Here is a 59,635-nt window from a genome sequence, read left to right on the forward strand (position 1 = left end):
ATCTTCACAGCCCTGACGTGTTCTCTGAAGCGGTCTCCGAGTCTCCTTCCTGTTTCTCCAATGTAGATGGCTGGGCATTTACTGCAAGAGATACAGTAAATAAGGTTGCTGGAGGTACAAGATGCTGTCTGGGTGATCCGGAATCGTCCTGAGGGGCCTTGAATGAGTGTGAACACTCTGTTTATCCAGACACCCACCAATTACCCCACGGTCTGAGGTGACGCATTAGATTGTGTTAAGATCCTGAACAGGCTGAACAAGACCTGGAACAGTGGAATAGAGAGGAAAGACAAAGGACAAAGGAAGGAGGAACAATGCACCCCACCTGTCTACTGTTCTGTAGTTCTGGTCAGGAAGAGGATGTACAGTATACAGTAACTCTTGTTATTTGGAAGTCACAGGCTCAGGTTCTCTTTTCCTCCCTTACACTGTATTTGCTGCAGACAACAGGAAGGGGATAAATAGTGGAGACACAAAATATAAAGGAAAGGGGTGCACTGAGACACCTGGTCATTTGCACCATCAGTCCCTCAGATAACCTCTTGTTATATCTGCCTACAATCCCAACCCCCAAAATGATCAGCGAGAATTTCACATCCTTCATTCATGTCCCTGCTGGTCACAAGGAGCTGTAACAGTGCTTGTGTGGTGTCACCGACCTTTAAGCTAACTCTCCTGATAAGGAGAAAGAATGTCGGTGTGGAATCACTCAGATGGATCTTAGGCAAAGTTCTGTGATGAACGCTGGGCAGTCACGTCCTTTGTAGGGCTCTTAATTGGTAGCTCGGGTGTTGTCGAAGATGGAGAGCCCTATATTCTCACACGGCTCAATTTGAGAAAAGTTCAGAGGGCCTTTTCATTGACTTCCAGGGCCCTCTAGTGGTGACCAGTGGTAGCAAAGGGTATTTACTGTAAGCAGAGGCCTAAGAAGAGGTGGAGGCTGGGCACTGCCTCCTCCCCACCACCCTCTACTTGGTGAGGACAGTAGTGTTACGGGGAGTATAATGGAACACATTGATTGGGTCTGTCAGGACAGAAGAGGATGCTACAGGCAATTAAAAGAGTATGCAGAGTGTCAACTCTTTCTTCAGAGTGGAAGGGAGTGCACCACGATACCATGCACAGATGATTTGGAAGACTGGTGGTACTGGAGTTTTTGTGAGGTGACTTTTGTTTTGGTTCCTGCGGTCATTTGTGGATACTTTTGTGCAGTGTTTTTTTTTACCAGTGATATTTTAGTGAAATTCCTAGAACAATTAAAAATTGCAGTTATATTCATAGTATACGGGCCTTGTGCTAGTCTGTGTGCGTGCTGATGGTTCTAGGGGATTGAACTAGCATTTGCAGGGAGAAGAGTCCCTACAGGACTTGCATGTGGTACTCACTATTGTGATTTTAATTTTCATATACTGTGGGTATATTTCATTAGCTGAGATCCCCACAAGAAACAGTCTTTTATGTACAGCCCACTTTGTTTTGTCAACAGTAAATTAAACTAGACCTTAAGTCACTTTTTGTAGCCAACAAAAGAAGAGAGAAAAATCTATTCCTCTTTACTGGGAATCCTGTAAATTATCAGAAAATTGAAGGTTTCTGGAGAGCATTAGTCTTGATAAAAATTAATATGATGTAACCAAACTGCCTGATGTAGGTTTTATGTGCATTTTAATTAAAACTATGCACTGTAGAACTTACTGATGATATATACTGACTAAAGGAGTAATGTGTAAGACCTCTACTAATGTTACCATTTGTTTAACAGAACTGTAGATTAGGCTTTAAATGCCTGGGAAAGACAATTCCACCCAATCATACTGAGACTTGTATTTATATTTTATTCTATTTGCTCTGTGCTTTTAAGAACAATTTCTCATTACAATTCATTGCCTTTAAACTTTGAAGATTAAGATAAAATATTAAGTGCAAACCTTTTCACAGAATCCATACAAGAAGATGGAGTAGCAGCAGTATTGGTACTTTAGGAGATCAAAAGCTGAAGAACTCTGTCATTTCACAGTGATTGTAGGTTTTACTCAGTATAAACAATGACCACAGCACTTCATTTTGATGTGTGTATTTGCGAAACATTATTTTGGGTAATGAACCATTTTTCAAATGTCAAATTACAATTCTTGTTATACCTCTGTAAAAAACGTTGTGTAAAAATGTAATTGAATCACTGTAAAACTATCTTTTCAGAAGCTGACATTAGATACTGTATGTGTGAACAAGGCTGTTGCTGTAGGTTAGGTGCACTTATAAGTGAAAATAGACCAAAACGATAAATTTATCATCCCCTTCATGTAACAAACACTTCTTAAAGAAGAAAAATGAACAATTTACTTTTTGTCTACAGAGACTAAGAATATGTAGAAAACATTAAATGTTCAAAACAAATTATTTTGTATCACAACTGTATTACTATTATTATTGTTTTTATAAGCACTGTAGTATTAATGTTTGTCATGAAGTTCAGTTTAACCACCTAAAAAGGGTTGGAACCGACCAGTTAATTATAGTCTTGTTTCTTTTCAATGCTTTCATTCTTGGACAGATGAGAGTGGGAGGTGTGGAGAAGCAGGGATTCAGATTAGAGCCTGCAGTTCCTCGTCAGTGAGCTGGTTGGCATCCATGATCTTGTTAAGTTGCTCCATGTAGCGGGTCTGATCCTGCAGGAAGTGGGGAATCCGAACTTTGTCCATCGTGGCCAAATCCTTCAGACGGTCCACATCCTCATAAGAAACCTTTGAAAACACAAGGTCACATCGCTTTTATACAGCAACCACGCCACACTCTTACCCCAAGTTCCGAAATTGTAACTCGGAGATCCCTCTCTCGTTTACATGTCACTTTCTGACACAATGGAGCACCTTTTGCTGTCTCCTGCCCAAAGACACTGCAAAGCAGGGTGCATTAAGTGCATTTAAAACTGAAAACAGCAGGCACTTTGTCAGTGAAAGAGTTGTGAGGGTCTGGAACAAGCTGCCCAACCGTGTTGTTGACTGGCTCACCTGCTGAATGGCCTCCTCTCGTTTCACCTTTCTTATGCTCTTATGAGAAGTTTCATGAGACCAGGGAGTAGCAGACTCTTTTCTCTTAAAGACACTAAAGCCTGTGAATGCTGCAGAGGGGAGACGGAGCAGTCAATATAGAAGGCATGAAATGAAATTGCTCCAACAAGCAATAGCCTTAATTCACTGTGAAGCTGGGAGGGCTCCAACGCACAGAGGAACAGGTGCGCCATGATTCCATTTATACAGAAGGGTGATGGCCAAAGCTTAAGGTAAGAGGGCAGAGCTTGAGCACAGCAGAGGAGCCACTGAAGGGCAACATGTATCTGACAAGGAATCTGAAGCACTGGGAAAGAAGCTCTGAGGCTTGACTACCCACACAGCTGAAACAATCTGGGTGGAGGATATCAGGAGTTTGACACAAGAAAGAGTAACTGTGCGGCTGGCAGAGAGCAACAAGGCCTGGCATCATCAGGGAAGGCAGCTGGCAAGTTGGGCAATCAAGTTATTTTAAAGGCATAGGGAGGCTGGACTGGAGAGGCTTGGCTGGCAAAAGGTGCACCTGCAGAAAAGACATCAGAACTGAAGATGCACTTGGCTCCTATAAAAGTTATGAGAGGACTGATGCGGCTGTATAAGGAAAGACGGAGGTCAGCACAGCAACACCGGCCACCAGCACACTTGTGCAAAGTTTCTGTTTTATTTTCACTTTGGTTTTGCTTTCAAATCTGCCAGAGATTCATAGCTTACTGATTCAGTTACACTGAAGAAAAAGAGGAGCCACAGAATATGGAGGTACGGCCTGTCTCTGGGGAGTGCCAAATACAAAAACAAAATGCTCAAGCGAGTCAGCGAGAAGTGTAATATTTATTAACGGGTAGGTGGGAGCGGACAAGTTGAGGTCTCCTGAAATATTGTTTACAATGCCATTAGAAGAAAAAATATCATTTTGGGGGGTGTTTGTTCTTGCACAGACCTCCACTCACTACATTTAAAGCTTTGTCATTATAATGTTTTTTTTTTCTTTTTTTAAGTAATTGAGAAAATTATTCTTTCACAAAGTCCACACTTAAAATGTGACTCGGAAAAATACGATGTAATTCTTATAAATATCAAATTCCAAGACTTACTGTACACTGCTGCCAAATTGTCAGACTGCAGTTGCTTTAACTACCTGAAAATTTACAATTTTGCGCTGCTGCTCAAACAATCCTGGTCATAGTTACTGTAGATAGTGACCTTGGTCACATTTAAACCCCTAATGCCGTTACCGGTTACCTCAGCAGCCACATAATCAGTTTTCTTATATAGAAAGGTTATAAACCTAACGTTATAACCTAACGTTCTCTCATAGTTTAAATAATAATAATAATAATATTAAAAAAAATAATTGCTTACACTTATATAGAGCTTTTCTGGACACTCCACTCAAAGCGCTTTACAGGTAATGGGGACTCCCCTCCACCACCACCAATGTGCAGCATCCATCTGGATGATGCGACGGCAGCCATAGTACACCAGAACACACCACACATTAGCAGCTATCAGTGGGGAGGAGAACAGAGTGATGAAGCCAATTCACAGATGGGGATTATTAGGAGGCCATGATTGGTAAGGGCCAATGGGAAATTTGGCCAGGATGCCAGGGTTACACCCCTACTCTTTTCGAGAAACACCCTGGGATTTTTAATGACCACAGAGAGTCAGGACCTGGGTTTTATGTCTCATCCGAAGGACGGTACCAGTTCACAGTATAGTGTCCCCATCACTATACTGGGGCATTAGGACCCACATGGACCACAGGGTGAGCTGTTGGCCCCACTAACACCTCTTCCAGCAGCAACCTTAGTTTTTCCCAGGAGGTTTTCCATCCAGGTACTGACCAGGCTCACACCTGCTAAGCTTCAGTGGGCTGCCAGTTGTGAGTTGCAGGGTGATATGGCTGCTGGCTAAATGAACCGATAATAATGATGTTGATGCTTACCTTCCCTAGAGCTGTCAAGAGTGGAAAGTTGATTTTTTCTCTGTGCCTCAGGATTTTGAGGATACCATCCAAGTAAACCTGGTCCTTACTGAAACAACCTAACAGGACAAAAATGAAATAAAGTCAAATAGAAATAAAAAAAAACAAGGAAATGAATATTTTCTATTTGTAGAATTGTCTATAGCTGTTATCCGAAATTAACTGCAGATGTGTTACTAGGTATGCAATACTTTTTTGTTTCTAGTTTAATAAAAGAAAACGGGAGAAATAAAGAAATAATATCAAAATAAGACCAAATCCAGCATGGCAGTGCCCACCAGAAGTACAATTTGGGACCACATGATAATCCATCCATCCCTTTTTTGAACTGCTTCTTCAATTTCAGGGTTGCAGAGCCTATCCTGGCAAGCATCGGGCGCAAGGCAGGGTACACACCCTTGATGGGACGCCAGGCCATTGTGGGGCAGAATGTCACAAACACAAAAATGCACTGTGGTTGATTTTCCCAGGAGCCAGTTCAGCTACCGGTATGTCTTTGCTGTGTAAGAAGAAACCGGAGCGCACAGAGGAAACCCATGCAAACTTGGAGAGAACATGCAAACTCCACACAGATAGTACACTGAGACTTGAATCCAGGTCCCCTGCACTATGAGACTACAACACTAACCACTGCATCACTGCATAGGCAGAGCGGTGTCACTGTGGCTAAGGATCTGCGCCTGTGGCTGGAGGGTTGCTGGTTCAAATCCTGTGGCCGGTAGAGGAATCCTACTCTGTTGGGCCCCTGAGCAAGGCCCTTAACCCCAGCTGCTCCAGGGGCGCTGTGCAATGGCTGACCCTGCGCTCTGACCCCAAGCTTCTCTCCCTGTCTGTGTGTCTCATGGAGAGCAAGCTGGGGTATATGAAAAGATGAATTCCTAATGGAAGAAATTGTATATGGCCAATAAAGTGATCTTATCTTATCACAATGCCACCCACTCCAGTACAGTACAGTAAGAAGATATTTCAGTTGAATTCTGCCTGGGATTTCTTACCTGGAACAGCAGTGTCAGTCTGACCCCTCTTGGCCCGTACGCAATAGTCCCAGCGGGTATTGGGGTCCTTGACAAAGCGACCCACCGAGTGGAAGAGCTCAGTGAAGGACATGCAGCTGGCCTGGTATACGGTGTAGTAGAGCAGTGCGGCTCTCCACAGTGTGGGGTCCTTGCGGAAAAGCACGCTGTGGATGCTGGCCAGGCCCTCCTCTGTGGGGTTGATAGGCTTCAGGCTGTGCCTTTTCCGCCCGCTCCAGTTACACCAGGGCTGGAGGCTGTTATTAATGCCCCGGAAATAATGAGTGCCTAACAAGAGAGAGCAAATAAGCAAGTGCCATATACTGCATTTATACAGTATATACGGCCTCAAATGTGAGACTATTCAGACAAAGCAAGTGACACGTTTTATTGAAACAAAAACTGACCGTTTTACTTCAGTTGACACATTAGTGAGAAAGGAATCTAGGTTATTATGCTATACTAGAGGCAAAACAAAGCTCGCCTTAAATACTTGTTATTTGCATTTTATTTGCTGACTTCTCCTCTGCTTTCAACACAATACAACCACTGTTGCTTGCACAGGAACTCTCCAAGTACTTCAATCTGAATGGTAACTTGATGAGGTGGGTGCTAGACTTCCTAACTAACAGGTCTCAACAGGTCAAATTGGGGAAGTGCTTATCTGACATTCGCTACACATCAATTGGATCACCGCAGGGCTGTGTCTTGTCCCCTCTGCTGTACATTTTGTACACTAATGATTGCATAAGCAAACACACAGATATACATCTCATTAAGTTTGCTGATGACACAGCCAGTCAGTTTATTAAAGGACATAGAATACCATCATGGGCCCATTCTAAATACTTTTAGTGGTGCAATGCGTTCTCCCTAAAGTTAAATGTTTCAAAAAGAAAGGAACTGGTTATTGATTTAAGGAAAAATACCACACCCCCTCAACCCACTACAATTGATGGTCAGTCTGTTGAAATTGTAGATGACTGTAAGTACTTGGGACTGGTCATTGACAAAAACCTAAAATGGGACAAATGTTGTGACACTATCTATAAAAAAGGTCAACAGAGACGCTTCTTTCTTAGAAAACTCAGCTACTTTAAGGTAGATAAATCTATTCTTACACTTTTCTACAAATCTTTCATTGAAAGTGTCTTAACATCCTGCTTCACTTGTTGGTTTGGCAACATAAGTACCAGTAATTGTAACAGGCTGGGTAAATTAGTGAATATAAGTGGCAGAATAATCAGGAATAATCAAATCAGCATCCTTTACAAACAGAGGGTGACTAAGAAAACCAAAACCATCATGGAGTGTGTGTCTCATTCCACTCTTCCATTGTGAATTCACACTTCTCCCATCTGGGAGACACCTCTGTGCCCCCAGGTGTAAAACCATCAGAGTCAGGAAATCTTTCATCCCCACTGCAAGTACACTCTTAAACAATGCAAAGTAACTACAGTACCTTGTCTCTTGTTTCTTTTCTCCTGTAACACTACTGTATTATCTTCCCTTTTGATGATGTGTATTTGTCATTGTGTTGTGTTTGACTGTGTCGTAAAACAAATTTCCCCTAGGGGACAATAAAGCTTGAATTGAATTCTCACAGTGCCTTCTTTCTTACCAAAGACTCACACATTGAAATCTACCTCTACCTTACATGTCAAAAAGCTCACTCCCCATCATTTCTATCCTTTCATTCTGTTGATGCATGTTTTTGCACATCTGATGTTGTCTCTGCACATTACCTGTTACCTTTTTGTTGTTTTGCACATTGCCTGTTGTTTTTGCACACTGCCTGTTGTTGTTTTTGCACACTGCCTGTTGTCTCTTTCTTTTATTAGACAATTGTATTGTTGTTGTTGTTTTTTTGTACTACGTATCGTCTGAGAGCTAGCTAAACAGCATTTCATTATAGCATATACCTGTATATGAGTATAATGCCAATAAACTTGAACTTGATTTTTTATGCTATTCTGCTTTGAAATCAAATCGATAGTTCAGGTGGGTAGCTGCGTGAGCATGCGTAGGCTGCAAAGGAACAAGTAATAGGTTTATTCCATGCTGAAAAAAAGAAGAAAGAGAACACAACGTTTTGGCCGTGGAGCCTTCTTCCGGTGTGAGAGAGACAGGGCAGTAGGCAACCAACCTTTGTTCTCCCGCTACTTTACCGCTACTTTACCTTTGCCTACTGCCCTGTCTCTCTCACACCTGAAGAAGGCTCCACGGCCGAAACGTTGTGTTCTCTTTCTTCTTTTTTTTCAGCATGGAATAAACCTATTACTTGTTCCTCTTGTTCACGATGCTTGTTTTTATTCAGTCTTTAGTTAAACAACAAAACATAAACAAAGTAAAAGCCAAACGTGCAGCACAAGAGGACTTACAGACCTATTTCGTGCCTTAACATGCCTTCCAGCCAGTGTTCCCGAGCAGTGGAGATGTTGATGGTTAGAGTTGGACGGCCGTTGACTACTGTCATTGAGGCTCTGGAGAGAAGGTCATTTGTCAAGTGAACCACAATCTGCCAAAGAAAACAATTACATTCTGTATCTAATGATGCATACAAGAAGAACGATCTCAAAGGGTTAACGATGATGACAGCGGCCAAGACTTAAATAATTACATAATTCAGGTATCTACATGACAAACTAGCACACATATGAACAGCTCCAGAATACCCAGCATTGCTATAGCTACAACAAGCATTAAAAAATAAAGCATTCTCCATTTAACAGTTCTGCAGTACTGCAAGCAGTAAATTACAGTTTTAAAACCGTGCAAAGACTGTAACCTACTACAGATCCTTTGGGGAACCTCAGACATTAAAAATCTTTTATTGATTCTAAAATAGTACACATATACAGTAGGTATACAGATGCACTAAATGATCAGGCCAACATGCTCTTACACTGCAGGTAACTGCATGTGAGTATATTGAAAATTTAAAATAACATTTTAAATTATTTTTCTCACTGAGAGTGTCACAGCCCCACTGAAGTGTCTCTAGTGTTGCAGACTAGCATACCATACACAGGTACGGTGAAGACTGTTCCTTAAGACTGCAATAAATCTGGAGTGTGATTCAGTAAGCATTACTATGCAATTACTGTCTGATGAAAAACCCATCAGTGAAAATGATTTACTGCAAATATGCTGCAAGTGGGTGTAATGACAAAAACAGCGATCTAATCTAAACAAGAGATTTGATAAGTGATCCACATTTTCCCCTGAAACAAAAAGATGAGATCATTCAGATGTTCTTTAAATGAGTTCATTATTTTATACAGTACATATTATAAATTAAATATTAAGTATAGTATATATCTAAATGTTAGATAGTATTTGTTATTGTGAGACAAGATATGCCACAAAGATAATAAAAAGTTATGTTTTATGTCTGTACTTCATGACTGAGATTACCACAGTGCTGTAGCACAACTGTACCTCACCTCTCCCATACAACCTTCTTTCTCCATGTATTTTTTCACATGGTTCCATATCCGGCTCTTCGAAAGAAGGCTGCCACCAGTCACCTGCTCAAATGTTTCATAGTTTCCATACTTCTGCAGGGCCAGTTCCATGATCCTCACAGCCTACAAGATATGCAGTAGTACAACATGTCTCCTTAGACACTTAAGACAGCATCTACAGTATGAGTAAATCATAGCGGGATTCACCTAATAAAAAAATAAGTGCTTTCTTCTATGCATTCAGTTATGGCAGGGACATTTTATTATGTATTATAGTTGTTATTATTATTACTAGTACATTACATTGTTAATATTATGCCCTAGCACACTATATTATTATTATTATTAGTAGTATTATATAATTTCTTCTGTCTAATCTCTTTTTCTGACGATGTTTCTCCCACAGGATGGAAGGGGTTACAATTTGAAGAGACACCAATACAGTATTTCAGCGTTATGGATTTCTCTGGTTTTCACTTTTAGTTTGTGCTGCTCGTGTTCTTTCAGCAGACCCTGAAGCTGGAAGTTTTCAAGACTCTCTGGTCATCCAGTAAATGGCTTTCTTCTGTTCAGAAAAAGTGCACATTACCAAGGTAAAATGTTTCCTGGTAATGGAGAAAGTGGAAGTCAGCCAAGACTTTGAGAGAACCCTTTGTTCATAATCCAGTAGCGGTTTTTGCTGGCAGTAACTGTCAAATACCTTTGAGGAAATGTTTCTTCGTTTTGTTCCCAGTTTAGGAAAGATATTTCAATCGGTTCGATTCAACTTTAAATTTGGCATGTAATGATACTTTTCATGATTTAAGGTAACATTTCTCTGAAGTTGCATTGCTTAAGAATTTTCTAGAGTGCTCTAAATAATACTACATATATTAGAACACAATAAATGGGCAATATTAATTAAACAATCCAGATTTTATGTATTGCCTTCAAAAGAAAACTATGTTCATTTAGGAAAATATGAAACACTGTTGTATGTTTTTTTTTCATTTGTCTTATGGAAATTATGATTTATTAAAGCAATTTGCATTTTCCCACACACTATGGTTTTTATGGTATTAAACCAGCTGTGAGAAGGCTACATTATGTTGCTGTTTTAATAAAAGCAGTTTGACATGACACTCAATAGAGTTCACATTCTCATTTAGAGGGTTTGAGGAAGTGTTACTGTAAAGCGTAACCCCAAGAAATGTACTCTTTGTTAGCACCCTTACGGAACTTTGTATTACAAAGTTCGACACATTCAACATTAGTAAGGTCACATGACCTCTGGCATCTCACTGTGAGAGAGCTCATGGGAATCATCGAAGTTTGATGTCAAGCAGGGAATTTCTTCTATTCTCTCGGACTATTTGAACACCGCTGACAGGCCCTGTACCCTCCAGGTACTGTATATACTAAATGCTTTTTTGTGTTGGAAATTAAAAAAGCTATCCTTAAATTGCTTCACAACAACTTTACTAGCGCACAGGATAAGTTAACGATACTGCAATTACATGATTTATGATACATCTTTGTTGCTAAAGTGCTGTTAAACCAAATGTATTAATATGAATATGTATATTGATAGTATTTGAGAAAATTATGAATATCACAAATTATTTTACTCCTTTGTAAATGGAAATCTATAAATGATTCAACTTGAATTTCACTCAAATAAAACACATTACTTAAAGGAATTAATTTTTGTCTGAGTCAGTAAGTCAGAAATTAACTTTTCACATACCTATTTGATTTAAACATTTATAATAATAACAATAAACTTTATTTTATATAGCGCCTTTAAAGGTGGCTTCTCAAAGCGCTTTACAGGATGACAATTACAATAAATAAGAAGAATACAACAATAAATAAGAAGAATACACAAGATATATACAAGAATATTACAATTACAACAATACAACAATAACAATAGAGGAGACCGTGGAAGGTGGTACTAAGAAGAGCAGAGGGGTGAAGAATGGAACCAGTTAAGTAAAGGCTTTTCTGAAGAAGAAGGTTTTCAGTCTGGATTTGAAGGAGTTTAGAGAAGGTGACTCTCTGATATCCTTGGGCAAAGAGTTCCAGAGCTTGGGGGCATAACAGGAGAAGGCCCTGTCACCCATACAATGTAGACGGGCTTGGTCTTAGTTTTACTAAGTGTTTACTAGTGTTATTTCCATAATTGTTCAGCACACATGTTCTTGGTTAGGCACTGTTCTGTGTATAAAAAAACATACTGTATATCTACAAACCTTAAAACCTTTTTTAGCTTTCATTGGTTTTATATGAGCCTAGAAATAACCCTGGAAACTATCACTACTTCTGTATGTAGTGATATTACCACATATAGTAAGATAAGATCACTTTATTAACCCTATACAATTTCTCACAGTAGGAATGTCTTTTCACATACCCCAGCTTGCTCTCCAGGAGACACACAGACAAGGTGAGAGAAGCTTGGGGTCAGAGTGCAGGATCAGCCATTTATACAGCAACCCTAGAGCAGTTGAGGTTAAGGACCTTGTTCAGGGGCCCAACAGAGTAGGATTCCTCTCCCAGCTGTGGGATTTGAGCCAGCAACCTTCCAGCAGCAGGCACAGCTCCTTAGCCACAGAGCCACCACTCTGCCCATAAGATGCCTTATTGGGATTCAACCCAGTTTAGAATAAAACTTCAGGAAAATGTATTTATTAATACATTCTTAAACAAATTAAATGTATTAAAAAGGCAATGGCATATTGGTGGCTAAACAGCAAGACCCCTAAAACTTGCTACCCAAATCCAATTCTACAAATCTCTTCAAAAAGGGAGGATTAAAAGACAACTTTAATTAATGTAATAAAGAACAATGCAAAGACAAACATGCTTTTTTCATACTGTATATACCAGCTCCATTTAATTCGTGTCTAAGCATATTATTACTGTAATTCGTTTGCTAGAAAACATACAAAATACTTATTTATGACATCAATTACCATAACCCATGGGACAAATAAAAGCTCTGGGACCATTCCAACTGTGATATTTTAATTAGGTTCAACAGCTCAGGGTATGCTACACTTCAAACAGCATAAACTGCATTTCAAACTGCTTTCATCTTTTTCTACATTTAATTATCATTTGAGCAACAAATCACAGACCACCATTATGCACTGACACTAATCCTAGTAGATCCTGATGACATTATACTACAGACACTAGCTGTTTACCTACCTCTTCTTTGACTTCTTTCTAGATGTCAAAGCAAATTAACCTTTTACGAAGGCTACAGCCAGCATGGGATAAATAAGTGTCAGGTAGTCTCCCTGAAGTACTTTTTCTGATGAATGGTCCACAACAGTTTAGCTAAGCACAAGTGACTTTACTCATGCTGCCTCAGTAAAGTCTCCATGCAACAGGTTTTGATGCACACAGCACTAAGAAGGATCACTCCCTATACCCGTGGATGTGCCATTAACAATTAAATTGTGCTGACGGGAACTGATTCTGGCACAATTTAAATATGCAGTGAGTTCATTCCTGTCAAGGGCATCATGTTGATTTTTATCCAGACAGCAAGGGTGACACAAGTGCAACTTTGCAGGCAACTAAACAAAGCTATCGGTATTTTCAGCCAAGCCTTATAATTAATAATTGATTCAAATGTTCACAGAATAAATCAAAGAGATGTTTTACAGGACAGTGGCATAATTCCGTAAGGTGGCTAAAAGGTTAATGACTTTATTAGTCTTTAGTCAGAGAGTTGCATGTTAAACATGTGATCAGTGCCTCTGTATAAAAAAAGGACTGGAATTCGAAGGATCACATTTCTTCTTTTCGGAAGAAATTGTCAGCCGACTGTGAAATTCCTTTTCAAAGGAACCTATCCATCTTGGTCAGCATACAAATACATTTGTGGCCCAATACACAACATTGTGACAAAGGATATATAGCATAGCATTGCCTAAACCCCTTCCTTTTCTGGAATGCAAAGAAAAACTAAAATTAGTTCCCTTCATTGGGCCTTGCCTTACATGAATTGTATAGACTGACCAAAAAATAGATATCAGTATATATCGCATTATTTAACCTACAGCTGTTCTTTCTCATTTGCACTCCAAAATGTCTGTCAGGCGCTTTCAAACTAGTAATTTGCAATTCGCATGTTGAGCACTGATAAAAAAACTGATGACAACAGCTTGCATTTAAAATCAAGGTATTCAAACGATTTGTTTCAAACGACTTTCATCTTAATCAACAGGGATCCTGGGTCTTTAAGATTTATATTTATTGTGAATGTAATTAAATGATTATGCAGTCCAATACTCAGTGGCTTAAAAAGGATTGAGTATGTTTTCTATTCTGCAAACAAGCAAAAATGTGCAACACTGTAGTCTAAAAAATTGGTTTGCGTCAGACATTTTCCTCTTAGTTAGCTTCTAGAAAAAATGTACTGGTAACATAATGTACCAAAGCTCTTTACTGACAGACATGAAAATTAGTGAAGAAGATGATTCAAGCCAATGGCTTTTTAAAGAATAGGCAACTATATCTGGAAACATCACCCTAGACACACAAAGAAAGACGGCAGTATCTTGAAAGTAAGCCAGTAAGTTTAATATTAATAAGTACAGTATCTTTTTTTCAGCAGTCTCCAAGTCTCTATTTTAACAGGAATGTCTACACCAATAACAAATGTGTATTGGTCAGGAAAAAAAAAGCTTTTACTTTAAACACATGACTCTCTTAATGTAAGGGGGCAATAATTACTTAATATTTAATCAGCCCAGGTATTTTGTTCCACGTCCTTTAAGAAAGGTTTGGAGTGTGTCATCATGTAACTTTCCAGTGCCACTCAATCTGTCCTCTATTTTTACCCACCTGTTCAGAGAAACTAATTGTATTTTAAGGATAACAATGCTGATCTCTGATGCAGCAAGTATACCTTGTCCTCATCTTTGTACCTGACAGCTGTGACATAGGATTAGGGAACATGTGCTGTCTCATGTTCCACTTTTTTTCCTTTATATGATTCCTTACCTGCATTCCATTAATCATTTTTGTTCGTGCAATCTTTGGATTTTAGTATATAATAACAAAGTAATATTTAAGTAATAATAATAATAATAATAATAATAATAATAATAATAATAATAATAATAATAATAATAATAATAATAATCTATACTTTTCTCACTCCTTTAAAAATAAACCAACTTTACACTGAAAAATATTAAACACTCTAGTACATTTTCTTATTTGTCTCAGGGGAATTATGAAATCTTAAAACCATCTACATTTACTCGCATACAAAGATTTAATGGTATTAAATTGGCTGTGACAAAGCTACTGTACGTGATGAGCAGTTTGTCAGGACTCTCATTAGGGAGAGCTCATGTTCTCACTCAGAGTCTTTAAAGAAGAACTATACCCTGTAGTACATCCAATATAAAAGGTGCCCTTTTTAAGCACTGGCTCGATAGTTTGTATTACAAATTTGAAGGTCACACCTCTGTCACCTCGCTGTGAGGGAGCTCGAGGCAACCGTAGCGGTTTGAATTCAAACTTTAAATTTCTTCTGTTCTCTTGACAGACCTTAAGACTGCAGCCAGTCCCTGTGCTCTCCGGGTATGAATTAGGAATTAGGAGCCTTAAATCAGTTCCAAACAACTTCATAGTGTAGCTGACATGCTAGCGGCCACTACAATTGAATGATTTATAATAGATGGATTTTAATAAAACAGTTGAGGATAACAGAAGCAGGTGTTGGTAGTGAGGCATAACTGAACCTTTCACCTACTGGACTTTTACTGAGTGCTATTTATATATCTGTTTAGCACACTTGTGTTCCAGCTTAACCCCTTTTTCACAGTAATGAGTATAATCAAAAACATCCATATCTATTTAAACCTTCTTTAAGTTTTATTGGCTTTATATGAGCTTTGAAATCAGCTCTTGAAACTGAGGGTCCTCTTATTTTATAATCCATCTTGTATTGTGAGGTGATCCTACTCCATAAGCTACCCTTATTGAACCTAAACTCCATTCTACATAACCCACTCAGTGTGTTAAAGGGGCAGTTATCTTATAATAATAATAATAAACTTTATTTTATATAGCGCCTTTAAAGGTGGCTTCTCAAAGCGCTTTACAGGATGACAATAACAATAAATAAGAAGACTACAACAATAAATAAGAAAATTTCACAAGACAGGACACAATTATGATTACAACAATACAACAATAACAATAGAGGAGACCGTGGAAGATGGTATTAAGAAGAGCAGAGGGGTGAAGAATGGAACCAGTTAAGTAAAGGCTTTTCTGAAAAGGAGGGTTTTGAGTCTGGATTTGAAGGAGTTTAGAGAAGGTGACTCTCTAATATCCTTGGGCAAAGAGTTCCAGAGCTTGTTATGCCTAACAATCCTTGGTCGCTCAATACAAATTTGACTGACTGCAGCATATTGTGTTGGCACTATGGTCACAAAATGAGAGCAAAACAGACAGTGGTGAGGACATTTTTGCATCTAAGGGGGTGACATACTCAGGGAAGAAGAAAGGGTCAAACCATTTCACATGACTCCAAAAAGAAACACCACCACAAACCACACATCACATATTAGCTACAGTACAGCTACTGTATAACACTCCCACACAAAGGAAGCACCTACCTGTGTTAGAAATCTGTCAGATGCATTATTATGTTTTGCCAAGACAAGAGGGGGGACAGGACTGGTGTACTCAAACTGAGGGTTGTATGTGAAGTCTGAGTTGAAGAATTTCACCTTTTCCTTTTCCACATTCGAAGGTTTGATGGCAGTCAGGATACAGAGCTTCCTGAAAGTGTTCTCCCCATCTCTCATGGAGCCTTTAGGCAGGAGAGGGAGTTTTGTCTTCGGCAGACTGGAGAAACACATTCTCCTTGTCCTGCCCCTGGGTCTCGGAGACAAGCCCATAGAGCTCCCCGTGACAGTGATAGCATGATTGATTTTTGTGCTGCTGGAGAAACAGCCTCCCCTAAAGACCACAGACTGCTTGGTGTCCCCAGACCACTCTGGGGCCACCAGTGGCAATGGATCAATGCCCTTGTGCTGTTCTTTACTGTATACTGTGGACGAGCATCTCACAGACTTCTTCAGCTTTTTATGACGAGTGGAAAAAGGCTGTACTGGTCGTTTCTTCCCTTCTTCATGTTGCAGCAGGACATTATAACTGCTGCTTCCAGTGGTGAAAATATCTTTGAGGATGCTGGAGGAAAGTTTCTGAAGGCCCACTTGACTCAAACTAACGGGTTTGTCCATAGGACTTAATAAATACTTCTTAGAGAGCTCCAGCTCTGGCCAGTGAAGCCGTTCTGTAACAATAACACAAGAGAAATATGGGGAATACAGGCAGAATTAATTGTAATGTAGTATCAACTGGGGTATGTCAAGTTTAAGGCATTTATTATTATAACTATTGTTTTGACATGCAGACAAATCATTTGTAAATACTTCCAGATTATGGGTTTTTACAGGTCATGTTAAATTGTCATTCGGACAAAAAGTCCTTTCAGAACGATTAGCACCAAAATGAAACTATGATGAATTTGAAACAACAATTACAATATAATGTGGCTGCTACTCTTTTGCTCAATTCCGCATGGATTAAAAGAGTGCCTTAGCTACCACTCACAACTGCAGTAAAATAATTAAATGCATCATTAAACTTGTTTTGCTTCAAGTTTACTTTAGAGAGCGGCATTGATTCTCCAATCTATAATGACATTCAATCTCTTTTGCGGTTATACTTAATTTTTTTTTTTCTCTAAATGCCACAGGCATTTGTTTGTGACTTTCTTGTGAAAACAAAATCTGTATGATCATTTCGTCATTACTGGACTAACAATGTCAAAAACAAGGAGCACACATATTTTGAATGGACATTGTTGCCAGTGGTAAACCAATACCAAATGTATTTTTTGAAGTAAATGATCCAAAACTGTATGAAAGCTGAAGGCATTTTTTAAATTGTCTCAAGTTACTTGATACATCTTAGATAAGAAATAGTCATAATTTGTCCTCACTATCCTGCACTTAATGCAATAGTGTCAATAGCAATTATTAAGATAATGCAATGTTCAATTAACCAAACTGAAATATTCTAAATATAATATGCAATTACAATAACGAATATTTTGATATAAACTTAATGTGAATGTAGAACTGGGTGTGGTATATTATGAACGTACTGCATATTCTAAAGCGGACTGACAGCAAATCTGATTAAATGTTTTTTTTTTAAGTTTAACGTGGTGGACACTAACTCCATATTGAAATATTTTAGCCTGACATAACATTGAATTAGAGTCTCTTGCATTCTCATTTACAAAGTAAGCTTTGTTGAATCAGATATGGCCATAAAAATGTATACAGTACTTTACATGCACATTTACAGTAAATACACATTTATACAGTATTTGTGTCAGTGTGATGAAGCTAGCGAACCAGGGTTTGTATTAGAATCACTATTCTTTCTAATTTCTAGAAATAATCTATTTAACTAGTCGAATTAGGAGAATATAGGAGGATCAGAACCCACAAGGGAAATTCAAAAAGCAAAAATAAATATGGCAACACCGAGTCTGAATAAGCTTCTTCTGAAAAATTGAACTATGCACTTGTAAAACCTCGTTTACAATACCACTTGCAGTTTTGGTCACCACATTACAAAAAAAAAGATACTCTTGCTCTGAATTGCTGTGCAGCGGAGAGCTGCCACATTTGGTCTCAAAGGAACAGTTCACTCTGTCAAGCTAACTGAATCTTTTTAGTCTCAAACAGTGCTGACTACAGTACGAGGTGACCTGATTCCAGCCTTCAAACATCTCAAAGGCGCTGACAAAGTCACTACGAAGGACTTTTTCAGAACCAGCCATGAAACAAGAACTGGAGGACAGAAATGTAAACTAAAGAAGAACATTTAAAAATTGAAAGACCAAAAAACAAGTAGAGGAATGCTCATGATCTCTGTGAGATTCTCAAAACGCTACCCTGTTGTGCTGTCAAAGTCAATATCTGGGTTTCTTTCCAGAAATGGCAGGCTGGATTAAATCCTGCAGATAACCAAACCAAACATGCTATATGGGCCAAACAGCTTCCTCTTATTTATGGAGTTTTTAATGAAAGTTCGGGAGGAATGAAGGCAGCCGAGCTCATTCAATACAGCTGCTGCAAATCCCACTAATTCTGACGTAAGCAACCGGTCTCCATATATACCAAACATCACCCTCTCCTCTTCCTCGTTCGTTTTCTGCATCCCTCCTCCACTTCCTCTCCACCTTTGCAGCTGCCCAATTGGTCACATGGGGGTCCTATCCTCCTCGGCCAACGGTCGGGAGGTCAGCCCTCAGCCAAGCGGGTTACGCCCAATCTCCACATCCCAATAAACGATTCTAATTTCTCCCAAACTTTCGGCTGCTGTCATTCCTCGTGAAATAACCTTTCTTATGAACTTACATAGTGCCTAGCAAAAGTATTCAGACACCTGCTCAGATTAAAACTGGGACAGAAATGTATCTTTCATCAGGACAATGTTTCAAAGCCCCAAGTCCAAACTACATTGGGAGCTGAAGCCTATATCAGCAAGCAGTGGGTGCAAGGCAGAATACACTCTGGACAGGATGCTAGGGCAAACACACAGACACGGACATGAACACACTCAAACCAGGGGCAATTGTCCCAGAAACCAGTTAACCTACCAGTATGTCTTTGGACTGTGGGAGATAAAACATACTAAGCAAAACACTGAGCGGTTAATAACCTGTTTGTAAAAACTGTTGTGCTTATAAAATGATACATGTGTCGTATGAGGCTGACAACAACATATAGTGACAGACGTCTCTTAGATTGCTAAGAGAAGCTATGATAGCAAAGGAAGAATCAAAAAGAAGACCAATATATACTGCATATACATCTATTCTTTAGGATGAGTCTTTGTAAAGATTTAATCGTATGTGTATCCAAATAGGATACACATACAGTATATGCATACATTGATCACATATTTGATTACCAGCTTCCTCTGTATACAGTAGCTATACTGTACTGTATAATCACGAGGCATCATTGTTAGGCTAGAAAGGCTTTAATTCTTGAGCCTCTGAAGTTTTATAAGGTGGGACTTATTTATACTGTCACTGAAAAAAATAGGTATGCACATGGGTTAGGCTAGCTAGATTAAAAAACACATTTTTGTGATTGGAAAAAAATCAAGTATACAGCTGCCTCTGTCATCAGAGACTTACGATCCTGCATTCATGCAATTAAATAAGCCGCAATAATGCAACAAAATAAATACATATTAATACGATATTAGAAAATCCATAACAATTGTCAAAATGATGCGCTGTAACAAACTAATATACTGTATAGAAGCCCATGCACTTTCGAATTTTTTCTAGGAAGCAGACATTAATTTTACTTACAGGAAATACAGTAGATGCACTGTTTTACAGCTCGTCGGACTTTTAATACACCCCTATTTATTTGGAATAATCACAAGTTTTATTTCCTAAGAAATAACGCAAATTCGGTACGTACCAGTTACTTTTATTGATTCAAGCATTGGAAACCGAAAGAAAAAACAATCTTCTTAACACCAGCAAAGACGATTCGTCCGTTGTTGTACTTAAATGGGATAGAACGAGAAGATGCGATATTTAAAGAAAAAAATGTAAACAATAAAGAATATCAATATACGATTTTGAAGGTAACTGAGGTCTAGTTTCACCGAAAGAGGATTTCATAGGAGCGACGGGGACATTAAGACAGCATGGCAATGAGAACAGTCAACGCTGCACCGGCTGGCTCTGTTGTGAGAGGAAGGCAGCGCACCGGGCGAGAGAGCACCCAGGCTGTTGCCATGACACCTGCATTACATCACAATAGCTACTTTCCTACTGGCTTGTTATATCCAACAATACTGTATCGTATGGAAGCCCCGTTTCCGCCAGGGAGTGAAAAAAACCGAGCTATGATATCTTGCAATTGCGCTTTTAAATCTCAGAATTACGACTTTATAAGCTCACAATTGCAAATTTTCTATTTTAATATGTCTTTGTGCCTCAGCAGGCTAATGTTTTAATCTGGTTTAGGTAATATGTTACCGATGACAGATTTTTACCTCTAAAGAGGAAATCCTACTTAGTATTCTGGTAGTATTTACCTTATACTCAGAATATACTCTGCATAAATGCTAGTCTGAGATGTACTGTAGTATGCTGTGAAAATGCATGATTTAATAACCACTAGTTAAATAACAAACTGTCCCATTGTTAAGTGCTATAAACATCTGTAAAGCCCAGAATGTGTTAAACTATAGGACAAAGGATGATACTGATTGATTGATTTATATGTGTCATAACTTTGTACCGGGTGGACTAGATGGTCGTAGTTTCCTAGATAGTCTCCTCTTGTTTCTTATGTTATTTGCCCTGAGACAAAAATTATCTTTAACTTTAGACCAATATGTTAGCCATATTATAATACATTGGTGAGCTAGCCCACTTGTATACTTTCCTTTCTGTTCCATTGTAGAAAATAGCACCTTTTTATTGATTTATTGATTTAATTAAGTAATTAAATAGGTGGCTGCAGTAAAAATCTGATATGAAGTAGATAGGAGGAAGCACAGGTTGGGAAGCCCAGGCATATGATACAATACAAAATCCAAACATTATACTAGATGCCAGATTACTGTTGGCCAGGGACAAATTACATCTGTTCACTGGAAACTAATATGAAGTATTAGGCTTAACCCGGCCACACAGTGATGCGTGGTCCTGTTTCTGCAACTATGATCCTGGGCAGCTGTAATGTCTTTGCAGTTTTCATTCTAACCAACTTCGGAATTGCCTTTGATCAATTAGTTGCTTAATTGGGAGACCATATCTTGCTTTCCAGATCTTTGCTCATTTACCATTTAAGTCTGCCTTTGAATTCTGCAGGACTACAGAGTTGTGTTGTATCCTAAATGACAAAAAGTTTTTGTCACATTATAATTACTTATTTGGAAGATTTGTTCAAGGGAATAACAGAGCTTTTATAGCTTTGCCTAGTCAACATAATTTGTGATCAGGCTTCTACCACGTTTCTGAAAAGAGAAGCTGGGGTAAATGATAATCCCCTCCTAGAAATGTTGTGTTCTGGAGAAAAATAAAGAACTGTTCTTGCTAGAAGAAAATAAATGGCAAACGTTTCTTATAAGAAAAAAATATATTCTATATTGTTTACTGGGTATATTTGTCCTGATTGTTGATTAGTGGCAAAATAAAAGTTATTGTTACAAATGGGTGGGTGAATTTCAGGAATTGACCACGCGGTTTAGTCAATGAGTAAAATAATTATTCATAACCCCCATTTTGTAAATTATTTCTCCAGAATATACCTGAGTGGTTGGTATGATTAGGGGAACGTGAATTATTTACTCTCTGGCACAGCTTTAGTGAGAATGGTAATAAAGCAGGCTCACTTGGTTAAACAAATATTTATTAATGATGACAAGACACGAACTACACTACACTATACACGAACTACACTATACGCAACAAAACATACAACACACTATATGTATAGTATTTACAAAGAACTAACATTCTAATCACCCAGAAAAATCCCAGACTTTTACTAAGCATGAAACTCATAATGCCTACAGAGGTCAAACTAGAGATACTGTAAGCTGACTTCTTAAGGAATATTGTACAACCTGCAGTTAAATCTCTCTCTCTGCACCCCAGATGCCACAAAATAAATGGGAGCCTATATTTCTATCCATAAAAATTAACCCTTAGCAGGAAGGACGTTTCTAACCAAGGTATCTTTTACCCAGGAAACCCAAGTTCCCTAAAAACAAAGAATAGCACGCTCTCTCTAGCGAGATTCAGAAACTTGACTCAGTTTAGTCAGGTTTTGTTTGGATGATCATGATGTAGGAGCTCTCTCCTGGTGCAAGCTTCAAGTTCTGATTCTTCCAGACTCTTGTCTCTCCTCTTCTTGTTTTTCCCCTCCCCTTGTCTTGTCCCTCTGTGCTCTTAATGTGATCTTACATGTATATTGTGTGTTTCTGTACTGCTTATTGACAATCGTTAACCCACAACGTACCTAGATATACCAATGTAATCTTTACAATGGTTTCTGATCAAGTGACCCCCGCAAACTCTGATCAAGGGACTTCTCAACAAACACCCACTCTGCTTTGAAACTAGAAGTGTTTTCTCTGCCAAGTGTCACAAACGTTATAACAAATCTAAGACACACTTCTCTTAGATTAGAGGCACCTAAACAGGCATAGAAGAGGCACCTAAAGCTGTAACATCATATTATTCCAATTAATAATTAACCATACTAATAATTCATATTTATACGGACAAAATATTTGTGGTAAAGGTGCACAGTTTGTTTACATATTAAAATCTCATAATTAGTCTTCAATTTGTTTGGTTAAAAAGTCACAAATGAAGCTATGAATTTAATTGATTTAAAACATTTTTTAAGTAAAAATCTAGATGATTATATTTACTTCTTATTTATTATTTATTGCTTCTTATTAAGTTTTTATGTCGCAGAAACAGCAATTTGCATGTTATCATATCTTTTTAGGTATTTAAGGTAATAAAAATATCTAGGAATTTGTCTAACAGGGTGATGCTTTTGAACAAATGGACCAAGGCACATTGCACATATGAGATATGATGCAAAAACTACTGTATAGGAAGTTTATAGTAACAATATATAGAGAAGTGTTATTTTAAATGCTGATGATTGGGTATTATTTTTAGCACTTTGACAGAGATGTGTGTTTTTCCTGCACGTAGTCTTAAACGAAGGAAGTAACAGATGAGAAGTGCATGAAAACTCAGCTGCTGTTCAGAATGGCTGCAAGAATGAGTACGATTATAATGTGTCTCATCACACTACTTTGCAAGACAACTACAGGTGTGTAACAAAAAATGGGGAGGTTAACAATTGATGTAAATTGAAACCAATGCAATTCATGGCGAAAGATGATTTTTATATTCTTTCAATTTTAGGAGCTAAAGAAGAAGCTGAAAATTACGAATTGATGTATGGTGAGTTAAACTATTCTGCAATGAGAAAACAGTCAAGTGTAACTAAAGCATACATGTCTGTGACTGTCCCACATAAAGAAATAGTCTTTTTAAAGTTTAGATGTACACAAAGGTTTGAAGTACCACATTCATGCCATAAACAAAGCTCAAATGCTATGTTTTTCTCTGAAACATGCAGTTTAAATATATATACCAAAACCATAACACCCTGGCAAAAAATATTCATGTAATCCTTAAAGCAAAATGGTTTATAGGATTACACCAACAAAATGTGAAGTTTGTTTTACTAAAAAAGAATGTAGTTTGATAAATAACTTCAATACAGATGCACAGAAATGTTTAACAGTGTTTCTAGAAATATTGTTAAAAACGTTTTTGAGAGACAATATATTACAGTACAGTGGCATTACAGTGAGTCCCCTGTAAGCACAACTTTTCTGAATGGCAGAAAATAGATTGTTACTGTTACTACACTTAAAAAAGCTCCTAATATGAAGTAATGTAATACTCAAAGTGTGGTGCTTGTGTGTTTTGATAGCACGATTTAAAAAAAAAGCTATAATTTGCTTTTATTTTCATATTTTTAGTAGCATGTTATAACAGAATGAGAAATATTGAAATGATGAGGTTATAATTATTTTTTACTTCTTGAATTATTACATTAAGTTCATAGTGCAGTTACTGTGCTTACTTCATGGTTTTGTCTTCTAAGGACATTCTAATTCAAGGAATCCAATCCCTCAATGTGAGTTTTAATTTATATTTAAGTTTTCTGCTGCAGTATAGTGTTTAAGTGTTTTTTTAAAGTAAACTGAATCCTTCAATTATGAAACAAAATCTGCTGATTTTAGGGTTGGAATAATATGACAGATATGACATCTAATAAATACAGTTATCAAAGTAATGGCATTTCCAAATACACATAAGACATACAGTACTGTAGGCTTTTATGAGGTACTGTATGAACTATGTTCTTCATATGTAAAATGAAGAGAGGTAACATTGGTTTTTTACAGTGTGCTTCATCACAGTACTGCACAATTTCTGTCCATGCAGGATTATACTTGCTTTTGAATTAATAATCTGTAATATAGTTCATATTTTACATCCATATTACTGTATATGCTGGCCTGTATTCTGCAACACAGAACATGGCAACAATCGAAACCTCAGTTTTGACAAACTGTTTCTGAGGTCTGGGCGGACATATTAAACTATTTTTTTACATGATTTTTGTGGTTTTGGTGTTTGGCTAAGGGGGTTAACAATATTTCAGTTTGTTGCAGATACTCTTTGTGGAGGACCGCGCATTAAATTAAATGGTGAAGAAAATTTTCATAACTGAAATAATGAACCAAAGACTTTGCTGATAATAATACTGAAGATAAATTAGACATGCATGTGGACTGCTATGGCCACGTAATTAGCAAAAAGTTTAGCTCTCTAGTTCAGTGATGGATTGCTCATCATATGAATCTCAGGAACATTTCTTTGATACATACAGTGCAGTATATGTAAAATAAAAGCCTTTCTGACTACATATTCGTCTATCGTCTCAGATGGGAATTTGCATTCCAGGCATGTAAAATAAATTAGCCAATACACAACATGAACCATTAACAAATAAGAGACATACATGTACATGTACAGTATGATGAGAAAGAAAAATATATAAATAAAGTACAATATATAGATATCTATGATTAACATTATGTCAATTTTTTCTTTCATTCCATTTTTGGCATTTGGTTCTTATATCTCTGTGAGAGGAATTTTCAAATATTTTAAAAATTGATTGCAATTTGCAACAGACTTGCAATTTAATAGATACTAGCACAAGTGTATCAACAGCTCCTTCACCTTGCACATTGACAGAGTGTTCTCTTTTTAGAGTGACCAGAAGCCTGCGGTAGTTTCACAGCAGTCATTTCCTAAAAATAAATAGTACATTCTATAGAAAATGATAATCACTTCCTATGTTGTTTGTCTGCAAGAACCAATGCTAAATAATATAAAACCTTGTCCGTTTTTCTCACAGGGATACCTGGTCAATGGTACAGGTACTTCTTATTCTGTGTCTGGGTCTTCAACATTGCCTGTATATTTTGGATTACCAAGGTGGCCTTGGACATCTACCAGATAAAAGAAAGGTTGGACATTCTGCTTCACAACAGAGCTATGGAAAATGAGATAAGAGGGGAAACAGATTATGAATATTGTATTTAGCGGATTTTTCTAAAGACAACTTTTTAGTCTTTGCTAGCCAAGATAAGATCACTTTATTAGTCACAATTTCTTGACAATGTGGTTCCCATTGTTATCTCCACCTATCTTATATAAATACCTTGATTTATTTTTTCCCCTTTAACTACATATCCTAACATTTTGTTTGCTTTTGTTATTGCTTCTCCAGATGTTAATATTGTGGGAACACAAATGTCAAAGTCACCTCGTCAAGCTCAGTGTTTCTCATTTAGTGATTATTTTTGCTACCTGCATGAAAGGTTCTACATTTGTCTACATTAGACATCATCTGCCAGGTATTTGCATAGTCTTGCATTTGATTTAAATCTAAGGCCCTTGCTGGACTTCTGGATGTATAACTGGACCAGTATGGTAGCTTAGTCAAATTCTAGAGGTGGCAAAGCTTTGAAAAGACCTAGAAAATTTACAGATACACGAGCCCATTAGGACCAGGATTTGGGTCACTGACTGGTTTAATTTAAGTTGACGGAGTTCAATCTCCGTATGTATTCTTACCTTAGTACAAACAATTTCTTCCTACGTGTGAGAAATATTTTATAATATGTGCTATGAAATTATAGACTTTGCTGGTACTAATATTTTAATCACTATCCAAAATGTTACCTGTGTTTCCATTTTGTTACCTTTCTGAATCTTTTCCCAGGACACACAAACAGATAGACCTGCCTTGCTGATATTTTAACCAGGATTGAGGCATTTTTTGTAGAACTTACTAGTTAATTGTTCAAATATATAGATGTCACTCATTTTGTACCATATTTAATGTGCCTGGAGTTGGCCAATTCCTCCATAACCAGCCTTGTCATCAAACATCTCCTTGCGAAATATTTCTGGAAAACCATGGTCATCAAGCAAAGCAGCATGGTAAAATTGTCACTAGCTGAGACCTTTTTGTCCCACAGTGGAAGAGGATACCATTCTTTAATGGCCTTGCTCTTATAGTTTCATACAATTATAGAAGTGTATGAACCTAGTCACTGGGTTTTTGTAATGCCATAATACTGCATAACCTCATAGGCTATTGATATGATAATTAATATTTGTTGTTCAAAACTGATTTGAGTAGCACATTGTCAAAATTAGAAGGATAAAAATGTGTTCCCATTAAATTTGGAGCAAGTGTTTTATTGAGGGAATCAGAATAAATGAAATTGTACAACTATTGTTTTAGCATTATGAGTTTGCAACTCATTATTTCATACTGTATTTGTCTTTGTATTTGACTTCACATTGTTAAATTTGTATTTGACAACGGTACAGTTGAAATGAAAATGATCACACACTTGTAAGTCACAGACGATACAAATATGTTCATTTCTGGATACTTCTTTTTTTTCTAATAAAAACTTTGTCTTAAGGACTAAAGTGTGATCTATAACTGCCATGTATTTCGAAGTTTAACCTTAATCTAGACATAGGCTATGTTAAATTTTTACAGATTTACAATTTATTTAAAATGTGTAGACATTTATTAAATACAACACAGTTAATCTACAGTATTGACTGGGTGTTCACTGATTATTTTCTGTTCATACAAAACATATTAAAAATAAGTTTACCAGCCTTAGGAAATAGGTTATTATTATTTATTAACAAAGGTATTAAGATTACAGTCGATAATCATTATTATGTCCATAGTGCGTAACCTTTCTGAATTGTGTATGCTCTGTCATCAATTTTGCGACTCCCATTAACTCCGGTTATTAAAAGTTAGTCACTTTCCTCTGTATATACTGTACAGTATCGTGTTTTTTTTTCTAGAGTTAAAAGCATAAAAAACATAATATCTTATGTGAATTTTATGAAGTTTGTAAACTAGCTATAAAAGTGATAACCTTCTAATCGATAGAATCCAAATGTTTTGAAAAAAAAGTAACGATAGACAACATTAAAAGAGTATCCACAAATTACAGAGCAAAACAGATCTACACAGGAGTTACATATACCGAATTTTACATTTGCCGTCGCCTTGCTATAACTCTTCTGCTTTTCCTCGAACAAAATTAAACTGCACCCAAGGTACATGCATGATGTCAGTCTTAGGACACTATATTAAAGGCGACAAACTGACATTCACAATTCTTCACACTTTTATAAACGATCTCTTAGGGCGCCTGTCAACACCAGCAGGCGGACTGTATCTCATGTACCCTCTTCCTATTGGTCGCTTCGTCCCGCAGGGTCCCGCCTGTCATGTGATCGTGGCGCCTGCGCAGTGAGCGCGGCGCTGAAATTCAAATTCGAACAGAGGCAGGCTGGGAGAAGACAGAAGGCGTTGAGAAAATAAGATCGCTGCGCTGAGCGCGTCTTACGGGATAATAGCTTATTATTTAAAAGACTGTAGTCTCCTGAAATACAGTGGTGGATCGGACTCCACGGCAAAAAAACATGGATCCTTTTACGGAGGTGAGTGGAAACTTTATTATCGATTTCAGCTAGTTTAGAGAATTATCCCCTTACAGACAGACACGCTACAAGTGTATTTGTTTTTTAAATCCTTAATAATGCAGAGATTAGTTGTGAGTGACGTATATATATATGAGCAGGGAAACACGTTAGATGCTATTTATTTGTTATACTTGGGAACTAACTTCCAATGTCCAGTTTTCACAGTTATGATACTTCTCCAACAGACTGTGGACACTGCCTGCATGAACAGACGATCACAAATATTGGTGGTTAACAATCGATATGTTATTGCGCGGCTGTCCAATCTTTCTGTTGTTTTTCAAACCATTTATACCTTAATAAACTCTTTTTTTGCTACGTCGTTCACATTTATTTCTGCTCAAAGAACGTTAGCACACCCGATTTGCACTTTTTAAACGTGGTCAGACCACACCCGTGCTCTCTGAAAGCGAAATTCTGCAACTTCTGCTGGGATCTTTTTGCTGATATATATCATTTTAAACCTCACTACAAAAATGAATTAAATCGTTGCAAAAACGAACGCAGGATACTAGGTAATGTCAGTGGGATTGCCGATATAAACATTCGTCTGTTCATTTGATCTCTCTCGGGTATTTAAAAACAGCAGCAATGTATTTAAAAGAGTAAAAGCGTGCACAAAAAAAAAGTTTACAGCAGCACATAGTGCTCAATACCTAGAATACATTTCATACTTAAACTTTAAGTTAAAGATCCGTAGTCTGGCCAGAGTATAGATGACTGCAGGCGGATAAGTTAGCCGGAAAAGAACTGGAAAAGCCAGAGGCCACTGGCTGTCTGAATAGGTCAGTCGCGCAATTTATAAACTACAGTGACAGGGGTGGGACTGATGTCAGTTTACGGCCAGCCAAGTCTTACAGAGAACTCATTATCTTGGGAAGTGATTCAGAGTGACCCACCCAGTGTGTTTGTTTGGGGGTTATAAATGCAAGGTTCAAAACATGCAAAACGGTCACAACGTTCACAAATCAGCGTTTAAAATGCAAAAACAATTTATTGAGATTACAGTTATGTAATCTCAATAAATTAAGTACCGCATGCAGTGTCAAGCTGATATTTTCTGTATGCTATGCTTTTTAGTCTCGTCTACACATTTTAAGCGTATTGGCAGCTTTTTTTTAAATAAACGCGCACTTTCGGTGACTGAAGTATGTAGACAGTTATAGGGAGAATGGCTACCTATTCCCTTAAATGGAAATGAATGCCTTCCAGTTTTTCCCCAGGTCTGCTTTCTGGGAAGCGTTCCAATTGCAGCTGATCCCAAAGTTTGAGAATGTTATTACTGTAGGTTTTCAACATGAAATCCAGGTGTGAAGAGTTGATGACTTGTCAAATTGAACACTACTTTTATAGTCAGGAAATAGAGAAATCCTTACTAGTTTTGCGTCAATTTCTTCCTGAGTATTAGTGTGGAATATGATTTATTGAAGTACAAAAATGTTTTTGTTCATATTCTGTTCTTTTAGTCTCCATAAAGGGATACAAATAATTAAATTTAGTACCAAGATGTCACATTTTTAACCTGTAAAACCTAATTAATTGTGTTACTGATTTTAATTGCCCTTCTTGATGATGCTCTGTTGGCTGTATTTTTTGAATGTGCTATGTGGCAGTTAACAGTACTCCCAGATGGATCCCTCCTGTAAACTTTGCAAGCTGCTTACCCAATAATAGTTGAGTCTGAAGTCGCATGTGATTAACACATTCTTAAGCAATGACATTCAGCTTCCAACTGAAATTTCCACTGCGTCGCTTCCCAAACGGTAAAGCTTGGAATGTGCTTCATCCTGCTTTCAAGTCTTGATGTACAGTAGTAAATCTTTTGAAGCCTTGGGCTTCAAGCCCAGTCTACAGTTTTTATTTTTTTGTTCTGAGCTGCTTTTCATTCAGTGTATTGTAATACAGTGTACTGTGTTAATGTGAGTAACATACCTCTGTATCACCAAGCCTGAATGTTAGAAATCATCAATGTTTGTATTTTATATAAGGTGAAAAGGGGTAGATTATGTTATTTCTCTGTGCATGACTGTGTAGTGTATAATTGTGGTGTATACATAATTGTTGCCTGTGTTTTCAAATCAGATTGTAACGCATTTTAACTGTTTAGGCAAAATTAGCAGTTCTGATGACTTTTTGTAGCTGTTGGTGGGTTTATATCCAACACAATATCTTATGTACCATTGCATAAGTACAGTACTTCACTCATTTCACATTGCTTTGAGAACATTTAAAATGGGACATAACAGTCTGTTATGTGTAGAAAACAAGGACATCACGTGGCACACTACTTGTCAAACAGTCATAGCTAGATTTTCTAAATAATTATAATAATATAAACTTTATTTTATACAGCGCCTTTAAAGGTGGCTTCTCAAAGCACTTTACAGAATGACAACAACAATAAATAAAAATAATACACAAGATAAAATACAATTACTATATATAGAGGAGACCGTGGATGGTGGTACTAAGAAAAGCAGAGGGGTAAAGAATGGAACCAGTTCAGTAAAGGCTCTTCTGAAGAAGAGGGTTTTGAGTCTGGATTTGAAGGAGTTTAGAGAAGGTGACTCTCGGATATCCTTGGGCAGAGAGTTCCAGAGCTTGGGGGCATAACAGGAGAAGGCTCTTGTCACCCATACAACGTAGATGGGCTTGGGGGACAGTAAGGAGACCAGAGTTAGAAGAGCGAAGGTTGCAAGGTGGGGAGTAGGGCAATAATAGTTCAGACGGGTACTGAGGTGCCAAGCCATGCGGAGCCTTATTGGTGAGCATGAGGATTTTAAAGTCCACACGGAATTTGACAAGGAAGCCAGTGCAAGGATTTCAGGATAGGAGTAATGTGATCATTTTCACTAGACCTGGTCAGGATTCTGGCTGCTGAATTTTGGACATACTGCAGTTTGTTCAAAGTAGATTTACTGTAGATACCCTAGCGAGTAGAGCATTACAGTAGTCAATATGAGAGAACACAAATTTGTTTTGAGTTTTGAGTTGCCGCATTATTAGTTTTCAACTCATTTGTGTGTTATTTATTTATTCTTTGCAGTATTTAAAGGACCGCAGAATACCGCCTCATGTTTCTGGGCCCGTTTTTCCTGTGTTTGTGTGGGTTTTACCAATGTCTTCGGTTTCTGTACTCCCTTACAGTAAATAAAACAACCCTAACAATCATGTTCTAGAAATGTAAATGTCTTCAGATGTGCTTTACAAAATGACACAAACCTTAGAGACACCGACAGGTTGCAAGTTTGTGCCAGGCCACTAATAATAGTTTACTGGTTTTAAAAAGATGCACAATATTTTTTTAAAAAAAGTTGAATCTCCCCATTCAGAGCTGCAGTACACATTGTTTCATTCTAAGTATATATTGCTCTTTTTTGCCAATTTGAATTGCAGAAGCTTCTTGAGCGCACTCGTGCCCGCAGAGAGAATCTGCAGAAGAAAATGGCAGAGAGACCCACGGCAGCCAACAGGCTGATAGCAAAAAGAGCCAGAGATCCCCTTACAGAAACTAACATTCTGCCTGAGCAGCCAGCTGAGGCAGGTAAGTCCCTGTGTGACAGTAACATAAATGCAGCTTTTTTTGTGTTTTTGAAACTTTGGTAGCTACAATTGCAATCTTTTCTTATTTGCGACAGAATAAGCCATTTCTTTGTAACACCGGCTGAAAAGTGGGGCGTTTTATTTTGGGAATCGTTCTTTTTAAACAAATATGAGTGAAATGTTAACACTGTGATGCTTGTCCTGCTAACTGCTGTTTAAAATAGTCTCATTACTTATGAAAATTGTAATTCTGATACCCTGATATAATCAGAAATGACCCTGACAATCGTTGAAGAATTTGATTTGCTTTAAAATGAAATATGATTGTTTTTTTCCCTCTTAAGTTCAACCTTCCACCAAGCCGTCTCCCTCTAAGCGAAGGTGTTCTGATAACAAAGAGGCCCCAGCCACAGGGGAAGAGAACAGAGAGCCTGTAATCCAGGAGGCTGTGCCTAAACCTGCGGAGACTGACAGAAAGCCCGCTGTAGCTTCTCTGAGCAGCTCCGCAAGGCCTGCCCCAGAGTTTGACAAGAAGGAAGAGGAGATCCCGGCCCACTCAACCAGATCCATAAAATCTCGCATGCAGAAGCTGGTTGATCAAAGACAGTACTGGGACAACGAAGGTAATGGACCTAGCTCTTCCTGTATAAAAGTGTATTTTAATTATAATATCACCTGAAAGTGAGTGTACTCTTTGAACTACAGGGGTTATGTCTAAACCAGTCTATACGTTTGGTCATGACTGCATTTTTGTCCTGGGAAGGAAACTGAATCTTTTCATCTTTATTGGTTTATATTACAAATTTTGTATGTAGATGTCAAGATTCTCCCTCCAGCAAGTACATTTCATGAATATGAGAAGTGGTCAAGAGATTAAAAGTACCAAGTACTTTGGTTTTTTTTCCTTCCAAATTGTTTTCATGCTGCCAGGATTGTTTTAATCGTACCTTTGACCCACACGCCTCTAAAGTTTGCCAAATGATTTTGTAAAGTACAATTTTATAATTAACAAGCTGTTTGAAGCTAATTTAGATGGAGTGGTGCAATTTAGATGGAGCTGGGTGGTGCAACACTTTGATCAAGTGCATCTACAACCTATGTTTTTAATCTCTTTATTTAGGTGATGCTGTAGATAATGGATATATTTCATCTATCAAGCCACAAAGACAAGACGCTTCCCCTCCCAAACAGCCCCTGGTGTCTGGCTCCTCTGAGACTCCAGCAGGAAGGAAAGGCCGATTTGCTAACCTTGCAGCCACTATTGGCTCGTGGGAAGATGACCTCAGCCATCCATCTGTAAAGCGAAACAATGCACAAGCACAGCCTGGCACCACTTGTTTATCAAAACCATCCGCTACCAATGGGGCATCTGCTTGTGCTAGCAGCGCCAGTGTAAAGCCAAGCACTGCATCATATTCTCAAAAGACTGCTAAAGCATCATTGAATAAACCAGTCCTTTCTGGTGAACAGGTGGGTAAACAAAGAGTTTAATATTCCTTACTGCTTTGCGAACTGGTATTGTTTACTGAGAAACACGTTCTTCTGTTTTGGCAGTTCTATGCAAATGAATAATGAGGTGGATTATACAGGAACTAGCGATAAATTTAGGTTTTAAAGATCTTAAATTTCTTCTGTGTGTTATTTCTTTTGCTCGTATATAACTGTTTGAATTTGTTGGGTAATTTGTCATATGTGAAGTCCAGTATAGTTAATTATTAAATACAGTGTCTGTTCTCCAGCTATTGACTTGCAGAAATTTGCTTAGTTTTTTATTAACTATCATTCTGATAGAACATTTTGGGTTATTTGCTCATTTTTTACCAAATGATTTTTTAAATATATCTATATCTTGTTTTTTTTCCAGAGTTCCGTCCATCTGCCTGTTCAATCAACCAGAGTAGTTCCACCAAATCCTCAGAAAGCTGAGACACCAGAACCCCGATCTGTGCTGCCAACCAACAGAAACATCTCATCTAGCCCTCAGAAAACAACTCGATTGACGACTCAATCTGCTTCAAATACAGGAAGACTGATTTCAAGTCCTCAGAAAATTAACCTTCCCAGCCACCAGGCTGCACTTCCTCCTAGGAGCGTTTTCTCTCCTAGTCCCAAGAAACCAGAATTATCAAAAGTTCAAGCTTCAGGTGAGATAGGAAGATTTAATTCCCAAAGCCCACAGAAATCTCAGCCACCCAAAGAACTCCCTGCATTTCAAGCAGGAAAAGTCTCTCCTAATGTGAGGAAAACTGAGGTCAACTCCACTCCACAAGCCAAAGCAACCTCTTCAGCTCCTCTGACAAGAGAACAACTCGTCAAAGACGGCTCACTCCAGCAGCCGAAAAACACAGCAGTTACACCAGGTAGGTAGTTCTGGTTTTAGAAGTATGTTTTTATCTCGTGCTTGTTTTAACTGTATTTTGCACCTTTTACATGATTTTAGCTTGTAAAACGATCCAGCAGCTTTTACTGTTCAGTTCCCTTGTAAATAATTAATTGAGCTGTTTTAAGTCAAAGATAAAAAGCAATGTTAAGGCCTGAGGATCACAATTGACCTTAAGATAATTACAGTTAAGCTCACTACTGCAGAAGGATTGATCAGGGAGCAATGCGATGATTTATATTTATCTTCAGAAGCCAGAATCCTGACCAGGTGTAGTGCAGGTGCTCACATTACTCCTATCCTGAAATCCTTGCACTGGCTTCCGGTCAAATCCCGTGTAGACTTTAAAATCCTCATGCTCACCTATAAGGCTCTGCATGGCTTGGCACCTCAATACCTGTCTGAACTATTATTGCCCTACTCCCCACCTCCCAACCTTCGCTCTTCTAACTCTGGTCTCCTTACTGTCCCCCAAGCCCATCTACGTTGTATGGGTGACAGGGCCTTCTCCTGTTATGCCCCCAAGCTCTGGAACCCAAGGATATCCGAGAGTCACCTTCTTTAAACTCCTTCAAATCCAGACTCAAAACCCTCTTCTTCAGCAAAGCCTTTACTTAACTGGTTCCATTCTTCACCCCTCTGCTTTTCTTAGTACCACCATCCTTGTCTCCTCTGTATATTGTAGTTGTCTTATTTTGTGTATTCTTTTTATTTATTGTTGTTGTCATTCTATAAAGTGCTTCGAGAAGCCAGCTTTAAAGGCTCTATATAAAATAACGTTTATTATTATTATTATTATCTTGATTTTGGATTTTTGTATTTGTCTAGGTGGAAGTGGTGTGAAGTCTTTTCTAGAACGGTTTGGAGAACGCTGCCAGGAGCGCACAGTCCAGAGTCCCCCATATTCCGCCCAGGGACACAGAACTCCCGCTGTCACGCCAAACACGAAGCAAGTTCAAGAAAGACTGAAGTCGCACCAGTCAGGCACCGCAACTGCAGATCTCGCTCAGAAACAGAAACAAGTATTTACATCTTTTTGATGTTGTATTCAACTTTTTTTTAGGGTTTACAACTTTAAACGACATCTGTGTTTACTTCATTAATGCCTTTCAGCTTAAGGTGATTCCATTCAGTTTCAGCGATGGACTTATGTGTTGTTTGCTTAAAAAAGGCTGGAATTAATTTTTTAATGGAAATGCAAGTAATTTGTAAACACACACATATTAAGAAATATTAGTTATAAAATATATAGCAATGGAATACTGTTTTTTTAAAAAAAACATCCGTATTATACTGTTTCGCTTTTAGGAGCGTGAAAGGGAACTCGCATCGATCCGGAATCGTTTCCAGAAGGGCAGCATGTGGAAGAGCGACAAAAATGAAAGCTCAGACACAAAAGACCTGCCTTCTTCAAGTGTAAGACTCTGCTTCCCTGTTGCAGTCATTCCTTGTAAACGGAACATCCCTTAAATATTGCCATGCTAATACTATAGCATATTTTAATGTCCTTTTATGTAGTTAAATACTTACAAAGATCAGTATCTGAAAAGATAAAAGACTTTACAAGATAAAATGCATCTATTCATCTATGTGATAACCCAAATTTTCCATCTCCATAGAGAGTTGTTCTTGTTGTATATCTATCTGCATGATCATTTACAATTTGAATACCAAACTCAATGGCTTCCACATCCACTCAGGAAAGAACGAGGCCTGTAAATGTGCCCCTCTGATATGCCCGCTGGCTAAGCCATTCAACATTTGACATGCCGCAAGGTCTACACATGCTGGCTGGAAGAGCAGTGCTTTGCTCATGTCACCACAAGCTTTTCACAAGTCAAAGGAATTGCTGTTGTGCTAAAAGCCAAGAAGACCTTAGCTAAATTATATCCCAGTGGTTCTCTACCAAAAGTGGGCACCTACAAATTTATCTCGCAGTTACCTACTCATAAATAAGTACGCTTTGTATTCCTCTTTGGATTTGGTGTTACGTTTGTGCAATCTGTAGCTGTATTGCAAATAGCAATTGTATCATGTATTGTATCATAATCCTAACCTAATCCCTGATAATTTCTCTCCGGTTAAAGCATTTCACTGCCGACAACACCACTGTATGTTGTACTGTTCGTGCATTGATAAATAAACCTTGATTGATTGATAAATAGTAATCCACTTTCCAAGAAGGAAATGTAGTCAAATGTAAAGTTCTTGTGAACGAGACGAAATGTTTCAAATAGGCTTTAAAGCTATTTTTTATACCTGTAGGGGATTGCATATGAACCACTGGGACAGCCTCGGGATACTCCACAGTCTGAGAGTAAACCAGCATCTCATCCAGAAGATGTGACCCCAACCAGCTCGTCTTTGAAATCCTCAGGCACCTCTTTGAGTATGTAATGGAATCCTAAGTCTTATTAATCAGGACATAATATATGATTCTGCAGGAAGGTAGGGCAACATAAGTGATAATGATTGATGTCTGGGACTTAATTTAGAAAAACAAGGAGGTGGCCTACAGTCTTATAAAGGCTTGGATACAAGCTTGCAAAATAAATGGAAAAAAAAGTTACTAATTTAGGAACATATAGCTTGTAGAAAACCAGTTTGGAAAGGTTTACAGCACTGAACACATGACATTGAGTTCCTTATTCTACACTTATACAGAGAATTCTGAGACTTCACATAGTCTGTAAATAGAAGTCCTGATTTCTATCATTAAAAAATAGTTTCATGAGAAATGACTTAAGCTTGTTTCTGTATGTATTTGAGGGAAACTCTTTGGAATGGACATTATAATAAGGCATGGATTTTTTTAACACAATATTCATTTTCCTTATTTCGGAAGACTCACTCAAAGAGGACGCGATTGTCAGCAGTTCTTCCACATCTAGTCCCCTGAAGAAAGTTGCGTTCACAGAGGAAGAGAAGAACTTGCCTGAGCCTCTAGAAGACAAAAGGGAAAAACAAGATATATGTATGTATCACCTGTATGGGTTTAGTTTCTTGATTTTTGCAAGATAGGACTGGAGTTTAGTAGTATCTGTTATCGCTGAACCCCTTTTAAATCCCTTAAATCCTTGTACAAATGTCTGCCATTTTGTCCCGTGATGTCCCACTTTAAAAAAAAAATAAATGTTGGCGGTTGATTTTTAAAATTTAAGTTATTGCCATGTTGTAGCAGTGGATTATGGTGGAGTGGGGTAGCGGAGCTCCCAAATTTTCATGACACCACTAATGAAATACAATTATGGTTTGACTAAAGTGGTAGGGAATCAGGAGATTGAGATGAATGTGGATGAAGAGATCAATAGCGCTGGGGTCATCGATGAGCTGTTTGATGAGGAAGACGATAACGAGCAGCGTCCACGGAGCCCCCTAGCAAAGCTTCCCGGACAGGATCGGTTGGAGGATGAAGAGGAGCAGGACGTTGAAGATGATGAGGATCCTCTGAATATTTCCTCGATGTCCCTTCTGACTCCCCTGGCCGAGACAGTGGCTTCTGTGGTCACAAGTCCAGAGGTGAGGATATAAGGGTCTTGTTTTAACATTGCACTGAGGGCTGATCTATCAATCTGTATAAGAAGATTAAAAATTGTTCAAGTTTGTGCACCATAAAGAATTTTCTTCCTATTTTTATGGCATTGTCTGTTGACGAATATAGGTGCATTTATTTATATATATATACACACACCAGTTTGAAGGCAGAAACACAATGAATAAATTGCATAGATCCTGAAATTTTGTGCTAATTTTGTAAAATAACTTCATTCAGCATATTTTTTCAGTTTTATCTTTATTTCTGTCATTATATTTATAATTTTCTCTTCGTTATGCTGGGCCGTGCAAACTCTAAAAACTATTTACAATTTGAATCTCATTTCTGAACTAAATCTTTAGACCTGGAAATGTGATTTTATTGGAAATGTATGAAAATATGTATCCTTATCATTGAAGCTTAACTGTTACAGTTCTTTCCAAAGGCATCTACCCCAACAAGCACAGCTCGTGAGAAAGGCAAAACGCCAGAAGGGAAAAGACCCACCAGATACCAAAGAGCTCGAGTTCATCGGGCTGAATCGATTGAAAGTGTTGACTCTGTGGCTGATGACCAAAACCTGCTGTACAGGTATAGCCTGTTAAGGTTTTTTTTTTGCTTTGTTTTAAAAGTCAAATTAAGGGTTGGGAAGATATGGGATGTACTCTAGTTAAGATTAGAAAATAGGATTTTACAAGTATTATACAGACCTGGTTACTAGATATAAACATTTTAAGTGTGTTTGTTGATAAATGCCAGAACTGTTTTAAATAGTGTTAGTAACCCTCAACATGCAAGCATTTAACTTCCTGAATTTGAGGAATTCTTACTGAACAGTGCTATGGGATCTTTAAAGAACTTCAGTTTTAACATCTCATCTTAAGGATGGTATCTTTTACAGCACATCGTCCTCTGTGCCCATACTGGGCTATTGGTTTGGAAGCCTTGTTTCCCTTACAGTGGGACTTTCCAAACTGGAGATGTCCTGGAGATCCACATGTCTGCTGGTATTTTGTTCCAGTCGAGCTCTGTTACGTAGTTGAACCCTTAATTAAACAAGACTGATTTAAGCTTTTACTTTGTTTCTAAAGATGTTGTAAGTTGTCCTTCAACTTATGTTTTATAAGACCATTAAGATCTCCAACTTTTGAGTAGAAAGAAAATTGCCAAGCTTCAGATCAAGCTAGTTCATTGAAGGGTTCAATTAAGTAAGGAGCTGGGCTGGAATGTGTGGGTCTCTAGAACTATGGCTGGGAATTCTCATTCTCATGAATTTTCAGGTTTCCTAACCCAGTACCGACCAGGCCCAACCTTGCTTAGCTACCAAGACCAGCCTGTAGCAAGGATGGGCAATCCTATTCATCAAAGGCCAGTGAGTGCCTCAGGATATTTGTAAAGTGTTGTAATCTGAAGAGCTCGGATAATCTGTTTCATTGGTCCAGTCAGGCCAGTCATCGCCTGCTTTAGCTCAATAAGAATGGAGTTGGAATGCAGACCTGCAGGTATACTGGAACTTCAGTATCAAGTTTTACACCTGGCCTAGAAGGAATTTTAGCTAAATTACCACCTTGTATATGTTAGAATTTTGTTTCAGGGTGGTGATATTTGGTAGTTTTTGTAGCCATGGCTTTCCATTTTGAAGACTTAAAAAAATTCTCTAATCATTACATTTTCTTACAGCAGTAGCAGACATACCATATCCTTCCTACACAATGTTACTAGCATTATATTGTATAAATACATGGTTCTAAATCCTGGCCTATGGTGACCTTTGTCTCTTTCATTTAACTGAGCTCATTAACACTCAGGCTAATTAATAGCCACTTAAGTCTGTAAGGTGTTTTTACAGCACATAAGATCTTGGGTTGTGTTATTATCCACGAAGCAATATCTGAGTTTCAGACTTGGCTTTATTTATCTATTGTGCAGAACAGTGTCCTTTTTTGATAGGAGAGTTTGATCATTTTTTCCCAACTATATAAAGAGAGACAACAATATCATAGTATAATAATTTTGAAACCAAAGACTTTGTCAGATCTTACCCCGAAAAACAAATATAGAATATTCATGTTTGAGAAGCACCAAGATAAAGCATAACCAGCAGGTCTATGAAGATGAATAATTATAGCTAGCATATTATTTTTCTGTGGTAGCAATCATAACTAAATGGCCTTAAGTTAAAACACTAGGTGGCAGTGCAGAATGATGCTTTACTTTGTACTGCTCTCATGCCTGTGGCTATAACAATTGATTCAGAGGTATTGATTACAGTACATAATCTGGTATTATGATTTACACCACTGTTATGATGAAAAAATTATGGTTAACTTTTGTTTGTGAGTTCTAAAATGTTCCTACGAGGTGTGTGAACATCCCTGCTGCAAAGGACCAAGTAAAGACTGAAAATATATTAATCAAATGTTATATTTTGAAGGTGTGGTGGTCTTTTGAATAAATATAAAAGATGTGTTGCAAAGGCAAAAGTAACATCTGAAACCATTTTTTTTGTAGCATCGATGCTTATCGATCAACGAGAATTAAGGAAGTAGATCGACCTCACGTTAAGCAAGTGATTGTCCGTAAAGAAGATGTTTCCCAAAAGCTTGAAGAGAACAGGAGTGTAGGCCAAGTGAACATTAAGCAGAAAATGAAGGTAACATTTCTTCAAGTTTGTTCAAATCTGTTCTGGTCAAAGGTATTTTAAAAGTTTCTTTAGTCAGAATTTGTGTGTGGTCTCCTGTAGTTCTTGTCAATGTGTATTTTTTGTCTCTAGCCAGATCCTTTATTTTTAAGGTGAACCTATTAAACTGAAACCATTAAGCAAGAGTAAGTTCTACAAGGCCTCAGATTGTTTCAGTAGTGCCGCTGAAAGGTTAATTTTTTGTCTTGGTGCTTTGACTTGGCTTAGTTTGTCTGAAACGTTCGAAGTTAAGTGAACTGCTTGACACCACAGTTGTAGCCTAGAGCAAATTCATGGTATGTGTGCAAAAGTTGCCCTTCAATTTGGGCTTTAGTTCTTATCTGGGGCTGGAGGTGGGGTTTCGTTGTCCCAAGAATCTTTGAGTATTGTCTGTATTTCTGTTTTTTAAATGATCGTGGCCTAGATTACTATTTCGATCAATAAGTCACAAATTCTTTCTAGTGCAATCTGCAGTATTTCCACACGTGCTTGGAAACGTTGTAATGCCTATTTTTTTTATCTTCCAGTTTTTTAATAATGAGATCAATATGCAACAGACCGTGATTCATCAGGCCAGCCAGGCTCTGAATTGCTGTGTGGATGAGGAGCATGGGAAAGGATCTCAGGTGGAGGCTGAAGCAGAAAGGCTTCTTCTCATTGCCAGTAAGCTTTTACCAGTCACCCATATCTGAAACATGTATTGAGTATCTTTGCTTTGGTAAAGAACGTTCTGGTATCCCAGCAAAATATGAATTCCGTCAAATATGTGTATTTTTATTTTTAATTTTTCTAGCTGAGAGGAGAGCAGCGTTGCTGAAAGAGCTGAATAAACTAAAAGGCGAGGGGCCGTCGGCTCAGAAGAAGACTCCCAGCACATGTAAAGCTCAGGATGCTAGCTGCTCTGTGTCAAAGGGATCCATCTCTCTGTTTGAGTTGCGTCTTCCTCTAAAAGCTGACTTTGTTTGTTCTGCACACAAACCTGGTAAGGTTTTTGTTTTTTGATTTAATGTTGTGCTAACATGTCTTTTAAAACGAGAACAATTCATGAAAGGCACATACACAATGTATCATTATTCCTGGCACTTATATAGCACTTTTCTCGACACTCCATCAAAGCGCTTTACAGGTATTTTTGGGCGGAGTGGTGGCTCTGTGGCTAAGGATCTGCGCCTGTGACTGGAAGGTTGTCGGTTCAAATCCCGCGGCCGGCAGAGGAATCCTACTCCGTTGGGCCCCTGAGCAAGGCCCTTAACCCTAACTGCTCCAGGGGCGCCCTACAATGGCAGACCCTGCGCTCTGACCCCTGTCTGTGTGTCTGTGTCTCCATGGAGAAAAGCTGGGGTATGCGAAAAGACGAATTCCTAATGCAAGAAATTGTATAGGGCTAATAAAGAAATATTATCGTAATGGGGACTCCCCTCCACCACCACCAATGTACAGCATCCACCTGGATGATGTGACGGCAGCCATAGTGCGCCAGAACGCTCACTACTCATCAGCAATTAGTGGGGAGGAGAACAGAGTGATGAAGCCAATTAATAGAAGGGGATTATTAGGAGGCCAGGACACTGGGATAGCATCCTTACTCTTTTCAAGGAACACCCTGGGAGTTTTAATAACCACAGAGTATCAGGACCTCGGTTTTACATCTCATCCGAAGGATGGCGCCTTTTAGCAGTATAGTGGTCCCGTCACTATATTGGGGCATTAGGACCCACACAGACTGCAGAGTGAGCACCTCCTGCTGGCCCCACTAACACCTCTTCCAGCAGAAACCTTAGTTTTTCCCAGGAGGTCTCCCTTCCAATTACTGGCCAGGCTCACACCTGCTTAAATTCATTGGGTTGCCTGTTGTGAGTTGCAGGGTGATATAACGGCTGGCTGGCTACCGGCAAAAACTTGTGCCCTGTGCAGGAGTTGAACATGGATCTCTGGGTTGATGAGGGAACATTTGGGCACATACCAAAGCGTTGCTGTGCATAAAGATAGATAGATACTTTATTAATCCCATGATGGAAATTGCAGAGGCAAGAGCCAAGCAGAAGGTTTATTAAGACTCTTGCAAAATGTTTTTTTTTTCTTGTTCCGCTAATTTTCAGAATCGGCAAACTATTATTTTTTCATAATGATCCGGGCTGGAGCTGAAAATACCGTGGCGACACCCCTAGCATGTACTCAGAATGCTCTGAGCGGAGATGCCCTTAGTTTTCCAACTAAATTCACACTGTAAGTAAATGAATGTATGCTCTCTTTTGTGCAGTTTGATGTATTTTCAACGTATTCTTCCGAAACAGTTCCGTTTGGGAAGCTATAGGCTTTATGATTTTATAAGCATGTTTGCAGATTCGTAAATGTGAAAAAAATGGCAGTGTTTGTAGTTCTTTCTCCTCTTTTACTCTTTCAGTTCTGATGTCTCCAATGACTTTGAAATAGATGTAGAGATTTATTGCCTGGTAAGTACATCAGAAATTGTAAGTGGTTGCATGTAAATCAGTGTTTTGTCCATGAATTACTCTGGTACAATGTTGTTGTATGGTTTATTTTAAAACACCTCAAATAAATTAAGCAATTCAGAGCTTAAATGTAATAGGGTTTGAGTGCAGCTTGGTAGATGTGATTAAAGAGCCTCTTCAAGGAAATTTGCCAGAGAATTTCTGCCTAAATTAGATTCTTTACATGGATTAATTTATGTAATTGTTCATAAATTGACTGCGCACTTTTTAAATTGCACTTTGCGTGTTGGTAATGTAGAAATATTGGATTTTTAAAAGTGTTCAGTCTCTAAATATCTTCCATAGCAGTACTTCAAAATCTAGCATCACCTTTTTGTGAGTGCTGCTGACTTAACAGGAAAAGTGCCTGGGACACTGCTTTGACCTGTGATGATGTTTTTGATGGATTGCAATTCTTGTTGCAGGTGCAAAAGCGAGAACTACCTTCTGACAAACGCAAAAAAGCAAATAAATCAAAGGTATGCAGTGTAACAAGAGTGTAGCATGAATTCAGTCATCTTTTTCGTTGCATTAAATATCCCAAAATGTGTTGCCCATAAAATATGCTTCTTGATATGGAAGTTTAATGGTGACGGATTATCACAGGTTCTGCGTATTAAAAGAGATCCATCACAAATTAATCATGACACATTTCCAAAGTTACAGTATATTGCAATCCAGTGTCTTAGTTCATCAAATTGTATAATTTTAAAACTGGTTTTGATTGTAATGAAACTCGATTCTTTCTCTCTGTAGGCAATTACTCCCAAGCGACTTCTTACTTCTATTACTGTAAGTAATTTTTTAAAATGTTATAGTGGAATAGTAATTGGACTTTTACGATAATGCGACACATTCTAACAAATGGCTGTCTGGCTGTGTTAGTGGCTTTGTTGGAAACTGTGCAGCCTTTTTAAACAGACTTTTTTTTAAATGTATGTCGAATGTAGTCCTATGAAACATGCACATAACTAGCTGCAACACAAAATGGATTTCTCGCCACAGGCTTGGTAAATCTGCAAATTAAAGTTGAATTTATTTTTGTTTTCTAGAAAAGCAGCCTTCAAACTCCGGGTAAGTTTTTTTTTACATTTATAAACCAGATGTTTTGAGGCTATTACAGTGAGTAATTATAAAAAACATTACTTTTCAATGCGCTACACTTTGGGGGGGGAACACAAAATGAAACTAAAGCAGTTGAATTCACTCTTGCTCAATTTAAATCAAAACTAATACAACATATATGTTGATTCACACCCTTATAGCTGCCTTACTACATTAATGTATTCAGAATCAGAATCAGATGAATTGGGCCCTGTATTTATTTATACATTTATACATTGCCCTGCAATTTCCCTCACGGGATCAATAAAGTATCTATCTATTTAAGCTTTCATACACCAGTGTATGGTTTAAGTGTAGGTTGAAACCAGTGTAGGTTTAAGTTCACTCTTTGAACATGGGGGAGCACCTGTGCTTTGGAATGATTCCCATGGGATGTACGTTAAAGTGAAATAATGAAAGTCTCTCTGGCAGTTCAGTTTGCCAAGGGTAGGAAGTCCAGGTTAAGTCTGGGTATACTTCTCTTGGCGTTGTACAGTGTTTCCCGGAGAAAGTTAATTTATTTGTTTATGCTTGCAGTCATGGCCAGCCCTGGAGGACCGAATGCTGTTCGTACCAGTAGTTTTGCCCTTGTTGGATCACACAAGCTGACTCTGACGTCTATTGGGAAAAACAAGTTTGTCCTTGATAAGGTAGACCACTTATTTGTCATTACAGCTAATGTGTTTGTGGACTAGACTGTATTGACATGGATCCAGATTCATACCTGACTAGATGTTTTTAGTTTTCGAATTTATAGAAATGTTCAGTTTTGGGTTGTGTACCTTCTTTGCCTGGTTGACTTACCTTTCAATGTGTATTAAGGCAATGAGAAGAATGAATAAGTGTTCATGGTTGTCCTAAGCTGGTTCTGCCTCGGTCTGTACCTGTAAAAGCAGTGTGATCAAGGTCTTTGCTCTAAGTAATGGCAGCCTCGTTTTATTGATAAATGAATGATTTGAAATAATGGGGGATCTTCTCTAAAATGTTTTTTATAAACTTTATACTTAATATATGCAATCTACAAAGTTAGTCTTGTCCAAAGACATTTCCAGAAATGTAATACAAATTTCTAAAATCTCCTTGGTCATAAATTGGTGTTCTAGGACTTCAAAATAGATTTCTCTACAGGCGTTTTTCCTCCAAAGTCTGCTAGGCTATGGTAGAAGCTGAGTCACATTGAAATATCTAAAAATAAATTCATGGGTATGTTGGTGGGGGGTTGGGGAGCACAAAGTCTTTTCTTTTCAGTATTAACTGATAGAACTGCATGTCTTTTAACGCTGCTTTCACTGCCAAATCTAGTGCCTCCGGAATCGCTTCTGTTAATTGTTAGCAATGCATATATTTAGATATCAATTTCTTTTTTTGTAGATGAAATATGAAGGGAAGGACAAGCAACTTCTCGGTGATATGTTTCAGTACAAGGTTGCTATGCTTGCTTTGCTTGTACATTTAGTTTTCTCTGCTGTATCTTTGCCTCTCTTTCATGCTTAATTTCTACTCGTATATAACGTTTCATAGAAAGTTTGCATTTATATCTGGATTAATGCACCCTGCGTGTAGCTTTTTAACAACAGTAAGTCCTTGAGTTTAATTTGACTGGGTTTGAGATGCACTGATTTTGTTCTTCAGCCAACTTGTTGAGGCTTTATGGTTCTTTCTATAGATACAATTCTTAAAATTGTAATTAACATCAATTACCAGTTGTTTACTAATTGATTACAACATTCTATTTGGTTGTAATTTAAGATCCTATGAGTAATATTTTGAAAGTTTTTTATTCTTTAGAAAAGGTGGGAATTAGACCCACATTTATGGGAAATGGACCCAAAAAAGATTAGATTATTGTAAAACATTTTTTACTCATCAGAATTGACTGACAAGCCCTCGTTCGTATTTCCAGACATCGAAAATGCACTAAGAATTTGATTCCAGTTGTGATTTTCTTTGTTATATGTGAACCAAGGTTTTTGCTACTTTCAGGTGCCATTTTTGTGTCCTCTGGAAGGTCATATTTACTTAAAACTTCAATGTCAGGTGGGATCATCGATCGAAGAAAGAGGGTTTTTGGTAAGTTCAGTCCTTTGTCCAGGATGTGTTTACTTAGTCTTCCTCAGTGTACAGAATAAAGTATTTTATATTATAGGATCTAGTGGATTAATAGAAATAACTTATAAAATTTGGTCTACATTCTTAGAAAAGAAAGCTTGTCTGGTGCTTTATATTGCTTGTCATTTAAATATCACCTGAGTGATCAGTCATGTGTACCTATAGTATTAACTGGCTTTTAAACCAAGATATTGTAAGTAAATATTAATTTCTTGCAGGAAATGGTTAATTCGCCTTTTTATGGAGGTTAAATACCACTAGGTGGCCTCTTCTTCCCAATGAGTAAAATGCATCACTGCATCATCCTGAAAGTTTCAGTGCAGTGTCTCTCAAACAGAAAGAATGGCAAATTTTAATATCTATGTAGTACAGATGTGAACCTTCACTATCTTACTCTTGCAGACAATGTTTGAAGATGTGAGTGGCTTTGGGGCTTGGCACAGAAGATGGTGTGTTCTCTCCGGCTATTGCATTTCTTATTGGACATACCCAGATGATGAGAAGCGCAAGGTTTGTTTTATTTCTTAAATGTGTAGTGAAAAAAGTCTCTTCTGGTGATTCAGCTTGTGGTTTTACTGTCTGGTTGTCACCTGGAATTGACAGGTTTTTTTAAAAATCCTTTCACACTGCCATTGGTAATTCATCCCTGCTCCTGCTGTGACATTGCTGGCACAGGTGAAATGAGGACTGTGAGTGCTCTCGTCTGACACAAAAATGTCATTTTTGACACTGTATCCCAAGCACTGCTTTAGGGCACAGTTAGTTTCTATTAGAAGAGGGTTGTATCACCCAAACCAAGTGAGCCTTGTGCACAACTAATGGGGGAATGCCAGTCACTGGTGGCTAAGGACATAGCCCAGACTCAAACTGCTGATGTCTGTACAGGCCTCACTGTTAGGTTGTGCCCTTTATTTGGTATGTTTACTTAGGGAGCACCTGTGACTTTTGGTAGTTTTTCATGCATATGTATACATTTCTCACAAGGAGAAGAGGGGGGATTAAATAATAATGGTTTCCTGTATCTCTTTTCAGAATCCCATTGGTCGAATAAACCTAGCGAATTGCACCAGCAGGAAGATTGAACCTGCGAACCGGGAATTCTGTGCTCGACCCAATACCTTTGAATTAATCACCGTCAGACCTCAGAGAGAAGAAGACAAAGAGACTCTGGTTAGCCAGTGCAGGAATACGCTGTGTGTTACCAAGTAAGGCAATTAGCAGTATGGATTTGTGGTTTGATGTAAGACCTTAAGTAGCTACTTGAAAAATTAAGCTATTGCCATTTGAGAAATGATGTCTTAAACCTCAAATGTAAATTAGGTAGATAAAGTGTACCTCAGAAGGATGTGTACATTCAGAAATTGAAAGTTTAATTATAAAGCTAGACTCCAGAACACAAACATCTGGTAGATATGCATGTTTACAGCCATTGACGACCATTAGTGTAAACAATGTTTAGTCCCAATGAGATATTTTAAATGTTTTACACATTTTTATATTCTATTTTTAACTGTGGATACTGAAGGTATTTCATAGAATATTTTTCTTTTTAATACAGGAATTGGCTAAATGCTGACACCAAAGACGAACGTAATTTGTGGATGCAGAAGCTAAACCAGGTTTTAGTTGATCTTCGAATGTGGCAGCCAGACTCCTGTTATAGACCCACCTGAGGATGTTGACTGGGCTGATACAGCAGTCGACTTAAAGGAGAAAAAACAGACTGTTTACTACCAGAATTTAGCACAGAACAAATCTTCCTGCTGGACCATTAACCTCTTTAAAACTCAATAATATGTGCAATGAATAAAGCATTGAACTTTTTTTTATATAAGGACAAGCAATTTCAACTTAAAGTGTTCTGAGGGTTTTTGATCTGGAATCCTGTTGGTAGATAAAGCCATAAATCTAAAACATTGTTAAAGGAGAAATATTTGAAAACGTCTTAGTGTTATACTTTGTGTCTGAGGGATTGTCGATTCGAGAACAGCTCTGATCTTGGCTGAGGCCATTGTGATGATGGTATAGTTTTTACCTAGGTCTGTGCGGAAAAAAAATGGATGGCATTTGTTCCCTTTATCGTTACACCACAGCTATGCTGAGATCATCCTGAGCTCATCCCTGTATTGCTCGGCTCAGTAGATTGCATCACCTGGTTGTCGGTTCGTGGCAGAATAAAAAATACGTCAGTGTACAATGAGGTGATACAAACCCATTGATGTATATTTTGATAGAATAAACTGCAAATGCTGCAAAAGACCGAATGTGAAAGACATAAGGTTCACATTGGATCGGGCCAAAATTTAAATATGTTTTCAAGGTCTGACTTAGTGCTGGTCACCTTTTACTCCACTGTAACTCTCTTCAGCTTTGTCTATTAATATTACAATACATGCTTGCAGTATTCTTCTAATCCTTCAGCCAAATTGCATGAATGTGAAATGAGAGATTATCTGAATCACTTTTAAGTCCGCAGTGCAGTTTCTTTTCGAGTGCACTTGTCTTTATTTCACAAGTTATTTTAATGCTATACAATGTATAACCTGTATTAGTCATAAAGCATAGATTGATTGAAGCTGAATAAAAAGAAAGCTACAAGCAAGGCTGTCAGCCAATGATCAAGGGCATGTGTTTTTAATGGATTTACATGACATTAACTTATGTATCCAAGCTGTGTTTGTTGTAAGATTAGGTAAAGAAGCAGGTCCATATTTCTTACAGATATAATAGCAGTATTATCACTACCCACTGAAAACCTGACACTATGTGGTAAAACATACTAGTGATCCAGAAAGCTGTTTCCTACTTTCCAGTGAGATTTTATTCATTTTAGGATTCTAGCTGTATCTAAATGAATATGAAATTTTATTTATAGTTTTTAAAGCAGCACAATGTAGAGTAATATAAGCTTTTTTTTAACCGTGCCTTCCAATTTTTGTGCTTGTTTCAGAAATCCATTTATTTGTTTTGCTATCTTTTGATCGGTGTCATTTTAAGTTTGAAAGAAAAGTATGGTTAACGTTTTACTGTGTAGGGAAGCCTCCCTAAAATAACTGCTTAAGTGACTTATTTTGCGGTAACTGGCAAACTCTACACCAAGGTGACAAAGTGGGACGATATAGGTCATTTTTATGAATATGTCACTATTTTATCCTTTCGTACAGTATTGCTTTTGGCTGTATATCTGAAAACGCACGTTGCATAGAAAATGTAAGAGGTTTTGACACTCCAGTTTTGAACAATCACTTCAACAGCTCCCAGCCTGTAACTTAGACTGCTTTTGAATTGTGAAGAGGTACATTTAATTGTGGCATGCATCACATTCAATTTGCTAATTTAGAACAAGCAGGCAGTCTTTGTAGTCACTTACTTTCCAGGGAACTTTCCTCTTTTGTTTGTTTTTCTATATATATGTTTTTAGTCATATCTACATTTATGAACATTTTTAAAGTTCCAGGTAAATTGAATGTTACACAATGCTAAACCTAAAGAGAATCTACATTTAACTACTTTTTATGCTTAATATGTGGTGATTTATTATCAGGGAAGAGTTTTTTATAATTAACTTACAGCAATTGGATATTCTTTTACTGGCAAGTGAACTTCTGCATATTAGTTTAACTGCTTAGTACTGATGCTTTCATAAAACACTAACCTTTAAAAAAAAATTGTTCTGTTGATCTCTTCAGGGTTCAGGTTTTGGTTTGGTTTTAAAATTGCTTTTAAATACTTTATAAGAACGCGGTTTTGAGATTGCTCTCCGCGGACAATTTTGGTTTAATGAAAGGAAGTAATATAATGGAAATAGTTCATCTAGAAAATGTCCATTGTAATCAATATCTACAAAGGGCTTTTAATGTAAAGAATCCCCCCCCTCCACCATATTGCTAGCATGTCCATTCTGAAATGCATTTTTAAATTGTTTTTTTCAGTTAATGAAAATGGCAAAGCCTTTCAGCATCTTTGTGGATCAAGCTGTACAACATTGCATCTGCAGTGTTCCCTTGGAAATTAAGATGCCAATAAATGCCATTTATTCAACTTTATTGTAGTCTTGCAAGTCATTTAATTATTGAATGCTTAATACTGGCAGTGTTACTAGGATAATTATAGTTTTGAAATCAGAAATGTTATCAAATAAATGGTATTAAAGAATATGCAAATTTAAAGTTCATCGGCCATTGCTTAAGAAATAAAGTTAATAGCATACATTATAAGTACGATTTGTGCTGGATGATGGCTGTGGATGGTAACTGAATAAAAATGGTGTTATTTCCATTCTTAATTATTTGCCAAATTACTGTGTTAATTAAATTGGTTATTCTATCTCCTATTTATCGCTTGAATGACATTTTGGAAAATTGCAGATAACAGAATAGTAATGACTATACAGAATAAATTAATTTTCTTCTGTGTAAGCCCATACTGGTCATAATCAATTATGGTTAGTTGCACATTCATTTCTTCACAGTCTGTTTTTCAAGAAGTTATTCTTAAGAAATGGCTTTTGAGTAAGTTTTACAAAGCAGAAACGGCTTAAAGGAATATACTGAAGGATGAATTAAGTGTATAATTGTAATTGGTTATTATACTTATGCTCAGCAACAAGTCATTGCAAAAGAAAACCAGCTTATTTGTCTTGCCAAATCTGTATACCATTTATTGTATAGTTTAAAAATGCAACAAATCCCACCTACTGTGCATTTCTAGCTTGTCGTTATCTCCAGCAGGGATGCTATTGTAATTAAAATAACAGTTATTGAAATATTGTAATTTAGATTCAAAGTTCATTTCCGCAATATTAATAGAGATCTGGGTTTGGTGCCCTAATGAAAAATAATTCTGCTGAGGAAGATAAAGGTTTAATTTCCTCTATCCTACAGCTCCAGGATGGTACTTAACTTTGGGGAAAAATCCACAATCCTTGGTCATAGCTCTTGATGCAAACCACTTCACGTGTCTCTATCCCTTTTTATAACAACGCCTAGATGAAAGTAGCTCAGTAGTGCACTCTCTTCAACGTCCGGCTCTCCATGCACATTTCTCTGTCAATTTAGCTACTGTTCAAGTTTTGTATGTGTGCAATATACAACATATTGTTAGTGGATTTAAGACTTTGAAATTTCAATTTTGTTTTGATATAAAGTCCATATATAATTGAAAGCTATTGCTTGAAAAAATGGAGCTGAAAGTGCTGTCAGATTCTTAGTGACCGTTGCTAAATCCACCTTGGACTTTCTCATGTTTTGTGTTACAATATGGAATCATAATGCATTCACACTTGTGACTTCTAAAGTCAGTTTGTTCGCACCAGAGACTTTTTAGGTGTGTCATTGCAAATAGGGTGAATACTTATGCAATCAGTTATATTCTGTTATAATTAAAGGAATTTGTAGAATTGTGCTCTTTGGCAATAGTGTTTAGTGTTGATCAATGGCACAAAAATCCCAACTAAATACAATTTTAATATTTAATATTGTAAGAATAATTTGTGAGAAAGTCCAAGGTGGGTAAAGACTTTTGATAGTTGGATGAAGCCAGCTCCCAACCAGTAGTTTCAATTACTTTCCAGTTGTACAGAACTCTACTTTCGAGGTATTCATGGCAATATGACAGCATGGAGTTACACTGATCAAGCCCTGGGACCTCACTTGCTGCCTTTTCTGTAACTGCGTGAGAAGACAACATTTCAGATGGACAGACGTTGGCGAATGCTGCTCATGTAACAGCTTTTCTTCTGGGAATATGAGAGTTGCGTTGTGCACACCTCACTCACCATTAAGATTTTGAGCATCTAGAGCTCAAAGACTAGTGAAGAGGCACGTGATTGCCCAGGCCGTACAAGAGAAAAGCAACACAATCGCAGAAGACCGCATCTGGCACTAGTGTAAGGTGGGTTTCACAAATGTGCAAGCTTCTCTTAGTAGAGACACTATATAAGGCTGTGGGTTTTACAGTAGATCTGCCAATCTACCCTGTGGATGATGAATGTTAATTAGCGTAATGATTCTACTTTGTTAGAAAAAAAGCAACATCATTATATTTGATAGAAAAAAAATCCTGATAACTGAAAATGTATTGCAGTTATAAGTGCAGTAGTTTAAATAGGAAGGCAGAACACTCATCTTCTACTTGTCTCCTCTGTAGCTCCAGCGCCGCCATGAACAGATGAAGAAAACCTGGAAGCTCAACACAAGGAGCTGGAGGAGATGCGGCGTCAGTTTGAGGAAGAGAAGTCGAGCTGGGAGGTTCAGCGGCGGCTGTTGGAGCAGCAGAAGCTCGACGCTTCCAGGTAAACAACTGTAGCACTCAGCTGTACTCACTCTGCATTGGTGATGAATCCTGCTGCTGATTGTCATGGTTTTGTGAGGGGGCAGCTTGGCGGCACAATGGTTAATAATAATAATTCCTTACACTTATATAGCGCTTTTCTGGACACTCCACTCAAAGCGCTTTGGGGACTCCTCTCCACCACCGCCAATGTGCAGCCCCCACTTGGATGATGCAACGGCAGCCATAGTGCACCAGAACACTCACCACACAGCAGCTATTAGGGGGGAGGAGAACAGAGTGATGAAGCCAGTTCATAGATGGGGAATATTAGGAGGCTTTCCCATTGATTGGTAAGGGTCAATGGGAAATTTGACCAGGATGCTAGGGTTACACCGCTTCTCTTTTCAGAAAACACTCAGGGATTTCTAATTACCGCAGAGAGTCGGGACTTTGGTTTTACGTCTCATCTGAAAGACGGCACCTTTTTACAGTACAGTGTCCCCGTCACTATACTGGGGCATTAGGATCCACACAGACTGCAGGGTGAGCGCCCCCTGCTGGCCCCACTAACACCTCTTCCAGCAGCAGCCTTAGTTTTTCCCAGGAGGTCTCCCCTCCAGGTACTGGCCAGGCCCACACCTGCTTAGCTTCAGTGGGTTGCAGGGTGATGTGGCAGCTTGGTTAGCATTCCTGCTCACAGTGATGGGGCCCTGTGCTCAGTTCCGGACCTGAAGTGCTATGTGGAATTGATACTTTCTCCTCATGTTCGCGTAGGTTTCCTCAAACAGTCCAAAACCACACAGGTAAGCTAATCTGTCCCTGGAGTAAATAGACCCAACCAGGGTGTACCCTGTTTTCCAGGCATTCTAGTCAGGATGGGCTCTAACTCCCCCATAACTGATTTGGAAGAAGCAGTCAGAAAATGGATGGATGCTTTTTATCCTTTTTCACTTCTACATGATTCCTGAAATAAGCCAAAAGCTATGGTAGACGTACGGTGCAATAAGCATTTGAGCATGTTTGACTTTGCTGAGAAGAAAATACTGCCGGTTTTTGCCTTTGCTTAGTCAATGTATGATATTGTCTTCCATGAATCAAACACGAAATTATGCTGAAACATTGTTCAGCTGGTCACGTTTGTAGGAATAATGAACTCTTGATCAATATCTCATATTTAGTGCTCACAGGTAATGATCAGTTTTCATCTAATCGAAGGAGTAATTCCTGAATTCAGTTATCAATTTAAGCACAGTTTAAATCCTATCTCAGGTCTGTAGATTTAAGACATATACTGAACTTTCCCAAGCAAAAATCCACAATATTATTTTTTTATTCTGCAATAAAAAGCATTTCATGCTATTTGATTTAAATGGTTAAGCTGGCCCATGGTGAATCTTTTTATTTTTCTGCCTCCAATTTGTTTATCTAAAGATTAATACATGGTATTACAAAGTGAAATGCATTTCCTTTCTGTTACAGTATCCTACATGATTTTTATATTTTATTGTTGGCAACTCTAAGTGAATTGTAAAATTGAATTTTGTTCATATCCTGAAAATACTAGCTAAAAACCCAGAGCCGTTCATTTAAGAGCGACCAAACACTCAAAATCAAGTAAAGATAAATAATTAAAATTATTATTGTTCATGCCACAAAACTCGATGTCCTATTTGTGTCAAAGGATTTTTTAGCTGCACGCTCGTGGAGTCATCTCATATTGTTGTGGTGCAGAATTACTGATTCATGGTGTACAGTATCACTGTGCCATTGGCCTTTCAATATAGATGTATTCCCAGATATTAACACGTTTCACACTATGCTGACTGGAGGCCGAATAAGCTACATCTAAGGTTACGTTTTTCAAGGAACTGTACTCTTGATGTAAAAAGACAATCTAGCAGTTGCCATCTACAAATCCTTATTAATGGTTTATAACGTACCTCTTTTTGAGTATTCTGTGTGCAAATTCATGTATAAACCCCAACATCAGTGTGTGTGAAAGAGGCAAAAACAAGACATTCTTTTGTTGAACTAGGTAATGTGCTAACCTGCCTGTGGCAAAAACGTGGTTGTGGCTCACGTTTCTGTACTTTCTAAGCATTTTTGTATGGATTAAAATTCAAACAAATTGCATTTTGTAGAATTTACAGTAACTGGTGTCACACTAAACTTAACAAGAACATAAACTCCTGAGATCTGTATTCCATTTAGAAAATCTAAACAGTTTAGAAACATCTGACTTACTTGCTGACTGAGAAAAACATGAAATTGCTTAATGGGAATCCATTTATCTTCTGCTGGGGATTACTGAAAAAATCTTCCAATCTGCCCTAATAATAAGGAATGGCAGCTCAAGAGCATGAAATTTTGAAATTTTACAGCTATTTTAGACTCTAAATAACTACAGAATTGCACATTCAGTGAAGATAGTACAGCAAAAGCAGAGATCCTAGACTCATTTTTCAACTCTTTTCTCACTATTAGAGTGATACTAATTCAGTGCTGATTTCTTGTTTAACCAGTGAACCTGAGTCTTCCCTTGAGTCTTGTGAAAAAAACAAAGTGCACTCCAAAAGAAGAAGAGTACTGTAATCAAAACATTCACTACATCAAAATGGGAAGAACAAAAATGCTTTTTTGTTCAACTTTTCTCTCTAAACCCATCTATTTTCTAGTTGTTTCATCCAATTCGTGGTCATGGGAGAGCAGGAGCCTATCCCAGCAAGCAATGGGTGCAAGGAAGGGTCACCGGTTTATCACTGGACACACACAGACACATTTGCACATTGCAGCCCATTTTCAAAGTAGCCAATTAACCTACTAGTATGTGTTTGGACTGTGGGGGGGAAACTTGAGCACCTGGAGGAAACCCATACAGACACTGAGATAACACCCACAAGTATAGCACCCCAGGTCTGGAATTGAACCAAGGGACGCAATGCTAATCACTGTGCCACTGCGCCTCTTCTCTCTAAATACACATGAAAAACAGAATCCGCTACCTATGGTAGACTATTCAACTCACCCAGCAATTCAGTGGCAACCCAGTGAAACTATGCAAGTATGAGCCTGGATGGGATACCTCCTGGGAAGCTAAGGTTGCTGCTGTAAGAGGTGTTAGTGGGGCTAATAGGGGGCCCTAACCCTGTAGTCTGTGTGGGTCCTAATGCCACAGTATAGTGATGGGGAGACTATACTGTAAGAATTTCACCGGCCTTCATATGAGACATAAAACTGAGGTCCTGACTCATTAAAAATCACACAAAAAGTTTCAAAAAGACTAGGGATGTTACCCTGTAGTCCTGGCCAAATTTCCCATTGGCCTTTACCAATCATGGCCTCCTCATAATCCCCATCTATGAATTGGCTTCATCTCTTTTTTTTCTCCGCCCCACTGTTAGCTGGTGTGTAGTGAGCGTTCTGGTGCACTACAGCTGCTGTGACATCATCCAGGTGGATGCTGCACATTGGTGGTGGTGGAGGGGAGTCCCCATTACCTGTAAAGTGCTTTGAGTGGAGTGTCCAGAAGAGCACTATATGAGTGTAAGCAATTATTATTATTATTATTATTATAATTAAAAGGGAACCAGCCTTTTTCTATGGGGATCTCAGTAGGTCTAACAATCCTACCTTGTATGACTGTCCAGCAGGCTCGTCAGAGACGATACAGTCCCCTGGAGCCTTTCCATTTCCGGACATTTGGCAGGGTTGACTGGTTGAGCTCCGCACAAAACTGAAAAGAGAGGCAACAGGCCTGTCTGTGTCTAGAAAAGTGGAGTGTCTAGAAAAGCACTATATAAGTGTAAGGATATAATAAAAAACTTTATTAGAAAATCAATATTAAGCAACCACCCCTCCGTTTACAGCCTTATAGCAAACTCTCCTGCTCAATCCTCTCAGCTAGACTGCCATTCCCTCAGCTTAGCGAGTCATACCAAACATCCTAAGCATTTCTTGTCCCTTTATTGCATTCATTATGATCTAACAGAACTACTGAAATGATCCATTTGTTAGTCTTCTGTTAGCTCCCATGGGCTATTCATAACTATAGGCCGCTTTACTTTAGGATTTCAAGTAGGTATCTGCGTCAGCATGCGTAGGCTGCAAAGGCACAAGTAAAGATTTATTCCATGCTGAAAAGAGAAGAAAGGAAACACAATGTTTCTGGAGCCTTCTTCGGGTTTGAAAAATAACTTCGGGTCACTGAATGATGAGCAGAAACAACACAATCTCTTATTAGCAAACACAGAAACAAAATAATTTGGTTACTGTAACACCCAGTCAACACCCAGTTTTGTAACATCAGTCCAAGTTTCGATGGCAGACTTATCCAGAGCAATGCAAAAATGTTCTTAGACAGTAATGGAGACCATTTATAATGTTTTGGCTTTTGTGAACCTTTTAATGCATATAAATCAGTGCTGTTCTATACATCTGCCTGATGTAACTTATAGTATGTGCACAACAGCACATGTCAGCAGCCATATCACTCTGCAGCTCACAACTGGCTACCCACTGAAGCTAAGCAGGTGTGAGCCTGGGAAAAACTAAGGTTGCTGCTGGAAGAGGTGTTAGTGGGGCCAGCAGGGGGTGCTCACCCTGCAGTCTGTGTGGGTCCTAATGGGGACACTATACTGCAAATAGGCACTGTCCTTCGGATGAGATGTAAAACTGAGGCCCTGACTCTCTGTGGTCATTTAAAATCCCAGGGTGTTTCTTGAAAAGAGTAGGGGTGTAACCCCGGCGTCCTGGCCAAATTTCTTATTGACCCCTACCAATCATGATAGCTGATGTGTGGTGAGTGTTCTGGGGCACTATGGCTGCTGTCGCATCATCAAGGTGGGGCTGCACATTGGTGGTGCTGGAGGGGAGTCCCCATTACCTGTAAAGCGCTTTGAGAGGAGTGTCCAGAAAAGCACTGTATAAGTGTAAGCAATTATTATTATTATTATTATGAAAAAATTAAATATCATTTCAAAAGTGAAAAAAGCTATTGCATTCATTTTACACTAATTTTCTGTATGTACAACATACTGTATTTTTTATTAAATGGCATGTCTAAGGCCTTTCTGAAGCAAGATTGCTGATGCTCATGATGCTCATGATGGAATCATATTTTATGCAGTACTGTACACTGTTTAACATGAAAGTCAAAGTTGAGCTCTTCAAAGTGGGTCCCTGGGGTGACAGATTAAATCTTGCCCCATCTGAACTTTATTCATTTCTTGTGACTTAGACATGAAACAGCACTGACAAGTTTGTGAGTAATTGAGCCTTTTATTTCACATCTCTTGAAAAGACTTGCTTTACAAGTATCTTAAAAATGACATAAGGCCATATTAAAATGTCTAGAGAACAAATCCATAGCTAGGATCAAACTACATTTTTTATTGCTTTATTAATGGTGTCAGACTGAGTAAGCTTGCTATTGAATTATGACAGTTTGGGTAAGAAAGAATCTGTCTGGAGAATATAATTGAGTTGTTAACACATTTTCACAAAATACACAATAAATAATAATTGACCCCTTTGTTCAAGGAATGCCCAGTCATTCAACACATACTGCCTGGAAGGAAGTTCAGAGGTACTTTGTTCGATGCCATCTAGGGTTGTGCCTTGTGAGGCGTGGCCTTTCCTGTGGTTTAGATGTCTTTATCAAAGCTACGCCTAGCCCGAGAATGAGGCACGCAGATCAGCTAACCAGCAATCACTGGTGTGGGATCAGCTTTGCCTTCTGCTCCAGACAGAATAAATGGAACACTGTGTGGTGTGTGGTGTTGAGCTGAATCCCAGAAAGAGCCCTGTCGGATCGCCTAGTCTTTTACCAGCAAAGACTGAATCTGTCGCTTGTCTTAATGCTTGCTTCTAATTTATAAATTGTATTAATTAGTACTACGCCTAATTTATTTTGCCACATCTCTGGCTGAGGTGGCTGCTGGCTATTAGTCTTCCACAGCTTGGCTGGAGGGCCACAGTTTTGCTATTATTTCCTCTCCTGCTCAGGCTGAAGGAGAGTGTCATAGCTCACTGTTTTCCCCACTATTATCTTGTCTTGTGGGAAGAGCTCTATTTTTTCCTCAAGGCAGGCTATTATTTTTCTCAGAGTCCTGTCTGAAGACACTTACTTTTACCACACGACAAAGGCTTGTATGAATAAAAACCTTCTTTTTTACTTGAAATCTTGTGGGTGGGGTGTGTTTGTGCTCGGGGCTCAATGCCTCAATTGTGGGCCGCCCCATGCGGCCATGTAGTGATAATCACATATGGTAGTGATATTGATTATAGCTAGCAGATAACATTATTTTTTTCACAGCTTTTCTAACTTAAGACAAGCTTTTTTAAAAATTAAAAAAATAAATACCTTATTGAATTCAATTTTTCATGAACTAAAAATGAGTTATACGTTTAGACTTAAACACGTCTGAAAATGCATAAAGTTTTTCAGTTGTATCACTGTTATTTATACCTCTCCCATTGAGCTCATGGTTGCATTTCTCCTTGGTAAGGATATAAAACATATAATACCTTTGGGGGTTAAGGAAGGAAAACAAAATTAGATTCTGATCCCTAACAAAAATAAGCAATAAATAAAGGCACTGTAACAGCAGGATAAGGGTTTATCTCAGACATCTAAAATGCATCAGCATAGCAGAGTGCTGAGGTCCCATCTGCCCAAGCCAATTTGTTTAAGGTACATTTTGGACTCTCTGTTGCAGCCTGTATCAGAGCCTACAGCACTACTAAATTACATTGCCATCACTGTTCATATAAGATACGCCCAATCAAATTTTCTTGTCTAGTTAAAAAAACAACACATTTGTCCAAAAGATGTGTTCCAAACCTGTGTAAGAAATGTTTGAAGCTGGTTTGTGTAGGCATTGTGGAACATTTTAAAAATGATTGTCAGTCACTGTTTTGTTGCTCTTGCTTGTGTCAAACAATTTCATTTTCCCAGCACATTAACCATGTCTAAAAAAAAATGTCTAAAAAACCCCATTTCAGCTCAAAGATCTTTATTCAAAGACATTAAACAAAGACCTAATCTGTGGAATGTTTAATTTAAATTTGTTTTCTATTCTGAGCCTTTCATTCAAAACAGAAGGAAAAAAAGTAACTGTCCATTTCATAGTTCATAGTTCATTCAACATACAGATCTTTGAGCACAAGCAATTCAATGCGGAAATTGTCCAGCTAGAAAGGGATTTACTGTATTTTACATCATCG

The 59,635-nt window shown here is 38.1% G+C and overlaps 2 protein-coding genes and 1 long non-coding RNA gene across 6 annotated transcripts; 2 read left to right on the top strand and 1 right to left on the bottom strand.

Annotated features, from left to right (window-relative positions):
• Positions 1–1,827: 1,827 nt before the first annotated feature.
• On the bottom strand, positions 1,828–20,349 carry matcap2 (microtubule associated tyrosine carboxypeptidase 2). Its single transcript, XM_088601697.1, has 7 exons — positions 20,056–20,349; positions 16,147–16,829; positions 9,494–9,637; positions 8,433–8,565; positions 6,030–6,335; positions 4,996–5,093; positions 1,828–2,744 (listed from the first exon to the last, which is right to left on the bottom strand). Exons 1-7 carry the CDS (start codon positions 20,078–20,080, stop codon positions 2,586–2,588), a joined length of 1,548 nt encoding a protein of 515 aa, XP_088457823.1. The 5' UTR covers positions 20,081–20,349; the 3' UTR covers positions 1,828–2,585.
• A 2,999-nt stretch (positions 20,350–23,348) lies between these two features.
• LOC148651434 (uncharacterized) lies at positions 23,349–27,758 on the top strand. Its single transcript, XR_015925750.1, has 5 exons — positions 23,349–23,448; positions 23,544–23,582; positions 24,295–24,327; positions 25,621–25,732; positions 25,996–27,758. It is a non-coding gene; the product is annotated as an uncharacterized LOC148651434 (long non-coding RNA).
• A 324-nt stretch (positions 27,759–28,082) lies between these two features.
• anln (anillin, actin binding protein) lies at positions 28,083–50,179 on the top strand. Of its 4 annotated transcripts, none has more exons than XM_088601698.1 (25): positions 28,084–28,253; positions 31,692–31,839; positions 32,183–32,461; positions 32,959–33,308; positions 33,703–34,198; positions 35,047–35,240; positions 35,527–35,634; positions 36,484–36,607; positions 37,064–37,192; positions 37,481–37,737; positions 38,187–38,344; positions 40,265–40,406; positions 40,961–41,096; positions 41,227–41,415; positions 42,533–42,659; positions 42,838–42,886; positions 43,351–43,404; positions 43,682–43,717; positions 43,978–43,999; positions 44,567–44,679; positions 45,401–45,454; positions 46,013–46,099; positions 46,541–46,648; positions 47,171–47,343; positions 47,697–50,179. In XM_088601698.1, exons 1-25 carry the CDS (start codon positions 28,236–28,238, stop codon positions 47,809–47,811), a joined length of 3,666 nt encoding a protein of 1,221 aa, XP_088457824.1. In that variant the 5' UTR covers positions 28,084–28,235; the 3' UTR covers positions 47,812–50,179. The 4 variants fall into 4 exon arrangements, 3 of the variants coding, with proteins under 3 accessions (XP_088457824.1, XP_088457826.1, XP_088457825.1); XM_088601699.1 differs by having other exon boundaries at positions 28,085–28,253; positions 38,199–38,344; XM_088601700.1 differs by lacking the exon at positions 45,401–45,454.
• The last annotated feature ends 9,456 nt before the right edge of the window (positions 50,180–59,635 follow it).

This window comes from Lepisosteus platostomus, chromosome 12 (assembly GCF_059453375.1).
Source record: "Lepisosteus platostomus isolate fLepPlt1 chromosome 12, fLepPlt1.hap1, whole genome shotgun sequence".
In the NCBI taxonomy this organism is placed as follows: domain Eukaryota; kingdom Metazoa; phylum Chordata; class Actinopteri; order Semionotiformes; family Lepisosteidae; genus Lepisosteus; species Lepisosteus platostomus.

Excerpts from the sequence above, each read along its gene's own strand:
- matcap2 (XM_088601697.1), bottom strand. The coding sequence starts at position 20,080 with ATGCTTGAATCAATAAAAGTAACTG. Across the intron at positions 6,336-8,432 it reads CATGTTAAGGCACGAAATAG|GCACTCATTATTTCCGGGGC; the intron begins GTCTGTAAGTCC and ends CTCTCTTGTTAG. Across the intron at positions 5,094-6,029 it reads GACTGACACTGCTGTTCCAG|GTTGTTTCAGTAAGGACCAG; the intron begins GTAAGAAATCCC and ends TTGTCCTGTTAG.
- anln (XM_088601698.1), top strand. Across the intron at positions 32,462-32,958 it reads ACAGTACTGGGACAACGAAG|GTGATGCTGTAGATAATGGA; the intron begins GTAATGGACCTA and ends CTCTTTATTTAG. Across the intron at positions 35,635-36,483 it reads AAGACCTGCCTTCTTCAAGT|GGGATTGCATATGAACCACT; the intron begins GTAAGACTCTGC and ends TTATACCTGTAG.